Source organism: Sturnus vulgaris, chromosome 1, assembly GCF_052056855.1.
Source record: "Sturnus vulgaris isolate bStuVul1 chromosome 1, bStuVul1.hap1, whole genome shotgun sequence".
NCBI lineage: Eukaryota > Metazoa > Chordata > Aves > Passeriformes > Sturnidae > Sturnus > Sturnus vulgaris.
The window spans coordinates 15,237,049-15,308,830 of record NC_142243.1 but is presented as its reverse complement, the minus strand read 5'-3'; the positions used below and the strand labels follow the sequence as shown (position 1 = coordinate 15,308,830).

The window sequence follows — 71,782 nt, the reverse complement described above, 5'->3', positions numbered from 1 at the left end:
CAAATGAGAGGGAAAACTGAAAGTTCAGTATTTGGGAAAAGTGACCAAGAAGGTGACATGGTCAACATCAAGGCTCTGGGCTGACAATGTTTGCTGAAACCAGGAGTCTACAATTGCTCTGACAATAAACTGCAGCTTCAGCAGTGATGGTGCCAGAGGAAAAGTCTCTGGCACAATGGATGGAAATAACCCAAACAAACTGAGACTGGCTCTAGCTATAAAATTAAAAATAAATTTAAGGAAATACACTCGTTCTGCTGGACTCTGGGCAGCTGGGATGCTACAGTAACCCTTGGAGCACTCTGATTTCTACTAGAATTTGGACCAAAAATCCTGGTATTTCAACTGAAGGAAGGGTGCTTTTGAAGGCATTGATCTGACACTGAAGCTGCTAAAATGACAATAAAAGTTCAACAGTACAAACTGAGCATGTACAGAGTTTGATTAAGAACATCACCTTGAAACATCAAACATATTTTCTCCTTTTTCCTGAATCCTTCTTAGGAATGAAGAAAAATCAGGCAAAACCAGATGAGAAAAACAGAGTAACACGCATTCTTTTTACATATATATCCAGACTGCATTCTTTAGCAAAAAGGCAAAATTTCTTCTAATCAAACCAAGTATGTAATTGGAAATGACTCAGTCATAAATTGAAAAGAATCATGTTTTATACATATGTAAAATTAAAGCTGGTCACATTTTGCTATTAAATATCTGAAGATAATCTGGAACTTCTAAAGACTTATGAAATCTCAAAAGAAAAGAAGAGTGATCTGGACTGAGAAGCACTCCAGAAAAGATTAAACTAAGTCTCAGTTCATTTAGCAGATGAGCCACATTTCAGTTAGAAACAAAACATATTAAACAACTGAGAATGTCATAATGTTATGCTTCAGCTGTACTAACTGGCAGAAATTGTACTTCCATTTCCAGTAAGCTGTGTGAGTGCTGAAAAAATATTTTCAGAACTCAAATTTATCCCTTCATCACAGAAGTTCAATATTACAGAGCAAATATCAGAAAATGTTACTTCAGTTTTCTCACATAAATTTCAGGAGAAGCATGTTTGTTTGACATTAGAGCATTAGCATATATTCTGCAAAATTACCATGCAAGAATGTGTGATCAAAAATATATTAAAATATCAACTTTTTATTTATACTTCTATTAGGATTAAAACCAACGTGTAAGTACAAACTAATCCTAATTTTTTATTTTACCTTTAATATCAAAACAAGAAAAGAAAACCAAGGGAAAGGCAGAATGAAATAAAACCTTGATGATTTCTGGATATATGTCCTCTCCAGACTTCCCAAATTCTGCAGTCCTGCACAGGGAGGCCACAGACCTTTGCTACAGCTGTGATTGTGATTCCCCACATTGGGAGGTTCATGCAGACCAGCAGGGCTGAAGTTCAAAACCCATCTCTGCATGGATGAACCTGCTCACAAGCAAGGCACAGCAGCTAGAAAGGGCTCTCTCACGGTCCATCTGGAAAAATAAGCTCCACAGTTCATCTCAGTAATTATTTTAGTACTCGGCACAATTACATTACCCTAGAAAGCATCCAGAGAAGGAATGATAAACTAATAAGGATATTCTTTAGCTGGGAGCCACTTCACAGTAATTAATTCCTGGTCTGTGTTTGACCAGTGTTACTTTGTGCATAGATTGAAACTTAAAAGAGTATTTGCATCAAAGCCCACAGGTCCCTTCGCACGCAGACCCCACTAAGCTCATTTCCTATCCAAGTGTAGTGTTCAGTTTAAAAGTTAATTCCTCCCCTACAGAGGTTATGGGCTGCAGCAATATTCCCTCCTTTAACGAGGGGGAATACTGCTGTGCTGGGAATATTTCCATGGCCAAATTAAATTCTGGAAGTACTTACTGCCAGCCCAGAGCCCAGTTCTGTAACCTTTCCTTACCTCTCTTTATGGCCTGACCTCATCACAGCAGAGTGGAGCCCATGGCTGAGAACAAAGCATGGGGCCCAGTGCTGCCCTCAGAGATGCTTAAACAAATCTGCCTTCTGGAGCAGGCTGCTCAGGTACTACTGAAGGTGTAGTTGGACCTCACTCTTTGTAGTCTACCAAAGTAGACTAAAAATGATGTATATTAAGAGAGTCTTTTACCTCATCATGTCTATTCTTTTTTTTTTTCTTTTTTTAACCTTGTGTCTTTCCAAGCCCTCAAGAAAGTATTTTCAGAGTAACATAAAAATAGAAAAATTAAAGGGAGAAGACAGAAAACCTCAGGCATTTTTCTTCGGATTGAACAAGTCTGACCATCCCTTCATGCTCATGATAAAATACTAAAAACTGATACTAAAAGAAAGTAAGACTTTCTTAGCTGAGAGAAAGAATACCAGTATATTTAGGAGAAGCAAGGGGTTCTATAAACAGATTAAATGATGTGCACTTTGTTTGAGAGCTTTCAACACAGTACACAAATTAAATATTTCCAGAAATTCTATTGGACCTTCGTAACAGAGAAGTATTGTGGGCTCTTAAAATGACCTTTCAAATTTAAAAAAACACAAAGGTCTGTATACATAATGGAAAATGTGCCTTGATAAACATAAGGTACTTTGTTGACTGTGGTTGAAAAATGACTACTGAAGGAATCTCACAGGGACACAAAATGAGGCCTTGGTTTTTTGGGTTTTTTTTAACTTCTCTAGCGAGGTCATGGGTTTCCAGACATCTCATGTGGAAAATGGAAACTTGTACCTCATCACATGGGCAGGCAGATGCAGTGCAGCTCTCTGGCACACTCTGGCCAGCTCTGTCACAGATCTCACAGATGCCTCTGCAGGGCAATGAGCATTCTCATTCTCTTCCAACAACTTCATTCACAGTGTTACAGGCTTGTTGGACCTACCTCATGGAGACTGCAGAAAAGATGCAGCCTACTCCTTCAGTTCGTGCAGCCCCTGGGCAGTCCAGTCCATGAGCCTACCTTGTTCCAACCCAGGCATTCATTCTAGACAGGCTAAAGAAATGCTTGGAATTTTTCAGTGTCCCAGCTTCTCCTGGTAGAGGCCAAGACAGATTTCTGTATGCACAAAATCCCTATCTCAGGGGTCAGGCTTGGCCCTTCACCACTTGAAAACAGGATAACTCAGGGGATCATTAAGATAAAGAGGGACACCTTGCATGACAGCCCCAGTGCTGATCCATCCCCAGACTTTGAGACCCTTTCCATTTAGTCCTTGGCCTGGAAAGGAAAGGTTTATCTTTCTTCACACAGTTTAGGGATGCCTCCTGATGGTTTCTCTGCTCAGCCTTATGTTTTGCAAAATGCACTACATTTGAACTCATATTTCTTTCCCTGTCTACAACAGCCTTTCTCCTCCTCCTCTGTGGCCACTATGTGCTGATACCACTTTGATGAAAGAGGAGTAAGCACAGCTGCATCACCTTGTTCTGCTGTAACCTCATAATCCTGGCTCTGACTCACTGTCACACTCAGGTAATGTCTCCTCCCAAAGCACAGGAGAAACCCTCTTGGTCCTCAGTGCCTTGTAGTGCAGGGCTTTGCATAAGGAAACACAATGAGTGCTTTATGAGTAGTTTGCCTTGCTGTGTCCATGTCACTGTCTTTGAATGAGCACTTTCATAAAACATTTTGATGTCTGCCCATGAAAATATTGCAGTTAAGGGAGAAAGAATTGCTGTCAACTTTCTTGCAGTTCTGGGAGGAGCAAGGAGCTATCTGAAGTGGGTTTATATTCCAAGATGGGGGTTGGTTTCCCTCTGTGGCAGTAAAAATGCATATTGAACGAGATGAACCATCCAACTCATGGTTTTGTTATTAAATTAAAGGCCATGAAGTACTCAAAATAAAAACTGATTAGATCAAAAACTACTTGCCTTGTACATCACCATGGCAATTCTACTTTCTCCATCTAGTTACTTATGACGATGATGGCCTCTGAAATAAGCCTTGAAATAGATACAAAGATACAACCAAGCCAAAATAAATTACAGAAAATGAGTGTCTTAACTGGCAGCAAGTCCATCATCCTCTGCCCCGGAATACTGTCTAGGCTCCAAGAAGATAAAAGGTATGGCCTTGAGAAGTAGCACAAAAGCAGAATTCAAATGCATTCATAAGTGCACTCTGCAAAATACCCAGCCACTTGCTTTATGGATACATAAGGATATTTTTGCTTTAAAGTTCTCCAGATACCTAGACTCCACCCTAAACCATCCATATTGGGAGCCAAAAAGTCCCCAAAATCAGGTCCCAGAGGTGTTGAGAAGCAATGTTACTCTAGGTAGTCTCTGCTCCATGAGCAGCTGTTGCATGTGCACCTTTCTTTGCAGAATTGTCCCTGGGTGACAGCACCAGAGCTCCAGATCACATTGAGTGGCAAGGTTTCCTGACCCAGTTCTCTTCTCTCCCTGATTCTCAGCCCCAACCAAGAGCAGCAGCCAGCCAAAGATCCTGATCTGCCTGACAAAACACAAGCATGCTGGATGGCAGCCTCCTCCTCTTTCAGCTCAGTGGGGAGCAGGACTGTTACCCTTGTTTGAGATGAACTCCAATGATGAATATCCCTCTATCTCTCGCTTTTTAAACCACTATAAATGCTGGCATCACAGCTTTACCCAGGGATGTAGATGGTAGGAAAGATCCACCCAAACAGGCATCCCTGTGTGTGCAAAAAGGAAGCAGGTAGAACAAAGCCTTGAATTTTAGAACAAGAAATGTTATTTGGCACTGTAAACATGAGAACTGCTAGATTCCATCCAGAATATATATGGCAGGTTCTGTGCCCTGAAACACATCTTCCACACACTGTGCTCTATCACAGTCACAGACCTTTCCCCCAAGCCCAGATTTCTGTGTGTTTGTACGGATGTGCTCAGTTCTGGGCAGGGGTACTCTTGGGACACATGCCCACGTGGCCAGGCAAACAAGGATCTTCACAATCAAAGAAAAGCATTCACGATTTGTCTGCCTTTATTTTAGTGTTTATAAATAACCAGTTAGGAATTAGGGGAAGACCACTGTGTGGTTTAAGTAGTCAGTCTGCTACCACAAAAGATGAATAGTGAATAGCTGAAATGAATGATTCCCAGAAAATTCCTAGTCTGAAAATGGTTTGCCTGTGTTATTCAGCAAATGCTTACAAATAATGAACAAGAAGTAAGGACATGACCAGAGGACAGATTAAACTGAACAGTTTTGGTTTTTTTTTCACATTTAAATTATATATATATATATAAATATATTGCACTATATATATATAAATATATTGGGGAGAATTTGCACACCTCCCATTCTTGTGATGCACAAGCCAGAGCACTGACAGCAGTGTATCATCTATCAGATGGTCATGAGCAAGGCTGATGGAAGTGCAGGAAATTACTCTCCATGGGTGCTGGAGTGCAACCTCCTTATGTCAACTACATTTTACTTTCTTATTTCATCTGTCCCATATGCTGCAAGCAGGTTATGAGCATGACCAGTACTCATACTGGAAACCTGATGGCTATGGATCAACAAGGCACATGGGTGTGAAAATGGGCAAACCCTTACAAACTTCTTCACAGTGTTCCTGTGATGATACCAGAATGGTATCATGTGAGAGGTGAGACAGAGTCATTTTATGAGCACTGCCACTGAAATTTCCTGGCCAGAGACTGGCAGAGATGTTATCTACAAGGAATTCTGCCTCTCATCTTACAGGTATTGTCCTCCTACTGCAGTGATTTATCAGCCCTCAAAGGTAATCTGAGAGGCCTGGTCACCTGCATAACATATGACAACAAATTGTCATAAAAATTTCTTCAGAGGTACCATGCATATTACAAGACCCCTACTTGCAAAACCCCTTGTGACAGCCCTTGGTAAGAAGCTGTCACAGGGCCAATCACAAATAATAGAAAAATATTTCTTTTCCTACTAAGACACACAACTCTGACAAACTCTGATATAACTGGTTGAAAACCAGCTTTTTTTCCAACTGCCAACCAGAAAGAAGAATTTGGACTGATTTTTTTTTCATTTTTAAATATAGATTGGTTTCAAAACTACAATATATCAATATGCTTGCCAGACATTCCCACCACTTTTCATCAAAATAGCTTATCAAGTTTGACCTAAATTGATTTAATTACTCTAAAACTGCTGTGAATTTACATGCTAACAGAATATTTTCTGCTCAGCTCCATCCAAAACACTCATAACACTTGTAAGAACTGGTGGGGGAAACTGTGACTAGGATACAGAAATATTTGAACATCCAATGCAAATAAAGTGTAAATGTAATGGACTCACTATTACAGAAATATCTTGGCATATTTCCACCTGGAGCCAGCAAGATGATTAACTAGCCACATGCATTAATTATTTGATGTTTGCATCAGTACTGTGTAAATTGAGTGCTGTTCTGCTCACGAAAAAATCCCCAAACCAACCCACTCAGCTGAAGCTGGGAGACTGGATCTTCTGTGCCTGATGAAGCTTGAGATAGGTACAACAACAAGAACCTTTGGGATTTCCAAGCACAGGTTTGGGCGAGGTTAAAGTAGCTCAGTAAGGGAAAGCCCTTGCTGTGCTGGCTCCAGCAGCACCCACAGGGCTTCTCCAGAGCAGGAGTCACTTGCACACAGAATGCCACCATTTCTATCCACTGGAAATGCCTCTAAAAACCTTCTCACAAAATTCTGGTCCAAGACTGAGGGGCTAATATGTCTACTAAGGCAACTTAAGCTTCAAGACCTCCACTACCCGGCCTTGTGACATATCCTAACCTTTGGTTAGAGCCCTGTGCCACGAGGAGTGCTGCTAAGCAAACAGAGACATTGTTTTCTCCTACATATTCCTTTCTATGTATGTCTTCAGATATAATCTGGATTTGAATCTCTCCCGTGAATGATAAAAAACCATGTTTGTTCTTTGCCTATACTTGGAGTAGTCAGACAGGATTAGGGCTGAGGTTTTGCAAAAAGATGCTTGTTGGCCTGGTTCTTCCATGTGTATTTAACAAAAATTATGTTAAAGCTCAGTTGAAAGCTCCTTTGTCTTCAGCACAACCTATAAACTCACTTTCAGCTACAGGAGCACTCGGAGGCTCTAGGTACTCTTGCTGCTCACTGCATCTTTTCATATATTCCTGTCAGCTGAGGCCAAGCCTAATCTGCTCTCTGTTTATGATTTGTGCATTTTAAAACAAAGGAGGAAACAACCACCAAGAAAATCCTGACATATTTTTTGAGTGTGACGGCCATGTTATAAATAACAGAAAATTAATGAGGGTTTTTTTATTGTTTTAGTTAGGGTTTGGAGGATTATGGGGAGGTTTGGGGGTGGGTGTGTCTTTGCTTTTGATATCTATTTAGAACTGGCTTTCCCACATTTTTCAGGCAGCAAAATTAGATCAGTAGCAGCTTTGTCTAACTTTTTTTATTCTTACAGGGCTGAGATCTTCTGGTGGTCCTGAGCAGCCCTGTTCATGTATCAGCTCATCACTTTGAGAAACGACGCTGGTAAGGAATGAATGGGAAAAAAAGGCTCAGAGATCGAAAGCAGATTTTATAGCTGTTTATTCAAACCTGCAACGAGGGGAAAGCATTCTGCTGAGCTGGCCCTGGGGCCTGGCTGCCCACGAGATGGTGCTAGAAGGCTGAGGATGTGCCCTGCCCGCAGCATCCTCTGCACTCTGGTGCCAGCAGGACCTGGGGGGAAAGCACCCAGCAGGTACAGGACATCAAGCACTGTAATCCTCTCTCTCATATTTAATAAAACCATTTCAATTTCATTTTCACTCGAAATGTTTGATCATTGTGAAGGCATGCACTTAGTACAAAACAATTCTCATTTAAGTTAGTAGTTAAAATATAGGGCACTGCTTTCTCATGGGTACAAAAGGAGATAAGACCTCCATTTCTAAATATTACTTACTTAATTTCAGCTTTCTTTGTAAATTTTTTTTCCTTGCACTGTTTTCAATATTTTGCAGAAATTAGCTACTCTTGCTAGTGAATGTATCAAGCTAGATTCAGATCTAGACTATAACCCAGAATTACTCTTTCTAAAAAAAAAAGAGAGCTTCCCTGATACTACAAAATTGACAGTGAGATCAATTTTTGTCCCTGTTTGTTTGTTTGACGGTCACAGGAAAATGACAGCCAAGACAAGCTATAAGTGAGGAATCTGGCTCCTAAAGCTGCAATCTTGCATAGCCTGGAAAAGCTTTCTGGGTAGAAAGCAGGGCCACAGGTCAGACCAATTTCTGTAGCTGTCACACAAAGGCCAGCTGAGGTCAGGTCATCTGTAATAAGCAGATATTTCCATGCTGGAGCACTGAATCCTGTCACAGCTCTGTTCCAAACACACGGCCAATATTTGCTATTACAGATCATTTACTAAAGCTTGGCCAATCATAATAGGAAATTTTATGCATGTGAAGATCTCTATATTTTGCCAAAAGTAGTTCATGCATGAAAAATATTACATAAACTTTCTGAACATATATCAAAATAAATATTACAAACTACAGGAAATATGCTAATATGACTCCCATTAAAGTTTCAGGATTTGTTTAGGATTACTCTGATGGTTATAAAAGTGTCTCCTCTCATATCCTTCAGCTGAAGGAACAGCTTTGCCTTGGTCATTTTCTCCCCTTAAAGGGGGATATTATTCTTGTATCCAGCAGAACTACTAAAGGCACAGCACAAAGTCTAGACACCTGCACATGTCCAGACCAAGTACACTGCTGAGCTGGATCCCCCTAGGTCAGAAAAACCTTCTGAGCCAATTTTCCAGTGCTGATTGATGCTGCTCCTGCACAACTATGTGTAACTGAGTCTTCCAGCCACCATCTGCAGCAGTCACCATGTGTCTGCAAGTCGTGCCAGCCCTTTCAAGGCAGGTGTCAACACTCTGCACTGAGCACGACGACAGCAGGGCTTGAACTTCCACTGTATGTGGCAAAGAGGGATGAAGTCACATATTTGCTTCCCTTGATGTCTGTCAAGCTGCCCTTGCTGTGTTTCTGACTAGACTCATTTCACAGCACGACAGTGGCTGCAGTATCACGACATGCTTACAGGGTTTATGGTCCTTAAATCTGCCTTTTACACTGCAGCATGGACAAGGCAGGGCTTCACCTCACCAACTAAGACACCTACATTCGGCTGTGAACTGAATTGCACCCAGAGAACCTGACAGAATGTTCTTTGACTTCAAGAGGCTTGGGATTTTTCCCCGACTGATGAAAATGTTGTGATATCCACAGATAGAAACATCAAATACTACAAATAGTCATGGTTCACTCAAAGTCAGCAAGAAAGTGTTTGAAAATGTTCTGAGTCTTAAGTCTACCCTGACAAGAAAATTTGCACAGCTCCATCAATCTTTCACATGAAGTGATAGAGAGATAGTGAGAGCTGAAAGATCAGAAAGGAAAATGATGACAGAGGTAAAAAAAAAAAGGAGCAATGGGAAACACTGGAAGTGGGTAATTCCACAGAAACAGAAAAGTTGCTCATTTAAGAATTTTGTTAAAATGAACAAAAGGGCATTTAATGCCTCATTATTGCATTGAAGCCCAGCATATATCAGGTTTCCAAGAAGGCTTAGATATGGATAAACAAGACCCATATGAAGTCACAGATCATTAGAATGAGGAGAGGAATCCCTTTCTTTTTATTTTTAAAATAAATTCTCATGTGATTCAAAGTATTCCATAACTGTGTGTTGTTGGACTTCCTGTACTTCCCATAAAAAAGCAATTATTTGGCATGGAAGCACTTTCCTGTTGCCCCCATGGCCATTTTCTTGGACAGGAAGAGTGCAGGAGAAGTAAGGAGTGAAGAAGCCTGTGTCCAAGTGATGCAGAACTGGTCAAGCTGGCTTTGTGGGATCCATCCCAGTGAGATCCTATGGAAAATAGCCTTGAGGAATCCCAGCTCAGGCAAAAAGCAAAAATCCAACATAGGCAAAAGCTCAGCTAGAACTGGCTATTGCTGTGAAAAGATGATGGAAGGCCAAGGAAAATCTCCATCCTTTTTTGGAGTGATGGGGAACATTGTCACCAAGGCTGAGGAAAAGGCTGAGACACTTAATGCTCCCTTTCCCTCAGTATTTAACACAAAGACTGTTTATCCTCAGGATAACAAGCTCCCTGAGCTGGTGGACAGAGCCAGGGAGCAGAATAGATCCCCTGCAATCCAGGAGGAAAGAGTAAGTGACCTGCTGTGCCACTTAGACACTCACAAGTCTATGGGGCTGGATGGGATTCCCCTGAAGGTGCTGAAGGGGCTGGTCAAAGAGCAGAAGATCTTGGCAAGCCACTCTCTGTCATTTATCATCAGTCCTGGTCAGCTGTGGAGGTTCCAAACAGCTAGAGGTTAGCCAGCATGATGTTCATGTACCAGAAGGGTTGGAAGGAGGATCTGGGGAATTACAGGCCTGTCAGCCTGACCTCTGTGCCAGGGAAGGTCATGGAATGGGTTAACTTGAGTGCCATCACATGGCACATACAGGAGAGCCAGGGTTTAAGAAAGGCTAATCCTGCTTGACTGTCCTGATCTCCTTTTGTGGGTGACCAGGTGACCTGGTCATAAAAGGACTACTGGACAGGGGAAAGGCTGTGGATGCATCTACCTGGATTTTAGTGAAGCTTTTTTGTACTGTCTCCCACAGCATTCTCCTAGAGAAGCTGGCAGCCCATGGCTTGGACAGCGCACTCTTTGCTGGATTAAAAACTGTTTGGCCCAGGGAGTGCTGGTGAATAGTGCCACATGCACCAGTGCTGTTCCCCAGGGCTTGGTACTGGGGCCAGTCCTGTTTAATCAATGATCTGGACAAGGAGGTTGAGGGCACCCTCAGACAATACTTAGTGGGGTGGGAGTGTTGATCTGCTGGAGGGCAGAAAGGGATCTGGGCAGGCTGGATCCATGGAATGAGGCCAGTGGTACAAGGTTCAACAAGGACGAGTGCCAGACCCTACACTTGGGCCACAACAATCCCTGCAGTGCTACAGGCTGGGGGAAGAGTCGCTGAAAATGGCCCAGTGGAAAAAGACCTGGAGATGCTGGTTGACAGATGAACATGAGCTGCTGTGTCCAGGTGGCCAAACAGCATCCTGGCTTGTGTTAGGAAGTACAGCATGGCCAGCAGGACTGGGGAAGTGATTGTCCCAAAATGCTGTGTCCAGTTCAAGCCTCTGAGTTCAGGTAGGACATTGAGGTGCTGGAGTGTGTCCAGAGAAGGACAATGAAGCTGGTGGAAGGTCTAGAGATGACTCATATGGGGAGTGGCTGAGGGAGCTGGGGGTGCTCAGCCTGGAGAAAAGGAGGCCCAGGGGTGATTTTATCCCTCTCTACAACTGCCTGAAAGGAGTTTGTAGCCAGGTGGGGATCAGCCTCTTCTCTCAGGCAACCAGAGGCAGGATGAGGGGACATAGTCTTAATACGGCTCAGGGTAGGTTTAAATTGGGTATTAGGAGGAATTTTTCCCTGAAAAGGCTGTTAAGCATTGGAACAGGCAGTTCAATAGAAGGCAGTGCAGTCACAGTCCCTGGAGATGCTCAAAAAACAACTGGATGTGACACTCAATGCCATGGTCTATTTGACAAGGTGGTGATCAACCAAAGGTTGGACTCAATGATATTGGAGGCCTTTTCCAACATTAGTGATTCTATGATTTTATGATCCCATTGTTCACTGTCTTTCATGGATGGGAGATTACCACAGAAAATTCTAATGTGCTAAGGACCCAGCACTGAAAGTTTCAATATCTCCTCCAAGGTCACATATCAAATCAAGAAGAACCCCCTGTGCTCCAAGTGTGTATTTTTGCCAGTGCTGCCTGTCTCTTGACACAGAAACACAGCTAAAAAAAACCAGGGTGGGGGCCTGTGGGGCTTTTTCTCCATTCATGCAATCAGAAATGCCTTTTATCCCTCTTGGCCCGCTTCAGACAGCATGTTAAACACCTTTCCATCTGGTGTCCGCCCTGCCACACACCCCTGGCTGATCCTGGGAGCCAGCAGGGAAAGGCTCTCCTGCCCTCAAACCACTGCTGGGAAAGGGCTGGGCAAAGGCAGGGCTGCAGTGCTCGGGCAGAGCGGAGACAGGGCGATGCTCAGGAATCCCCAAAGCAGAATGCCAAGGGAATGATGATCCCTGGAAAATGTGGGGACAGCATGGTGACACTCACAAATGCAGAGGAAGCACAGAGAGACATTGGCCTGGTCAGGGCTGAGGTGCTGCCAAACCAGGAGCCAGAGCTGCCTCCCTCCAGTGACAGCACCAGCTCAGAGAACACCGAGTTCCCCAGTGCAGGCAGGGGATAATGGGGTGGTTTTCCAGCCTTTGGCAGCTTAAGGCACACAAACTTCACAGCAGTGGTTTCATCTCACAGCCATCCGGACTAGACTATTTTTAAATAAAACCAAAATTTTCATAAATATTTGCTGACTCCAACAGTTACGGAATGTTAAAAAAAACCCCAAGCTATTGCAGAATTTGGGGTAATTTGCAAGCTCTAGTGTTGCAAGAACATAAATAGAGAAGTGCTGTTATTTAAAGAGGAAGGAAAGTTGTATAAAATGCTTTAGAGGACCGTTTAAATGTCTTTAAATATAACAACTAATTTCCCTGTCTGAGGATTTTCACTTTAGAGTTACACCAGACAGAAAGTTTTTTTGCAGGTATGTATTAGATGATGAGATAGCAAGAATGTTTTAGTCCCCAAATAAATTAATGCATGTTAAACATTTGTAAGCTTTCTAAGATTTTAATTTTTTAATGAAAGCATTATCAGTGTTTAGTCTTGTAAATTCTTATATATAGAAGAGACACACAAGCATCCTTGCAAAACCAATTCCCAAACGCAGATTCCCTGGCTGGTCAGCTCACCTATGCAGAAAAAGTCGATATGGTATTCCCAAAAGATCCAGCATGAAAACCACCAGAGAATCTCCCAACCTCCCAATGCCAGCTCTTTCCCACTTCAATCCCAAACAAAAATCTTAATGATAAATGTATTATTTTATAAATGTATTATTAGTCTTCAATAGAAATAACAATTTGTGCTCAAATGATGAAAAAAACCTGACCACTTTCCCCCAGATCACAGGAAATGACTGTAAAAAAGATTAATCGAGGTGAAGTTTATGAAAACTTACATAGATTTAAGACCTGCTTCTAAAATCAGCTGCTAACGACAGACTTAGAGGCCCCCAAAAACAACATAGTTACAAAATATATTAATAGTGAAAAAAAAAATCAGAAATCTGCAAGTGAGTGAGGATTCTTTTCCGTGGAAACCACTGCAAGCTAAAGCTTTGCTAGGGTGCCAGTGATAAGTGGTTTGTGTACAAGTTTTATCAAGATACATGTTCCAGGCTTATAGAAGACAGGACCAATGGTTTGTACTTCAAGGAAATGACGCTGTACACTGATGGTTGTTTTTATATGTCCTGTTGTTGCTATTGAAACATGAAAGCACTTATCTTTATGTAGTTTCCTCTATCTGTATCAACTAGTTGTAAACTCTGTTTGATTTTCCAGATCCTTTTACAATCAAATGTTATTTTAAAAGGACTGTAGTGTACGGAGAGCAGAGCAGCCAAAGGGCAATTTTAAATCTGCAGGCTGAAGGAAGCCGTATCATAGTCAGGGAGGAATTTACTGGCCAGTTTTTTATAAACTAATAAAAATTTTGAGAGAAGGTAACTGATCTTCTTCTCACTGTATGATTTCTCTTCACCTGGAACAGGAATCCTTTGCCAAGAGCAAAGCAAAGCTGTTTGCAGAAAGCAGCTCTGCTCGGCCTTCCTGATCCTGTGTGCAGAGAAAGGAGGGAGGCAGCAGGATATGTTGCACACGTGTTTAAGTCCTTGCATTGTTGTCAAGGAAGTGATATTAACTTCTGGGAAACCCATAGTTCCTCTTTAATATGTCAACAGGTTAACAGTGTTGTGCAGGCTGTATCTGGCTCTGCAAGCAAAGGGATGTTTATATGGCTGGATAGTGATAACAACACCTGGGTGCGTTCTGATTCCTCCTGGAAATATCATCTTTCCATATGAGCCTAAGCACAGGTGTTGACTTAATTTATCCATACTGGCACGTCTCTATTACAGGACACCAATTCATTCAGCAAATTCAACCTGTAAGAGTGGAATATCTTCATCTTTGCTCAAAACCCACTGTACAGTACTTTTCCTTCATAACACATTTTGAGCTTGAGAACAAGTGCTGTTTTTAAAATCGCATCCTCAACAAATGCTGGAGAAGTCTTTGAAAACTCAGAAGTCTGAAATGATGCAACATTTTTTTCTCCTGTTCCTTCGTGTGCCTGGGAAGGTCCACTTGTCTGCAGCAGGGTTTTGAGGTGGGCCTCCAGGAATTGTCCCTGGGTGCTGCCCTCCATCCCAGCACCCACACATGGAGTGGGTGGCCCACAGTGAATGTCAGGGACCTGCTGCAGGGCAGGTGCAGGTCAGGGACTCTGTGGGCCACTAGTGAGAGAGGTCAGAATAACTTGCTATCCTGTTTTTTGTCCTTTCAGTCCTCTCCTAGGGAATAGCTCTAAAATCCATTATATCACAGCACAAGAAAGTGCTGCCACCCTGTGAGATGCTGGCAGAGCTCAGGCCTTCTGCAAGCAGAAGGAATAATTAGATTATTTTTCATTGTCACATGAGGAAGAGACAGGGTCAGCTCAGTGGTCTTACCGGCAAGAATTGGATAATACTCAAGAACGACTTGAAAAATTATTTTTTCTGAATCACAAAGTCATCAGAAACAGCTGGAATCAGCAAGGGAAATTTCAAGGTATTTTCTCATACCTTAAGGTTATTTGCCAAATGTTGCAGGAGGCATTATGTATAATATTTGATCTGTAGATTTTTTCTTGTGCCTTTTAAAATGAACACACTACATCCAAGCTTTTTGATCCCTTGGGCAAAACAGCAATAATCAAAATTCATGTTTTGAGAGATTTCAGTGATAAATGGGTTGGGATTTGGGGGTGAAAGCTACCTTTTTACATTCTTCCTCCACTGCTGGCTTGGAATACACTGGAAAATCTCTGCAACTATTGGACTTTTTTTGGCCATGAACATATTTCCTAATTACTACTTTGAGGTGATGATACAAGTTAAGAATAATATCAAATATCTTGTTTTATAGTTTTGACTAAGATTAAAGCATAAATAAATTAAAGCCATCACTGAGAACAGTGAAATAACTTATTTTACAATTCTGTATATCTCTACAATTCTGTAGCTCTCCTTGTTTTCAAAGGCCACTTCCTTCAGTTTATTTATTTTTATGCCAGCTTTTGTGGCTTTGTCCCTTGCACTCCACCCTGAGTGATCTCACTAGAAATTCCAGGTATGTCTCAACATAAGTTTGCAAATTCTTCCAAGTCTCCAAGAAACTTTCTCCCTGCCCTACTTCCCCAATTACTTTCCATTTGGTTATAAGATGTAGTCCTGTCAGTGTTCTTTCCAGTGTTGACCCAGGCACCAGAAACACGCTGTGGCCAGTCTGATCTCAGCTTACAAGAGCAAATATCTGCTTCCTCCTGTGCTGTGCAGAGAGGACCAGCTGGGGCTGAGTCACGCCTGCTGAAACTCTGGGTGGTGTTATTATAGGGGAAAAGTCATTTGGAGGAAAGTGAGACCAAAAACTCAAGGGAGAATTAGAAATACTGTGTATCAGCAGAGATGCAGAGAGTAGAAAGTGCTGGTTGGATTTGCACAGCAGGATGGTGAATCAGCATCAGGGCTGTGCCTGGAAACCTCTCAGTGCCACCCAGCCACCAGTGAGAGCTCAGGGATGCACGTGGGTACCCCATGGGGAAGATGAAGGAAGAGATTGGAACAGAAGAAGAGAGGATTCAAAAGGAATTGAGCTCTAAAATGGGATGGAAAGCAAGCCACAGTTTTCAGGGTGTCTATCCACAGCACACTGAGCCTGCAGGGCCAGGACTGGAAGCTCAGCAGCAGTGCAGCAGAAAGCTCTCCAGTCCCCTATCCTAGCCTGTTCACTCTCATATTAATTCAATTTTATTGTGATGGCATTTTAAAATCAGATCTAGTCCCAGGAATCTTCATGGGGATGGGGACAAGTTCCAGAAGCAGGGCCACGAGCTGCTTGCTCAGGCTTTGTAGTGGGGCTGTGCTCACAGAGCTCCACCTGTGTGAACTGAACCAGGCGAGGTAGCTTCGAAGGACATAGCAATGATGCTTTTATTGAAGTTTTGTGTATTTATTTTTTCATCTTGTGAATCTAGATCCTCCTGTTCCTACTGCACAAATATCTCTTTAAGAGCTTTCTGTTTAATTAAGTTCAGTTGTAGCAGATTAAATTTACATCACTGGTGAGTTGAGAAGTATTTGCCGTTTTCTGATTAACGGCCTAAAGAGTTTATTTTTGCGTAGAAGATATTTATGTGCTTTGCAGTTCATCTTTCCTCTTTGAGTCACATTAATTCTTGCATCTGAAGTTTGTTCTACATTTTGTGGCAGCAATGCACATAAAATGATTGTAACATCAAATTGCCGGGATATTTATATTCCTAATTTAATCCATGAAACACAAAGGACACCATGCTGAGTTTGGGGTTTAAACCAAGCACTCGGTACCCCTTGGCAGGGGTGCTGTGATTGCTGTCCCTTGGCTGCCACAGCCACAGAGCAGTGTGACAAAGTGTCAGCCACAGCTGCCCACTGGCAGCACGTAAACCCTGTGCTGTCCCTATCCCCCGTGCGGGCTCAGGCGCAGTTTGGAGCCGCAGCATTCCCAGGGAAAAGCCGGGAGCTGGCGCACACGGAGCCGCCCATCCCGCGGGGATGCGGCCGCACTGCCCCGCGCCCGCCGCGCTTCCATCGCCCGCTCCAAGGGAATCCCGGGCTCTCGCTGCTCCCAGCCCTGCCGCTCCCGAACTTGCGGCTCTCGCAGGGACATCACTAGATGGCGATAGAAGTTTTAAAACCGACTCGGAGTCTCCTGAGGGTTGGCACAAGGCTGCAAAGGTTCAGGCTTTAGCCGAGCCGTAAAGGGGCAGGACCTGCAGCCTGTGCTGCTGAGGGGTCTCTTCAGCTCTGGCCATCACCGCTTGCCTTCACAGGGAATACTATGTATATGGTCTATGATATATGGTATGCGGTATATGGTATACGGTAAATAGTATAGTGTATATAGTATATAGTATATAGTATATTGTATATTGTATACGGTATATGGCATAAGGTATGTGGCATATGGTATATAGTGTATATAGCATACAGTATATACCATATACACTATATACCATATACCATATGCCATATACCGTATACCATATAGTATATACTATATACTATATACACTATGCTATACCTTTGTTCCAAGGCAAGAATCCAGGTAGCTGGAATGTGCCAGCGAGGCAATGCAAGGTAATCCCGTCCCATTACAGCTGCTGCTGCTCCTGAACTTGGCTGAGTAAGCTGAGCTTGGTCGACAGACCAGAATAATAATGCTGAAGTGCCCAGAGTGGCATTTGCCACATCATTGGGGAATATCAGTCCTTGGGCTCACTCCTAGGCTGCAGCATGCTGCCTTCTCACCAGTCAGCCATCCCTGCAGCCCTGGCCTGGGACTTCTCCATTCTGTGCTCAGGCTTAGGCTTAAATGAATTCCATGCAAAAAGATGAGAAGAAAAAAAAAAGAAAAAAAAAAGTCAAAAGAGGAGAAGCCAAGAAAAATGAAATTTAACTTTATATAAAATAAGAGCTATCTTCAGGGAAGTCTCTTGCCTTTCTGGGTGTTAAACTACTCTCTGAAGAAGCTGTGGGAAGCATATCTTCTTATTATATGCTGTAAACATGATTAATTTGCTTTTCTGTATGAGTAAACTCTGTGATTCATTGCTGTCAGACAACCTCCAGAGAGTTTCAGTTCCAACTGAATTTTTAAAATATGGGTTGGTGTTTTCTGGCTGATGAGGCAAAACTGTAAAGTCACAAAAGGGTTAATTTTTGAAACAGCTTCAGAATATTACTGAAGTTGTAATATTACTGCTGCATGCTGTGCTCTGCTATGGGAGCAGAAGTGGCATCTGTCAGTGACGACAGGTCACTGCCTCACAGCAGAGACAGCAGGACCTGTTGAGGCACTGGAACTGGACCCCTGCTCCTCCTCCCATAGTGCATCATCTTCAGCATGATATTCATGGACCTGCAGGGACATATTTTGACAACCTTTATCTGTTCCCTTGCTCCGGATTTCCCTAGGAAACTCAGGAAATAACTGACCCCCTTAAGAGCAGATTGTCTCTTCCTGGGAGTCAAGGGTGGAATGTAGGGACAGGCAGGGTCTGATGGCTTCTGCAGCATGGAAATTAATCCTTTCAGTGCCAAGGTGAGGCCAAGGACAAAAGCAATTTCCCAGAGACTTCATGTTCTTGAACGACCTTCTAATTGCCCTGTCTGTTTTATATACCCTGAATCCCCACATCACAAAAGAGGGTCTGTATGAAATTGGACCAGTGAGCTAGATGGAAAGAAGAGACCATGATCTAGATAGAAGTCTTTTGGTTTGTAAGTACCAAGTCTCAGCCAGCGTGTATCTCCATAGAATTCCAAGTTTTTATCTTCTCAATGGCTTTATGAGCAGGAAAGCATAGATGGATACCAAGGTATTGGGAGCAGAAATGACCCACCAATGTCCTGAGAACCTGCTGCAGAGGAGGGTGTTGCACCAGCTGCTGAGCCACCCTATCAGCCATGGCTGGCTCATTTTCAGGAGAAAGAGTCTCTTGGTGGCACTGAGAACAGAGAGGACAATTGTCCCTGCAGAATTGGCTCAATCACTGCAAGACCCAGTAGGGAGAGCACTGCTCTGCAGGATCCTGGGGAAATGCATTGGTGAGCATCTGCTGTGCTGGGGCAGACTGCTGGCATGTGCCCCATTACCAGGCTAGCATCAGCATGGCTTTTTCTATCAGGATGGTGCTCACAGGTGACAGACCAAATAGTTGCTCTGTTTTTCCCCAGAAGTGGAAACCCAAACCACATACTCCCCCACCGTCAGTCACTGTTCAAAGCCAGGTGGTCTTTTTAGAAAACATGCTGCTGGACTATTTGAGAGAATTTTATGGGTTTTTCTGGTACTGTTCCTCACCTCTTGTGTGAGTTCAGGTGTGTTAGCACCCACCAAGCATCTAACTGTGACATGGTTAAGTGTTGTAAATCCTGGAACATCACAGAAGACATTTAAAAGCATGTTTCTGTTTTTCTAAGGTAGTTCATGAAAAGACAACACAACCATGTTGTGTCCTTCCTAGCCTGCCCCTCAAACTGGTAATGGGAGCTGAAATGCAGGAACAAGCTGAGAGGGAAGTGAGAAGAGGCCCAGCCCGGTGGTGAGAGGGCTGGGTGCAGCAGAGGAGCCCTTGCTGGGGAGCACTGAGGGGACAGAGGACAAAACCCTCAGGGTGCACCTGGAAAGGCAAGGGCTGGTGCACCAAAAACTCACCCACTGACTGGGATGGATTCCTGACAGGGCCAAGGATGCTGCTGGGTGCTTCCCATGGTTCTAGAGGGTTGTCTGAGGGAAGGTTGGAATTGCACCACTTGTTTTCATACTGCTCACAAACCCCTGCTTACCCTGGCAGGACGCAGGCTGACCTAGCAAGCAGTGTTCTGCAAATGCAAGGGCTTGAGATCAAATTCCCCCTGCCTGGTGCCAAGGTAAGATCATGAGAATTCCTCCCTGAAGGACATGTACCTGGGAAAAAGGAAAAGGAACCTCCCTCAAGCTCCAAAGCTGTGTTTTTGCCATTCACAGACAATGTCAGTCACTCAGACAATCACTGCATCTAGGTGGGCACTCCCCAGCCAGACTGGAGGCAAATAACCTGTCTCTCACCCCATACACTGGAGAAATAACTGCAGTGACATCAGCCTCCTCCCTTCAGGCTCCACCATAAGCTCAAGCCAATCAGGAAGTTTTAGGTTTGGTTTGTTTTTTTTTTTTTTTTCCATTGGTAATTCAAAGGAGTGAACGTAATTCTCTTTCTCCCATCACTACCATTTTCGTGTGTGCTGGAGCTTATGGTTTCCAGTTACCACTGAAAGCAGAAGTGAAAAACAGAAAGAAAAGCTTTTCTCAGGGTATTTTAGGTTCAAGCAAAGTCAGGAGGTTTTAGAAACAAAACAGGGCACTATGAGATAATCTGGTTTGTGCTTAGCTAAAGGCAAATCAAATTTTGACACTATCCTGTGAACTAGCCACAAATTCTCTTCCCTCACAAATATCTGCTCTGTATCAGCATCCACAACTCTCTCCCAGTTTTGCCTAGCAGAAGGTGTTTATGAATAATAATACTCTGCTATTCAGTCAGAATTTCTGTCTGAAGGTCTCAAAAGAGCTGCAAAATTTAAATTTTGCCAAAGTAAGAGCTGACAACAGTCACTCTTTTGTACAGATGTGTGAGCCACCCACAGATGCAGTGGCAGAGATGAAAACAATGCTGAAGTGCCTTAGCTAGAGGCACAGCTGTGCTCCAGCAGTTCACCCAGCTGTCCTCCCGGTTGTTCTCCCAGTTTTCCCCCTACTATGGACCAAAGATGCATGGGGGGACCAAATCTTGAGACAGCCTCTGGGAACTTCAGTCACATCATGAGAAATGCTGGAATAGATCCAGCAGAAAGGCTCAGGTTTTTGCTGTTGCTCTAAATGAGCCCTGTGTACAATGTTGCCATGTAGTGAAAATGGCCTGGACTCAGAAAACAAAAAGGTTTCAGGAAAAATAAAACCAAAAGAACAGCTGGTCAGGATGGAGACATGATACCCAGATCCATTTATCTACCTGCACACTTCTTGTGAGGGAGGATGACTAGTTTCTGTGCAGAGAAAACATGTTGGCAAGAGGAATGACACCAAGAGAAAATTTGAAAGTGCAAAGATCATCTGAGAGCAGTGAAAGCCTGCGGGTTTTCTTTGTTAGATCAAATGACTGTTCAGACTGCAGTGGGTCAGCAAAACTGTAGCAGATTCACAGCAAAGAAGTTTAGGTGATGTCCAGTGGAGTTTTCTGGCCACAGAAAGGAGTGTGAAGCCTTGACTGCAAAGTGAAAACAAAGAGATATTTCAATACTTCATGCTGTAATGACATTTTGGCAATATGAGAATTTAAAAGACATTCACAACATGAAATTTGTGTAGCTGAAAGACTAAACTTTAGGGGCTGGATCTGTCTTAGCTGATCCTAGTTGATACTTCAAGTTTAAAAAAAAAAAAAAAAGAAAGCTTTGAAACTTAGGTCTGGACAGGGAAATATTCTTACAGCCTCTAACATATAGGAAGCTTCTGTGCAGCTCAGAGTTTCAATTGCTGAAAAACTTTATTTGCTGTGCCTACTCTTATTAGACAGGAAGAGAATAGTGAGATAGAGGAGTAGGACATAGAAGTCTAGAGGGCAAGAGAATGTGCATCAAGAAGAAAGGAAGTAGTCATGCCGATAATGACAGCTATTCAGGAAATGTTACAGTAAATGTTTCCATTAAGAAATATGGTGATGAAAGATAGGAAGAACGAGACAGAAAGTGAGAGAGAGAGAGAGAAAGAGAGAGAGAGAAAAGGAGAGAAAGAGAGAGAGAGAGAGAGAAAGAAAGAAAGAAAATCATACATAAATAGAGTCATCCCAAGTAATAAAATGGAGGAGTATCTTGATCTTCCAGTGAAAGGCATGAAATCAGCTAGTACACAGATAACAGCAGCAGAAATCTGACTTGAAGTTGTAGGGTCGATATTGAGCAGGGAAGAGAATAGTACAGGAAAAGAGATGGAAAGGCTTCCTCATTTTGGGAATGGGAATGAAAGTTATTTTAATATGTATAAAAATCAATTTGTTGCACTGATCATAAAGAAGTTTAGCAGGACAGTGTTAGAAATCTGTTATAAATTTTTAAGGTTAAATTTGCTTTGTGATAGTACTCTCCCGAGAATGGGCAACAATGACAATTTTGGAGACCAGTAGGTTTTTTTCCCTTATGTATTGGGTGCACCGAGGTGCAGGGTCAGTGTGTGACATCCATCCCTGCTATAGAACCACACATGTCCCTGCCACATTTCACCCCTTCTTCTAGGGAAGGCTGTTGTATGCCCAAGAGGTGTCTCTTTGGTTTTGTGACAGATGCTCACAGATCATGTAGGAGAGAAAAAAACACAGAGCTCATGGTAGCCAGAGCAGCAGAAAATGGGCTGTAGGCTGGCAGGGCAATTTCCTATCCAGGTATGTGTGTTGACAAGCTTACAGGCTGTACACTATCCAAACTTCTGGCAAGCAGAACATGCAGAAGCTGTTCAGAGAAGCACCTCTTGAGAGAAATGAGAAAGTGTGGAAAGATTCCAACCCTAATGGGATGAGTTGGTAGCTGAGTGAGAGTTTCAGGTGTAAGCAGGAACCTACAGGGGCAAGGAAAAGACTCTGAGCAGATGAGTTCATGAGTTCATGAGTGCAAGGGGAAAGTGAGAGTGGTCATGTAAGATCAGTCAAAGAATATTAAAACAAACAGCAAAGTATGGGTTAAATGAAGTAGAGAAAGAGCTCCCTGGTGGGAACTCTTCCTCTTTTGTGCAAGGGCTGCTGTGTGATGCAGCAGTGCCAAGGGTGTTGCACAAAACCAGCACTACTGCACAGACCTTTTCCATGACAGTATTTTTACTACATCCTCTTAGTTTCTCTGCAGTTCTAGCTTTCCTCCAGTTTCTAGGGAAGTCTGGGCATAAAGAAAAAATAGACAGCCTTTAGACACGATCAGGGGCTGGCATCAGATGATCAGGTGCTGGACATCAGTTCCTATGTCCTTTTTAGGCTGCAGACACCTTCCTCCTTTGAGCTCTCAGGAAATCCCCAGGCTATAAGGGTTGAAAATAAAACTAGTCTAGATTTACCAGAGTACAGAAAGGCACTTGAAAATATAACATAACAAAAACCTTTTCTCTGCATTCAGCTAAGTCTGAAAGTGGTTTTTAAAGCAAACTTTCCTTACTACCACCTCATTTCTGCATTTATCTTATAAATAGGAAAACATCAGCCTGAAAGAGACTTTTCCAAGAAAATTGCCAAGGTGGAAAATGGAAGCAGTCCCTTGCTGAGGGGTCATCTTCTTTTCTTCCTTCATGTGGGCTCACATTGTCCAATATTGGTGGCTATTCTTTTTTTCTTCTGCCTTCAGTCAGAGTCGAGATTGAAGCATGACAGGCAGGATTTTTGTGTTTGGACTCAGTTGTTTATTAATTCTTATCTATAGTACAGTGAGTTCCACAGCACTCCTAGCTAACAAGCTAAAAGTAAAAAAATGGAGGTGTTTCTTGCTTGTTACAAGGTCTTTTAAAGGCAAACAGTCCAATTAAAAGCTAACATCTATGTTATTTATACTTTTGACCCAATGACCAAACACCTGTGACCCACAGTGTGGTACTTTCTATTCGACCAAAAACTACTACCTAAAACCCAGAAGAAGAAGGAACAAGAAGGAAAAATAAGCCAATGCCCAAAGCCTCCATATTGTCCCATACCTATTACTATATTTTAAAACCTCAAATTCCAAACCCTTCGCCATGTGATTTTACACATTTCTATTCAAATTACACATCAGTGATCCCAACACCATCATTCAATTTTGGAAGCCTTCTCCAAGGCCTCAGGACAAAAGCAGTGTTCTTTTGGGGGTCAGTGCCAGAAAGCACAGAAAGTTCAAAACTCCCAGGCCTCAGGGTTCCAACATTCCAAGAAACATGGGTGGTCAGGGTGGGCAAGTCACAGGGAAGGTGTCAGGGGGGTACTTACATTTTGGAACCCATGAGTGCTCACTCCAGCTGCTGCAAGTACACCAAAACCATTGGGGCATCAAGCCTGGGAGAGAAGGCAAAGCTGGGTCTCATTGCTCAATACAGGAGAAGGATGAGAGCAGATGGGATCTGGGACTCCAAAAACATGGAGACATGAGACAGATGAAACCATAGACAGGGATGTGGCTCCTAGAGTGGCCAGCACCGTGCTGGGAGCATGGAGTAGACCTGAGACAGGCAACTCCTGGTGCTTTTGACATAGCACTTCCCACTGCCCATCAGCAGAGGCAGGAGAGGACCCTCTGCTGCTCCTGCCCTAGCCCAGGGGTGCTCACAGTGCCCAAACTGCCCAGCCCTGCTCAGTGCAGGTCCTCCTGCATTCCTCAGCAGAAATCCATGTAGCTCATGTCCATGAGGCCAGTTTTTACAGCTGGGATCCCTCAGCCGTGGCATTTGGGTCTTCTTGTATTTCTGAAATACTTCATCCACTTCTGAAATACTCCATCCCTCCCAGGGCAGGGCAGAGGAGCTGAAGGAGTTTCTGTGAGGAGTCCTTTAGCTTGTGTTATGCAACAGGTTAGACAAAGTGATAATTATTCCTTTCATCTTCTAGGGCTCTGAACCATTTCTTATCTCTATCTCACACATCTACTCCATTCATTTTGTCCCACACCAGAGCTTTCTCTTCTGTTCAAGCTGCAGTAAGGCCTGATCCCCAAGACATCTCCACCAGCCCTCAGGGTCTCCCCAAAGCCTTGCTGTGCAAAGCACCTCAGAGGCCAGGGAACCACAGTGGGAGGAGGCACAAGACAGGGAATATGCCATTGCTGAAATACCCAGCCCCAACTGCAGAGAGCTACATTCCCCCTGCAGTCCTGAGGGCCAGAGCTTTCATCCCAGTGAGAGATGGACAAATGCAGAAAGATCTCCTGTTCCTGGCAGCAGGACTGTGCAGTCAGTGGTGTGACACAGGGAGTCAGCAACACACCAGGAGTGAGCCCATGGGAGGTGTGGAGGTTGTGAATAATCCTGCAGGCACCACCTGGGTATGGAAAGCTGTGTAAAGCCCATCCCTAGCAGCAGATACCTCCTTAAGTGTGTGTGGCTGCCCGTTGACCCAGCAGACACAAACAGGTGGGCTCTGCATTGGTTTCTGAGGTACATGGCCAGGACTTTGCTGCCAGCTGCTGAGGAGGAGATCATGGAAGGATGCTGCTGTAAATGAGTGACTCAAGGCTCAAGTGACAGGAGGCAGCTCAGCTGCCATGGCTGGGCTGGGGCAGGAGCAGGCTCACTGGAAGCAGGCAGCTTGCCTGTTCTGCTTCCTAGATACTTCCATCCAGACTGGTGGGATGTGGGCAGGTGCAAGGCAAGGGACATGAAAGAATCACCCTAGCAAAGGTGTGTGTCTTGGGATTCCTTAAGGCAGGGTAGCACAAACTGCACTGTTTCTTTACTTAGAGAAGATGAAGGCTTTAAAGTGAGAAACACCAGCCTGCTCAGCATGGCACAGAGAGAGACCTGCTCTAGTGTCCTGCAAAGTGGGCAGTGCTAATTTAAGGCCTGTAAAGGTCATATTTCAAATAAAAAAGAAAGTTATGTGGATATTATGAGTAAATGCACCAGGGAAATAAACAGACTCAGACTACATCCTGTGTCTCTGGTCAGCTTCTGCATCCCCATTTCCTTCTGGTGTGTGCATCACCCGATGGCTTTGACTCACACGTTGGCACTGGAACAGTTTTGGATGTTCTGTCTCGTGTCCTGAGAGGAAATGAGGTGGAGACGCTGACATTGCTTGGAAAGTGGAAATAATCTTTAATCATTCATCTCTGTATTACACCCTGTGCTGGTGCCCCACAGGAGACATGCTGGGAGTCACACTCAGCACCAGCTGGTGGCTAACACAGCACCTAATCCTAAAACCATTGGCTTCCCAAAGTATCTGACATCCAAGCCAGGCCAGCACTGTCAGGGCAGCTGTCCTAGGACAAGCACAGGGCACAGGTCACTGCTGCTCGTCAGCACATTTTGGTACACAGTGCATCTAAGCCAAGTACTGTACCTCTACCAAAGGCTTCTATCCATCCAGGCTTTCTGCTTGCCTCCTCTCCAAGGAAAACCCTGCAGGGGCTGGCAGGAGAGAGGGGAATGGCTTTCATACCACAGAGCTATGATGTGGGCTTTACTACTCAGAAAGGCACTGAGGTCCTGGCTGTCCCTCTCCCAGTGACTTTAGAAGGTGACAGTCAGGCAGAGGAAAGCATGCGGTGACAATGCCCCACAGCATGTCAAAAGTTTCCTGAATAGGGGAAACAAGTCTCCCCCTGTAGCTTCATCCAGGTACAAGGAAAAACCTGGGAGAATTGCAGGGACAGAGAATAAAAAACATTATGTCTTGAGAAGGTGAAATTTATGAAATCTATTCCTGAGATCTTGCAAGATCAGATAGGAAGCTGAGGTAATAAAGCTCAGAAGAGGAAGGATCCCAATGCTCTGGGACATCAGACAGAGGCAAGGTTGCAGGAAAATGCTGAAGGGAGACAAAGTTTGCCTTTTTGTGCCTGTTTTTTTTATGTGTCAGCCTCTACTCTGTTTCCAAAACATGAGTCAGTGGGCAACAGGGTGCAGGGTGGCCCAGCTTTCTTCTGCTTCCCCTCAGGGTTCAGATCCACATGGATCAGGAAGTATCTCTAGTCCAAGGCCTGCTCCACATGGAGCAGACTGCAAGGTCACACTCAGTTACTTGGGCTGCTCCATTCAAGCTTTGAAAATATTTCCTCATGTCTGTAAAAATAAAGATTTCCAGACTTAAAGCGACCTTATAAATCAGGCTTGAATTTGTGTCTGCAATGCTATGGACCCAGTTGTTTGTATTTTCAAAAGTCTGGTCTGAAACTGTTATGTCACTGTCAGTGCGTGACTTCAGCTGAATAATCCCTCAAGGGACTTGGGAGAGGTGAATGTTCAAGAGATGAGTCATCCTTGGCAGGCATATATTTAATAGCTGGACATGTTTCCCTGGTGAAACCTCTGCCTCATTTCTCGCTCTTTCAGGGGCAGAGGAGTTTGTGCTGGGACAACATTTACAAATACAACATCAAGTGTATCATTTCAGAGAAGATGATCTATCTTCATGGCTTCTGGTACAAATTACTCCTAGGAGAAGCTTGACTCTGACATGATGACTGTTCTTACAGCAACTGTATCCAGTTCAGTAGAACACTTCGTAAATATGAATAAGAACCTTTCTGATCAAAAAGGCACAATGAAGTCCTCTAATCAGCACTATTGCAAAATCTAGAATAATATCTACTGACATGCAAAGGCTGGGCATGCAAAACATCAGAGTCTAAGGGAAGGCAAAATTCCTACATACTACATACTACAGCTGGAGTGAGCTGAAGTTTGCAAAGAGCTAAAATTTGGAAGGAGCACTGTATTTCCTTGCATAAATACAGATTTTTCCTCCTTTCCCCAGGCAGCTAAATGATGAAAGGTCTCTATTGCTGCCCATCTCCAGCAGCCTTCCTAACATGCTGGTTTGGTTTCCCATGTGTTTTGTTTCCCATTTGTGGAGGAAAGAAAAAATAAGAGTGGCTCTTGCCCAAGACTTTCCTATGGAGGGGTTTGCTGAGTGGTCCCTCCTGTCCGCTGGTATGCCAGAACAGGGGTGTGTAGGGACAGTGCATTAATTCTGACTTCAGGGGTCTGAATGTGCAATGCTGCCCCAGCAACCACCAAATTAGCTTTGGAAGTCATTCCTCCTTCACCATGGAAGAGGAAATGCTTCTAGCCCCATTTACATTTCAGAAAGAAATGCCACACCTCTTTTTGAGATATGTGTGCTCAGAGACACCGTGAAGCCTCCTCTTTCCAGGTAATTTCTGACTTCTTAGCAAATCTGCACTTACCATGCATACTGCAGAGAAGGCCAAGACAAGATGCCACAGTTAATACTAAAGTCTTGCTGCAAGGCTGGAAAGTACAATCTAACTGGGGTACTGCTTACATAAAACAGAGCAGAAAGGGATACAGATCTTCTCGAACATTTTTTACATTATTTGGCTTATTTCCCTTCCTGGAAATGTTGCTCTTTTGGCAAAATGAGTTGCTGATATGTTGTAGCCAAAGACATTTTCATGTTTCTAAGGAAGAACCAACTTAACCTCAAAGGGTAGGTGTTGCTTGCTTTAAAATATCCTTATGCAGAAAATGGTCTGATTTTCCCTGAAGACAACACAGTGCATATTTGGAAATGCCAAGCTGGTGTTTGGCCAACTCTGCCTGAAACAGTCATATCTGGTCTTCTGTTCTGTCAGAACCACCTACACTCAAAGCCTCAAGGATGCAGCACACATGTCCCTCCCCAGGGTGTGCAGGGTGGGTAGGGAGCCAGTTAGACCAGTCATCCCATGGGGTCATTAGACCACTTTTCAAACACATCCCTTAGTGGAAGCCTTTGCTGTCCTCTTGCCATCTCTGCATGCCAGAAAGTACAGCCATGGTCATCACAGTACTCAGCCCCAGTGTCCCAGTGCTCCCAGGGGTCCAGATTTTTGTCCTTGGGCCACCAGCTTGGCAGCACAGTGTCACTGGGCTCCTGTCATCCTTGGGGCATGGCCATGGCTCTGCTCAGGACAACAGCTGGAACTGGCCACCTCCAGGCACTGTGACAGAAGCTCAGTGGGAGAAGGAGCCAGGGGTCCCTGAACCTCCACCTGTGCCACTTCTGGCAGATGCCATCCAAGGGGCTGGTGGCCTAGAGCAGAGGCAGATCCATGTGCCACAAGTCCCTCTGCATCTGTGCCAGAGAGCCACCAAGGCTGACTGGTACTGCAGGATGTGACTTGTGGGGACCAGACAGAGCTGCAGAGGGAGAGCAAGCTCTGTGAGATGGGAGGGAAGCTGCATGGGTGATGGAGACACCAGGTCAGGTTTGGAAACTATCATTATACAAAACTAAAGAGAAAAAGGTAATTTGTTGGAGGGGATCTTTGTCCCACTGGTAAATAAAGGCTCCTGAAGGAGCATCTGCAGGGATGGTGGGATACAGACACAGGCTCTGCTCAGGGACAGCACTGCCATAAGCTTACCTGTACCAGAACCACATGCAGCAGCTCCTGTTCACTTGCGATTTGAACAGGCAAGAGAGGAGTTGACAAAGGGAAAAGACCTACACTGGAAATTCACATGGGTTTTGTAGACTTCCTCTTAGGGCAAACTATGTTTACTTTTCTCCTTTTTTTTTTTTTTTTTTTTTTTTTTCTTTTTTTTTTTTTTTTTTGGAAGGGGGAAGGTGTTGTTGTTTCAGCTGGAACAGAATTATTGAATTATTTTTCTTCTTAGTAGCTGGTACTACTAAGTTCTTCTTAGTGCCACGTTTTGGATTTAAAAGGAAACTCGTGTTGATAACACACTGATGTTTTGGTTGTTGCTAAGTAGGCTCACACAAAGTCAAAGACTTTTCAGTGTCTCATGCTTTGCCAGTGAGGAAGAGCACAAAAAGCTGTGAGGGAGTACAGGAGGGCTGACCCAAACTGGGCCAAGGGATGTTCCACACCACAGAAAATCATACTCAGTATATAAACTGGGGGGAGCTGGTCAGAAGGTGTTAATTGCTGTTCAGGGATGGGCTGGGTGTTGGCCAGTATGTGGTGAGCAATTGAATTGTACATCACTCTATTTTTTTGTTTTATGTTTTCTTTTTCTAAAATTACAATTGTTATTATTATCATATTTTCCTTTGTTTCAATTATTAAACTATTCTTGTCTCAACCCACAAGTTGTGTTTTCTTTTCCTTTTTTTTTTCCTGAGTCCCTTGTGTTCTTTATTTCCCTCCAGGGATGGGGAGGGGTTGAGCAAGCAGCTGCACAATACTTGGGTGCCATCTGTGGTTAAACAATTAGGGAAGGGGGAGAAAAGTTGACCTTGGCTTACTGTGAGAGTTAGAGAAGGCAACCTTTTGCACTGCCAGCCGCCTTGATAAGCCCCCAGGCTGAGCATAACTCTGTGGCACTTCACCTCTGGAGGTTTGATGGACATCCTCCTGCACGTACACCTTGTGGAGTCCCTCCCTGCCTTCTCCCATTTCCATCTCTTTCCCTTCTGTGGCTGCACAACACTTCAGCATGTGACTTGCTATGAGCACCAGGAAGGATTTAAACTTTGCAAACACCACTAATTATTTGACTTTTTCATATTGACAAAGCTATGCTTAATGTCACAGCCTGAAGTGGAGCACAGTCTCTGTGCATGGACATCCCTCCTCTGGCAATGGCTTTTACAGGAACAGGGCTCACACTCGAGACCAGATTCGTGGGTGAGCATGAGACTGCCATTGCATGTAGCTATGATGAGGATCAGGTACAGCCATTTTCTCTTGCACACCTCACTCTGGGAGCATCCTCCCTCTCACAGCCTTTCTCTGGACCAACCCACCTGCCCCTAGACACGCTCAGGCTGCCCCGGTGGCAGAGCTACCTCCCTGCTCAGGTGCCACGTGCTGCTGCCTGGCCAGGAGGTGTGGGTGCAGGTGAGCCAAGCTGTCACAGCAGCTCTCCTCCTTCCTCGTGAGTTACCACACCCCAGTATCTGTCAGCATGGCTGTGTCTGGTGACCAGCCTGAAGCAGTACGTGTGCACCCATGGGACTAAAATGAGCCACTCCCCAAGTCTGGCTGGATTTTTTTTTTGGGGCTTTGCTGAGTTTGGTCAGCACACAATTTATAAAGTCTTGTTTTCACCTTGACCAAATTGTTAGCTTTGGATAGGAACCGTTTTAGAAGTGGACCTTGCTGGGCCTTTCTTGTAAGAAAAAAAAAAAGGCTGCTTGGGCTCCAAACAGTAATTTGATGCTCTTGTGTTGGGAATTTGCAAAGTCCCTGGGCATGGGATGCAAAGCAAAGCATAGGAAGCAAAGCAAGCCTTCATGGTGTCTGAGCCTGTCTTGGAAGCAGCTAGTACAGTCCCAAGGGAAGCTGTTCCCAGCCATGCAAATGTTCCCAATTTTGACCATGCACAGTACCAGGCATCTCCCTACATCCCAGTCCTTCCCAGACAACCAGCCTGGCCTTCCCAGCTGTGGCAGGGTCACACCTCCAGTGACTCTTCCCCAGCTGCTTCTTTGCTTTGCCAATTAGCCAAAGCAACGCACTTCATTCCCCAAGGTCCCAACAAAGGGACTAATGCTTGGCCAGGGACGACCTTCCCCATTCCCCTCAGCCCGGCACATAGGGAGGGCTGGCAAACTGCTCTGTACTTCTACTGCAGCTTCTCTCAAACTTCCAAACATCAGGAAGCCCTTCTGAGGAGCGTCATGGTGATCTCAATCCCAGGGTCACAGGCTGAGATAAGAAACCTGCTAAGCCCAGAAGAATAAAAGGCACATTTGGCTCCCTAATTTCACCAGTGTTGTGGTTTATCCTCAGCAGGCAACCAAACCCTGCACAGCCACTCGCCCACTCCCTTCTGGTGGGATGAGAAAGAGGACTGAAATGGTACAAGTGAGAAAATTCATGGATTGAGATAAACATGGTCTAAAGGGCAAAACAAACGCTGTGCACACGAGCAAAGCAAAACATGGAATTCGTTTATCACTTTCCATGGGCTGAAAGGTGTTTAGCCATCTCCAATGGCAACATGGGAAGACAAACACCATCACTCAGAATGTTTCCCCTTCTTCCCCCTGCTTTGTACACTGAGCATGACATGGTATGGCCTGGAATATCCCTTGGGTCAGGAGGGGTCAGCTGTCCCAGCTGTGTCCCCTCCCAGCTCCTCCTGTACCCCCAGCCTTCTCCCTGGTGAGACACTGAGAGAAGCAGAAAAGGCCTTGACACTGTGTAAGCCGCACTCAGCAACAACAGAAACATCCCTTGTTATCAACACTGTTCTCAGCACAAAGCTGAAACACAGCCCTGCACTGGATACTGTGAAGAAAATTATCTCTACCCCAGCCAAAACCAGCACAATCAGTGAACAGTGGGTTTCTACATGCACTTGTGTTTGCAGTTTAGCATGAGTCTCAGTATTCCCTCAAGAGAAAATTAAACTACACACCAGAAATCAACACAGAGGCAAATCATTTGCAAAATCCCATCACTCAGTGCTGACCAGCCAAACCCTGGGACTTGTGCTACTAGCACAGGATTTTCCCACCATCCATTTTCATTCCCTCCCCCTCACCTCCAGCCTCTGAGTTGCTCTGAGTACACACCTGCTCAGGCAACCAGATTAGAGGACTAATCTTCCCCCTCCCAGGATATTTCTAACCCAGTTCATTTCCCTGACCTCATTCCCCAGGTGCTGGTATAAACAAGTGGACCTACACAATGTAGGTATCACTACTGTGGGATGTGCTTGAGGGATGTGGGATGTTTAGGATGTGATGTATTGCTCCAGAGAGAAATTCCTGCTATGCTGCAGCCTAAGTCTCACCTGAGAAATAGTCCTCAGCTATTAGAAAGCTGATAGAGCTGGAAGCAATGCTTGGTGTTCAGCATACCTGAACAGCTGCTTGTTGATTGTGTACCAGTCCTCTGAAGTGATAATTATCCTGAAGCCCTCACACTGTTTAGACATGTGGATGTGCCTATAAAGAGCTATTGGTTCACTCAGCCAAACCTTATTACCTATGTCTGGCAATATACAACAGTCATAACTAAACCCAAATATGAAAAAGTGAGCCTATATTAAATAATGTCTCCAAATGCAGATTTCTATGTTAAAACATTTAACTGAGTGAGGGAAAGAAGAATGGCATTACAGAAAAAAAAAGTCAGTGTAACATTTTAAAAGCAAAGGTAAAAAGACCCCTAGCAGCCTGCAATTTTGACATGGATCTTGTTGAAGTATACAGGCACTCAATAAGCATTTGCATTACCCCTACCCATTGTCTGGTGAGAATAAGCACCTTAATTTTATAGAAGGGCATCTGGGGGAGAGATTATAACCCCACCTCCAGTTACCTGAAAAGCTGCTTCCTACTAATTCTATGAATATCCTTAAAGATCATAAAATTGAACACAGGTCTCTGAAACCAAAGGTAACCATCCAAACCATTAAGTCATGTTTTCTTTAAGTTAGCCACACTGAAAGTCTGATCCCTGAATATCCTGATCACTGTAGTCAGTATAAATACTAAGAGGACTCCCTGACACAGCTCTCCTCCAAGCAACTAGTTATCTAGAGATTTTGCACCAAGCACTGGAGCAAGTGGGTTATTCCCAATAGCATTATTTGCAGCAATTAAAATCAGGACTGAAGTGCTCCATGTAGTACACAACTGCTGTGCAACATCCAGGCAGTCCACAAGGAATGTTGGGGTGTGAGAAGATTCTGCCAGAAATACTTACCATCTATCACCAGAGTCCAAAATCCATCAACAATCACCTTGACCCTACTTCCCAATAAGTGGAATGATGCCAATAGTGTACCTAGGCCATGGTAGGGGGTGTTGGCCCAAATACAGTTGCAGCCCCATATTGGTTTTGAAGATGAAGGAAAAATGACCACGTCTCAAGGCACTGAGCTGGATTTATTCATTTGACCATATCAGTATCAAACTAGAAATCACCTGTTTAAGATCATGTGTTAGAGAGGAGTAGCATTAAATAACAGACATGAAAAAAAGAGACTGTGCTTCAGAAAAAATTCGGTGTACAACATACACAGTATGCCATTTAACACAAATGCTTACAAAGAGTCATCCTAAGCATCAGAAAGAGTTTTATAAAAGTTTACGTTCTCATCCCATGGGATGTACAGAACTATGCAGTTTACATAGTTTTACTATCATCCAAAACATCATGTTTCAAATGTATGAGGCACAGCAAGAACAATGCAATTCCATTTCCATAGGAACATAAACACTGCTTGTCACTAGTGACACGCCTTCCAAACCATAACACTCAGAGCAATTATACATGTGTACAATTTTAAAGTATTAAAAAGCAAGAGTTTGGAGCCTGCCCACTGTTACCAATAGCGAATAACACTTGATCTACCCTTGAAAACTATCTTAAATACCCTTGCAGTAGTTGTAACACAGGAAGGAGTTGGAGTCACTGTCATATTTTGTCAGGGCCAGCTGACAAATCCGAAAGCTAACTGACACTGCCAGTGAAAGCTTCACTCGACCCACAGAGCAGGGGACAGCCTCCTGTTTAGCTCCCTCTGCCCAGGGAAGATGCAAAGTTAAAACACATCTGTAAACAAGTGATAAACTGACTCCACAGACAGCTGATAGAAATTAGCTCAACTTAAGGGAGACCCTGATTTAAGAATGACTAGAGGTTGATCAAGTCTTAAAGACAGAACGAGACTGAACCAGTCTTTGACTGGTTAAATCAAGGACTTCTTTTTTTCTTTTTTGGAGTGAGGGGTGACAGAAAGGTTTTTTCTAAGGACAGCTCAGAGAGACCGAATCTTACAGCCCACATGCTAAATTATATTATCTTTTCTCCTGACATTATTTGCAAGCATATATTTTAAGTTTTACAAAAGTGCAAGGCCCAGCACAGGAGGATATCCTGGATTAAGACATTCCCAGCAGCAGTATTCTTTTCACCACCTTCTTGTTGGTCAACCAGCAGACACACAAACATCACTGCTTGGGATCAGCTTATCAAAGCCCCTAAGGGTTTAGCTTAATCATCTGTGCAATTAAACACTATTCACATTTGACAGCCTATAATGGCAATAGTTTTATGTACAAATTGGAAAATCAAGTCTTAAAATCAAATTTTAAGAGGTAGAGGTCCATTTCTGACCCATGATCATAAAATGTTACTGAGTCAGTCATATTCTAAGGCTGGTGGTCCCCTAACAATATTGAAGTAACCAGCTAGAGCTCCAAGGTCAATGTAGAGTGATCTTTGTCTCTTTAGCAGGTCTGACTCTTCCATGCTCCCATTACACAATGAGGAATCTAAAAAGAAAATAGAGAAACCGTGTCATTACTGCACAAATAGTTGTACCAGTTCATTTTCATGTTTATAGGTATTATTGGAATATTTGGCCTATTATTTGATCATATTAATCTGTGGTTTAGAAAATTTTTAAGTACAACGTAAGTCAAACCTCAAATAAAATAAAATCTAACAAACCAATCCACAACTCTAGGACAAAGAGAGGGAAAGAGTTTGCAACTGAAAACAGCAAGTGTGTTCAACTACTTAAGAAAGTCTCCATCAGCTGGAACAGCTAGGAAGACCTTTCTCATCCTCTGACCTATAGTGCTAAAGGAGAGTTTGATGCAAGAAAAAAACCTGCTAAGTTTCTGCCATCTGAGAATTCTGTTTCCTCATAGAGAAATTTTCATCTAAACACATGACACATCTTTGTCTGGGTGTGACAATAGAGAACGAATATAGGACCATCAGTTTCAGATTTCTTATTCCTTTTAAATCAAAGTCTAAAAAGACAGATCAGGTTTGCAATGGCAGAATTCCCCTGAATACTTGTATAATGAGTGTCTTGGAATCCCAAGCACCTGTAATAAAGTCCAAGTTTAATGGTCAAATAGTCTCTTCAAAAAAATTGATTCAGACGGTCTGAGCTGGTCAAAGGATTAGGCACCCCCAAGGCAAAATCCAGAAGGTACAATGCCATTCCAAATTCAAAAACTGTGACTGATTTCTTCAGTGAATTTGTTGCAACAATCATGTATTACAGTGCCCAAAACTTTGCACAGGTATCTTTGGAAATATTTATTCCAATTAAATAAACCACTTGTCTGGGAAGAGTCTTTCAATGCCTTTTGTCAGAGCCCTCCTAATGTATTCGGTAAATGGAAGAAAAGCATTTTGAAGCCTGTTGGCAGGTTGTTGGCACTAAATCTTGCTTGGGCTTGAAAGGGCTGTTTCCTACCTAGTTCATGTATTATCCTTCATTAGCACTTACTAATGCACAAGGGCAACAGCATTCTATCCCACAGTCATTTTTGGTTTTAAAACAAAAGCCTTGTACTGCTGACCCTCAGCAACATTAGTTATGGTTTTGTGTGTGCGTTTTTCCTTAAAAAGGCAAAACGTGTTGGATTTGCTGGTGGTTGTTGCACTTTGTAAATGTTTACAAAGCAAGAGTCTATAAAGCATCTCTAGTACAGTGGCAAATTGAGTCAATTTGGGACAAAAATCTGTACTTCATGAAGTGCCTTGAATGATTGCCATGGCTTTCCCAACAGCCAGTCCTTCCGGAGCCTCGAAGAATTCAGTCTAAGTTCCTCCCCACTGAAGTCAATGGGCGTTTTACAGATCACTTAATGACCTCGGGGTCTGATCTCATCTGATTGGGATTTTCACCGGTCACTTTCCAGATGTGTTTTGAGTTTCGTTGGTTCCTTACCACTCATTCAAACCAAGATTTGACACAAAGTAGTCTACAAAGTACGAGGCAAGTGAGCCTGATTCCAGTACCTGTAATATTTTCTGGCAGCTGCAGATCCTTCCTGGCGAGCAGTCTTTTCCTTTCAAACAACGCCGAGTCCAGGCTCTGGCACCGCGGCTGCTCTTCGGGGGGCGGGTGTAAGGCTTCGTGTTTCAGTAAGTCTGCTGCAGACAGCCTGTGATTAGGATTCCTGTCCAGAGCTGCTTCTAGCAATTCTCTCATGGAAGTGCTGCAGTCCTCAGCAATATCCTCTAAGGGAGGAGCTTGCTTGTGTATCTGTTGGAATGAAAAAAGACCATGGAAACAGTTATTCCAAAAACAGTGGAAGAGGAAATCACAGATAACCACATGAGTGGTCTGGGAATTCCCCAGTTAGGACTCATCACCTTCCTAAGTAGGGCTGATCAACTAGAACAGAACGTGCAACTACACAAACTCACTTCATAAAAATCAGACTTTATAATAAATTTTAAAACTCAAAGAAACTTCAAGTAAGCCTAAAATCCAGTGCAATGCAAATTCACCAAATTTCTGTACCACACTGGAAGAATCAGAGAATCAAATCTGCCAGGCTCCAGTTTTTATCTGCAATTTCTAAGGAAAACAGAAAAGTAGAAGACAGATGGGCTTGTTTCAATCAAGTCTCACACTGATCTAACCTTGTCCTTTCAGTAAACCTAAGGTTTGCAAATTGAAACACAAATCACAGAGACAACTCCAGCTCAGTCTCTGTCTTCCCCTAAATCATCAAAACCCACTTCTTTCCTCCCTCCCCTGAAGCAAAAAGGATGATATAATCTCTCTGACAAATATTTTGATAGTTTTTATATGACTAGAGCTTTCCCAACAAGAGTACAGGAAACCCTCCAACTGATACTGAGCTGGCTTTGCTCAGGACACTTACAATATAGAGGTAGGAGGGATATGCAGAACGAGGGTATCTGTTCACCCAGGGCGGGATGCCTGTTTGCATATGAATGATAGTAGCTCCCATGCTGTAGATGTCTGCTTTTGTTGTGTGGCCTCTGCAAAGGATAACTTCAGGGCTCATGTAAATCTGTGAAAAATAGTTAAAAAAAAAAAAAGATTACTCAACAGGGGAAAACAACAACCAAAGATGACTTAATGATATTTTGTGATCCTGGAAACCCCCCTCGGAAGGGATGCATCCCACTAGTACCTGCAAGCACCATTTGGGAAACAAGATTGATCTGTTCAGCATGTGAATACAGCCAAAGAGACAGTACCTGGACAAACTCATACTCCTCCTCAGATAGGCCACAGGCCAGTGGTCATGGGCCTTAGCTGAGCTGCGAGAGGCTGAGGTTCAAGCCATGGCTCTGCTTTGCTCAGATGAGTAGCAGAAGCCTCATTCCTCCACAGCAAAAGGAGGTTCCTGAATTGCCAGTTTGTTTTGTGGGGCACTGCTGGGACTGCTCCATTCTGCTTCAACAATGGCTGGGCATGAGCTAAAGAGAGAGGGTGAACTGTACTGACAGCCACCAGATGGGAGTAGGAGTCCACTCCTCAGATACCTGTTACACAGAATACTACACTACCCTTCTGAGTAGAGCTGACAGATATATACCCTCCTGTCTTTACTCTTCTTACCTCTCCTCCTTATCCAGTAACCTGCATGGTAGAGCATTATCTTGAGAAATGGGATGATGAGGAACAAGCCAGATCTAGGCAATGCATAAATTAAAAGTTAGGTGCCCTTTGCACCAGATTACCCCCAAAGCAGCTATGAAGAAAAGAATCCCTCTTCTAACCTTTATCCAAAGCAAAAATTCTAATCTTTCTCGACACAAACCAAATAGTTTTGATCCAAACATTTCACTGAAACATTTGAATTTGCCAAGTCTGAAGAAAGATCTTGGAAGCTCCTGCCAGCAAAGGCAGCTCAGAGTGCAGCTGAGGAGAACCAGACAGGCAGGATGCAGGAGGCACACCCTGCACAGCTCTGCCACTGGCCCGGGGAGCAGGTTACAACACCACATGGGCACAGCCCACAGCACACCAGGCTAGCAAGCTACCATATTTCTGCTTCTGGTTTCTACTTTTCCCTTGCCCAATTTCCCTCTAAAGGATTCAAACTAACTTTAATTAGTTCAAGTCATCCTAACACAAAGAATCACGTTAAAAGCCATTAACTGACACAAGGGCAGGAAGCTAAGTCATCACCACATGGCTGACTGCTTATTACCACAGACTGAGAAGGGCTGTAGGACTCACACAGATTCCAAGGAATATTTCCCAGTAAATTACGTTCCATATCTGCAAATAGAACTTGTGATTGGAAGTGTGTGCAAAGCCTCAGCAGGTGTCTGCAGCTGCTACTGACTTATCCACTGCATTCCTCAGGGCTAAAAGAAAATCAGTGCATCTGCACCCTCCACTTTAAGTCTCATAAGGAGAAAAGAACAGAACTTCTAATTCTATAAAAAGAAGTCTTTGGCAAATACAATGTAACTTGAGTGAAATCTACATAAGCAAAAAGCAGCTGCCTTCAAAAGAATGCTGGCACAAGATCCTACCTGCAGTTAAGGTGAGAAAATGGTCAAGATGCACCTTGACTGTACAGGGACAAAAATCAAAAATGAGCTCCAAAGCTCAGATTTCAGACTGGTCTAAGAGTCTGTTGTCACCAAAGCAAACAGCTCAAGCCATGGATAACTTCCCATTCTCATTCCTTCCAACTGGTGGGGGTACTTGCCTGCCAGTCAAACCTGTGTCACAGCCCAGCTAAAAACCAGTCCTTTCTTCATGCTATGCTAGTTTTAGTTTAGCATTCCTGAAAATGAATCATACCTTCCACACTCAATAAACTTTAGCAGACAACTTTTTACCCTCAAATGGTTGTAACTGAAGCTTATATATTTTAACAAAGTGACAGAAGCCTAACAGAAAGCGTAGCAACTGCCTAGAAAAAGTATTTCCTGTAGACAGTTTCATAACAACCACAGTTGAATGTTCTGCATGACTTGTACACAAAAGCAGAAACACCAGTCTTTTTTTCATACTGCACCATATAAACAAAATTTAAGTATCTTTCAATCCTGTTGCTCAGAATTGTAACAACTCATTTTTATAAACACAAAGAAGATTCACTACAATGATACTTTCTGTGCTATAGAAGTGAATGAATATCCTAACTCTCAGAGAACATGCACAGGACAAAGGTTACTCCACCTGCCACTTCCCTCAAGGACACAAGTCCCTGCCAATACCAGATGTAAGAGAAACCAGCCAGCTCATAGGCACAATGCTGTGTGGCAGTGACAGAGCCCCAACCAGGGGTTGCACAATTACATGCAGGAACAACAGGACAACTGCACTACTTCTTAAGGCTGTATAATACAGGGTGCAAAACTCAGGAAGACTTAAAAAAACTTAAAGAGTTAAGATCTTGCTTTGAAAAAAAAAAAAAAACAAACAAGAAAGCCAGACTACAGAGGCCATTTGTGGGTGACAGGATTAGGCACTATGGAGAGGAAGATGCCTAGAACAAAGACTGTGAGCAGAAAAGTCTATAGAAGCATCAGGAACATTAGCCTGTAAATCTTCCACTGGTATGTGAAAATCTCCTTTCCCAGTGCAGTCTCTCCAACCTCACTTCTGATTGCAATGCTGCAGCAGGATTGCTGCTCCCCTGAGACAGCAAACACCAAACATGGCCATATTTCAGGGTTGGGGGAATTATCAACTTTCTGAGGACAGGACTGCAGGTGTTAAAGTGTGTGGAATCATTTTCCTCCTATTAAATGAAGAACTAAATGTTTTTCACTTAGCAAAGTGAAAACACTGAAGTGTAAGTGTTTTCACTTTTCATTTGTTCTTATTAACACTTTTCACTGGTTCTCACTAACACAACCTTGGTCTGTCCTCCAAGACCCAGAAATGGATCCTCACCAGTCTGATCCACAATCATGGAAATTTCCTGTTTACACACATCTCCATCATTGGGAAATACCCTACCAACTCATACCCACCACTGTTCTTATTCTCATTTACAGCACACAAAACCCCCTTGAACAAGCAAAAAACCCCAAACCAAAGTAAAAACCCCACAAAGCTCATACATGAAGTGCCAAAAAGCATGCTGCTTCCAGTTCAGCAACCATTTTAAGCTCTTAACTCCCCTGACTAGAAAGACACTGAAAACAAATATTCAAGTGTTTTCTCAATGATCTTGAAAAAAATAAACAAACCTGACCTTCTGTGAAATCCTGGTTTATCCTACCCTGCTAAAAAGTGAAATGCTTCTTGTCAGTTACACAAGGATCTCCTCTTTACACATGTGGAAGACTATTAAAAGGGTAAGTGCCAATATTTCAGCTAAAGTATTTCCTGTAAACAACCTCCTCCAGCAACAGAGAGAACAGATGCCACATCTGCAGCAGCTATCCAAGCTAATTGTTGCTGCTTGGTTGTTTGCTAAAACTCCAGCCCTGCAAACACCTCGGCAGGAATGCAGCCCAAGTGGCAGAATCTTAAAGCCACTGAGAACATTTAAAAGAACCCCACCTCCATCACAGTAATGTCTAAGCAATTTTACCAGATAATCATGAACTGTGCCATGCACAACCTCTGAAGAACCAAAGGGTTACGTGCAGATGGAGAACAGAGCTTAGAAGGGCTAAGGGATGAAACCCAGACATCAGTAATTTCTGTGGTTTTGAAGGAGGAATCAAAGTACAGTGTTGAGCAGGTCACCCCAGTCCATAGCATGTATCTCAAAAGAAATCTTTGCTAAAGCAAAGAACAAATTCCTGTTTGAAGTGTCTCTGACCAGCAGCTGAAACACTGCAAACAACCCTCCTCAGAGTACTGTTTGACTTCAGTGAATAATTGCTAACAAATGGGACTGCAGAGAAAGTGACACAGCTTTCAAAGCATTCCATTCAGCAAGTTGAAAATAAAAATATAATTGAGACTCTATTTATGTTTGTAACTTTTTAAAAGATTTTATAGTAACTATTTTACCCATGCTTCTAACCCTCCAGCCTCAAATTTGAGCCTAAACAACACAACCATAGGACTAATGTAATATAAGGACTTTTCTCCCTTCAGCTTCTTACCTCTGTTCCTCTAAGGTCTTTGGGATAGTAAATGTCTTCAGTCATTTGAACACTTAGGCCAAAATCCACCAAAACAGCCTTAGTTGACATAAAGACAATGTTGCTTGCTAAAAGAAAAAAAATTACATAATTTAAGTGTCTGGCACATTTGGTATTTATTTTACAACACTCCTGTTTTATTCAGATGCTAGCCTGAAAAGGGAGAGAGATTAGCACAACCACTCTCTACAGCCATTATCCTTCTAGCCAAAATAGATCTGGTAATGATTTGGTTCAATTTGAAATCATATCTTAAAAATCAAACTGGACTGGTTTATGCAAAAGAATCAATGTTTGGTCACTTTCGTAGCTTAAAATTTAAAAAAAAAGCAGCAAAATATAAAAAGGCTGAGGGTAGGGGAGGAAGGTAGAAATCTGGCAGACACCATAGCACAGTGCTCTGAAGATGTTTAATGGTCTCCAAGGTGGAGATCATGCTGTGCACCTCTGGCTATAAACAGCACAACTGTTGCTCACCAAGAGGCTTTTCTAGAGCAGCAATTTAAGTGAAGAGAGAAGCAGAGAGTAACCAGGGCCCCTCCACAGCAGCCACACCAGTCACCTGCACTGGTCCATGAGGGCAGCTCAGCATGACAACAGAGGACAGACAATGGCTATAAAAGTAATATAACACTGAACATTTCAAACTCCCTCTGAACTGCAGCAGAATCTAGGAGCTTAATTTACTTTCCTTCACAAAACTCTGCCTAAGGCACAATTTTGTACTCAGAGGCTTTGTTTGCAGCTGTATTTCTGATCAAATATTTAAGAATGTAGGGCTCAGTGTGAGCTTTGAGAAATCCTTGTTTGCTGTTTCAGAAGATGTGGTAAAATGAAGTCTCCAAGTTACCCAACAGAAACACATTTTTCTTACAGGAAACTGGGCTATTTTCCATCTTGACAGTGCCTACCATGACCACCCAGTGTGAGGACAGCCTTGATTTCAGTAGTACTGATTCCTGAAGCAATGCTTCACACCACTGCCTCCTTACCAGTGCTATAGACTATGTAAATCTGTAATTTTAGGGATAACTTTGAAGATATGCATTTTAAACAGCCCATAATAGATGGTGCAAAGGGCCAGACTGCCACAGTGCAGCAGGATCTGCTGCCTGCCTGGGACCATACCCAGCCTCAGCTGCAGCTGATTTTGGACTGAAGCTCCCCCTACCAAACAGCCTGATGGTTTAACTGCTCTCCAACCAAGGGTTAAAATGAGTGGGAGCACTGAACACCTCCCAAGAACCAGAATGTCTTCCTCCCCTTCCTTTCTCAGGGCATTTTTTCCTCTCAATAAAATCCTCATCTTCTGTACCAGTAGAACAGACTCAATTGCAGCTCAAAAACAACAGAGTGAGGAAGAAACTGGAGGTTTCGGGAAACAGTCTTTTCTATTGATTCCACCTACGGAGGGAAAACACACACTGCTCCCTGCATGGAGGCTGCTTTGCCAGGCAGTGGGCATGGCTCCACCTCAGCCTGGACTACCCAGCTCACCCCTGGCACCAAACGGGCAGGAACATGCCCAGGGCTCACCCTGGGCACCTGTGGGCAACCACATCTGCCCCAGGCAACCTCTGCCTCATCATCTGCCCTGCATCCACCAACACAGGAAAAGGCTGGAAAAAGTGAAACACGCTCATATCCATCACATTCACAATGGGCTGGTTCTCCTACTCACTACCTAGACATACTAGGCTTTGGGCTGGTTTGGTTTTTAGATCATTTAATTAATGTCTTTGTTACTACCAATTAAAATAAACCCATAGGAAAGACTCTTACTGCAAATGAGAAAGAAAAACTAAGGGAAAAAATAAGCACTTTTGTAGCTGTCAGAATCTCAAAGGCTTGCATCTAAAGTACTGACACATACTAAATTTAAAAAACCCAAAAACACAAAACGGAGAAAAATTTTGCAATTCCTAATAATCATCTTCTGTGAACTATTGCAATGCTTCAGTCTGAATATTTCTACTTCAAACCTTCAAGTTTAGCTAAATAAACTCACAAAGATGCATCCATCTGCAGGCCGAGGTGGTACTAGGAGCAACAGCATTTAATACTAATTTAAATGCAACATATCAAAATTGAACTTTAAAGCAATTTAATACTAGTGTATTTAATTTGGACTTAACAGCAATATATTTGATTATTTATACATGTTAATATCCAGAGTTTTTAAAAAGCAAACATATATAAAAATTTGCTGTACTTGTTGAAAGAAAGAAACCAGCACAAATTACGTATTTACTTCCAAAGTGTCTCAAACTGAGGAACAGCTGTGTAGAAATGTAAACCCTAAAAGAAGGTGTGAATTGAAGGTGAGCATGGAAACATTCAGGATGAATTTATATTGAAAGTAGGAAACTTCTGGCTGAACACAGACTGATAACTTTACCCTTTAGGTTTTTGTTTAAATTGAGTTGCTCAGATATGGCATAGAATCTATGACTTTCTAATTATCCTCTCTGCTGGAGTGAATTAATAAATACTATAAGTAACTATTGCCTCTAGAACCTGACCTTGCCATTTGTTAAGCATCACCCATCCCTCCCCCTCAGAGATGTAAGGCTACATGTCCCAGCTCAGTCCCAGGGACTCCACAAGGGCCCCAGCCCAGCCAAGACCAGGAAGAACCCCATGGAATCACACAGACATACGTTTGATATCATGGTGGATAATCCTCTTCGAGTGGAGAAAGTCAAGTCCTTTCAGAATATGCTTTGTCACCCAAATTATTTCAAACTCTCTCATAGGACCACAGCTCTCCAGCTTTTCCATGACAGATCCTCCCTCTCCAGCTTCCATGAAGAGATGGATTGTCTCATCCCACAAAATAGCGCCGTATAATTCAGCAATGTTTTCATGACGGAAACATGCCTGTATTTCAACATCTGATGGTTTGAACTGTTCCACTGGGACCTAGGACATTGAAACAAAACCAGTTATCCACAACAAAAACAAGTTATCCATGTGGACACTAATTATCCTATAGATTAACAGAAAAGAAGGAAGTATAGCACTTGCATCTGCTTTTAAAATACTAAGCTTTCCTTTGCTCCTGTAACTTTTCTTCCTTTGCAGCTGAGAGAGTTCCTGTTAAAAGTTGAGGGATATTTTGGAATCATGCCCAAATGAAAAGAGCAATCTTCCAGAAAAAGCAATGTAGCAAGAGTTATTCCCGTCAAAATCCAGTGATTACGCAAAAGCTTTATGCAAACTTCCTGGTGAAGGAGATAAAATTCCCACTGCTTTTTCCATTAGCTTTGTGCACTCATCTGCACTACCAGAACTACACACCCACCTGACAGGTGGACGAGTGCTTGCAGTGCTCAGGTCCATTACTGACCTCAATTCAGTCCTTATCAGCACTGGTTTATGGCTTGCAAGAAATGAAAACTGCTTTGAAGGGAGCGCCAGCAGCATGATATTTCTTTAAAAAGTTCTGATGGCAGATTGCTGAGACAATAAAAGCAGTGTTTGCTTACAGACAGAAAAGCTACTACTGCTCTGTTTAGTTTTCTTCCCTTGGACTTGTGTCTGTGAACCAAATAAGAGGCTTGTCTATTCAATGAGAAATACTGTTTTTATTTTCAGAAACATTAGGATACTTAATGCTGCAGTGGATTATGCAGGAGCAGCTAACTGTCTGTCCCCATATAGACACACTGGCTGCAGGGGAAGGACATAGAGCTGCCTGCCCAACTCTTTCACACACAAAATCAATACAGGTACTTATTCCTGAGCTGGGGGATATAGAGCAATGTCTCAACTGAGCTTTTACTGGCCCTCAATATTTACTGCTCAATTCAAAATTGTATGTTAGAAGGCATAGCTGAAAGAAAATGTTGGCTTGCAGTTCTCAGTAGTCTTTTTGAGGCATCTCACAACCTTAACTCCATCAGTGCCCAAAACAGTAAGAGTTGAACATACTGAGTTCTAAGTGACTTCAATGGCACTGGAGTAAAGAAAACTGAAGTCTGAGCATCTCAGTTAAAGGACAAGAGCCTAAAACTTCTGTAGCAGCAGGATTTTGCTACCACCTTCAGCATGAGATATTCACATTGATATTTTACCATAGTGGGTACAGTAGAACAAGTAGAAAATCTACTCTGCAGCACAGCCCATGTGCCAGTTACACAGACTTCTGGACACATTCAAAATGCTGAAAGATTTGAAAATATACTGTAAGTAGTATGTCATACAATATTTGCTCAGAGATAAAACTATTAAACTAACATACCAATTTGCATGCCATTCGTTTCTTGGTTTCTCTGTCTTGGGCTAAGTACACCTTCCCAAAAGCTCCCCGAGGAATAAAATCAGAACCAATGTTCCTGTAAGTCAACTTCCATGGAAACAGGAGTACGTCCGAATCAATTTGATAGCGCCCGTTCTTGGGTGTGATCTGTGGAGTTAAATAAATAATAAAAAAAACACAGTGAAGTAAAAATTACTTTAAATTAATGAACTTTATACATATAGTAGACAAAAAAGATACATCACTTATGTGTATGATGCACATGATCTGCTTAGCAGTCTTTATTTAGTAACACCAAATGGGAACAGCATGTGAGGTGTGGCATTCATTCACAGCCCAGGCATCCACGTTTCTCTCCAGTGACTAACTTATGAAGTGTAAGTTGCAATTAATTGTCTTGAAACAACAACAACAGCAGCTGGGTTAATGAAATTACCCACCTCTTGTTATTAGATTTACCTGCACATGTTTGTCCTTCCTGTAATCTGTTAACTTGTTATGCCACATACCTGTTACTCACAGGTTATCTTATACAACAATGTGAGCAAGAGTTTCAGCATTTCCTAATATCACAATGTACTCCCAGGAGTCTAGTTTTCCATCTTATATTGGAGTTTCTGCTGCTTAGTAAAAGGTCAAAGAAGTCTGCCTCGATTTTACCAGCCACTTTCCTATAGTTTTATATCATAGTTTAAAAAAGAAGAATGGGAGTAACATTGCCTCCTCTAGGTGGATAATGTTGGGAGCTTTGGTTCTTCTGTATCACCAACTAGGCAAGGAGGGGATTCAGGGCACCTGTGAGTATCTTGCTCTAAATCTTTCTCCCAAAGAGCTTCCTCCCTCTGCATGTGACAGAGAGAGACTAAACGCCTAACTACAGCCATGTGAGTACTGCTTGGTTTCTGATGTTGCTTCTTCAGTCTCTCAGCTACAAAATTAATAATATTTCCTATGAATATGCCTCTAATTATTTCAGCCATTATCTGAAATAGCATTAATCTCCTTACTGCTACTTTATCAAGATTCTTGAAGAGATGTAAAATCACTTCAAAGATATTTATCATTTCATGTCTGTCACAGGGCCTCAAATACGCAGATCTTCAGCTACCCTTTTTAAGATAACAGCATATGAGGAAGATTATTTGGTTTGGATTTCTATTTAAGATATAACATATAATCTTTCATCCTTAATCTACCTTCATGCTTTTCAATTAGGAAAGTACTTTCTTGACTACTAAAATTGTCATTTGTGATTTGTACCTACTCGAAATAAATTAATTCTTCTAAGTTCCTAAATCTGGGGAGGATAAGTTCTTAACCTTTGGCCAAGGAGGCAGAAGGGGCTGTCCTTTAATAAAAGGTATTCTTCTTAGGATAAAGAGAACAAGCCTTCCCTCTACTTATTAGAGTTAGGGGAAAGCAATCTGTACATGTCTATCAATCTGTACATCTTGCTTGCCTACTTCAGCATTTCAAACGGTTGAGACTAATCCGTATGGGTTACACCTTATCCTGGAAAGGAAGAGACGCTGAGCAGAGTTCATTTGCAGAGCAAGACAGTGATGATCACCACACTATTCATGTTTTCAGGCGGCTTCTAGGACTAGTTCCTAGCCTGACCATCTGAAAATCTGTCTGTGGCTGCAATGCTTCTTTCAGTTCAGTTTTAACTAAAAGAAATCCAGCTTGCACACTTCAAGACCATTTGTGAGGCAAGCCACAGTGCAACCAGTGAGAGTCACCAGGCAATCAGAAACAATCCTGACCCTAACCAAAATGCTGTAGATATTTACAGGGCAATGCCCCTGCTGAAATGCATGCACAGGTAATGCCCTGCCTCCAACCTTCAGTTGCATAATGGGATCACGTGCACCTAATAGTACTTGGTTCATACCAACTGTATGCATCTGTAGAAACAATATGCAAGCAAAACAACCACGAGTATGCAGAACAGTGTCTACCCTAAGCATAGGAAACATTAAATATTACTAAGTGTCATTTCAATGTTACAGAGTTGAAAAGTGATTGTTTTGCAATACCGCAATACTCCCTCCAAATCTGAATAAAGCAATACCCTGTGTTACTCAGGTTACTGGGTATAATACTCAGGCATTTCGCACCTGAGTAAGCCTCAAGCAACCAGTGTTCACATATAAAATATATTATATACAGGATTTTTAAGATGATAGATGTAGAGCATCTTAAGAAAACACAGCAGCAACACCAACATACATTAATAGAATTCCATTACAACACCGATTGTTTCCAGAGCAACTGATCTCAAACAAAAGTTTAATGACACTAATATTCAGAGATGCTTGTAGAACAAAAGTTTTTAGGGAAAAAAATAACATCTCAATACAACATATCTGTATACTTGAATTTAGCAGTGTGAGATATTACATAATATTGTAACTCTTAAAATCACACTTGATAGTATGTGCTTTTTCTCCTTACATTACTACCATTGACATTTTTTGCAGATAGAGCAAATTTAGGAACTATATTTTTAGATCCTAGATCTTTATTTTTGGGAGTTTGCATAATGAATGTTTTACTGCATGAACACAAGGCACTGGAAGCCTCTTACTTCTCCCAGATCTGTAAACCATCATAGTTCATAGAATCATAGATAGGCTTTGGTTGGAAGGGGTCTCAAAGATCATCTAATTGCAATCCCCCCACTATGGGAAGGGATGTCACCCACTAGGTCAGGTTGCTCAGGGCCCCACCCAACCTGGCCTTGAACACTTTCAGAGATGGAGGCATCCACAGTTTCTCTGTAGTCTATTCCAGAGCCTTACCACCCTCAGAGTAAAGAAATATGTACACTTTTAGTTTAAAATCATCCCTCTTTGTCCTATCACTACACACCTTTCTAAAAAGCTACTCTGCCTCTTTTTTATACAAGTTGTGGATTTTATAAGCCCCATTTAAGTACTGAAAAGACAAAGTGAGTTGTAGATTTTTCTTTTTGACTGCTTGTCTCAAGTTTGTATTCATTACTGGGAAATGTTTTCTAACCTCCAGGGATACTAGGAGATAACAGAGTGGATCCTTCTGAACAACAGACCTGTCTCCATAGCTGCCTGAGGCTGCAGGGGCTAGACTTGATAGGCTGAGAGACCCCTTCCAGCCCCAGGGTTGCACAGGAAACCACAGCCTGTTACTCATGCAACTGATCTTTATTTAGAATCATTAAAAACTTCTAATTCCTCCAGTCTTTGAAATGCCAAGTAAAAGGAAAACAGACGTACATACCATATTCAAGAGAATTCCAGATTCCTGTTGTGTGCATCCTTTAAATTGTTTTGCAGTGTTAGACACCTGATTTGCAAAGGCAAGCAGGTCTTCCACAGTCCCATATTTGACAGAGGACATCAAAGAGACCTCCCTTTCACAAAACAGTAATGATTCTGCACGCTCATCGTTTTGATTTGCCTCTTCACACATTGTAATTAAGCTGTCTTCATAGACTGCAATGTCTTCACCTGGGTAATGGTTTTCCATGATGGCTATCACCTCAGACATATTTAGATCAGCTAGCAACAAGTCAATCTCCTCTTTGCTATCACTATCCGTGCTCATATACTCCATTACTGTCCACTTTGCAAAAATCACTCCTGGAAAAAAAGGAAACAAACTTGAAAACACTTTTCACCTAAATTTGTTTTAGTAAAGTAAGAATGAAAAGGAGCTATCAGACTGATCAGCAGCTCATCATAATACAGATTTTAAATTAATAACTTGTCTTATGAAGAAAATAATAATTAGGATCCCCGGTGAAGACAAAATGGAGAAATATTTGCTAGTGAAATTCATTTAGAAGTTACTAGTTAACCTCCTCTGCCATTCATTCTTGGAATTTATTATGATAAAGCTTTCCCTAAGAGGAACAGGTACAGTAAGAATACACCACTGTGATAGAAATGCAAAAATGAAGGAGCACCCTCAATACAAACAAAGGAATTCATTGTTTGGAAAAGAATGATAAAGGGAGATATTAACATCCTCAATTAGTTTATGTCTAAGTTTGTATCGACAAATTATGGGATGTATCCAGGAAGTAGAAAAGGTCACAAAGCAAGGTCATTCCACTAGTAATAGGCATCTGTAGCATTGTACAAAGCACAACTGTCACCACCTGAGATACAAAATCCGTATTTTTGCAAATAACTGGTCAGAACTAGACTTGAATAGAAATTTTCACCCTGACTTTCAGAAGAAAGTCAGAAACTGAGCTATCATAAAAGCAATGAGCTTTTGAAGTGGTTTCCAGGAGTTTGTTCTGTTCCCACTAACCCTAACAGTAACTTTTCTGGTTACTGTTGCACCTCTTTAGCTGGAATGGACTTACATACAGCAAGCTGGGTTCAACTTCCCAAAAAGTCTCTTTCTATTCCAAAGAGTTACATATTCAAGTTAAAAATATACGCATGGTCAGTCATTAAAATACTGACACAAATAGTTTCCAACACATAAATTTCTAGAGCACTTACCTTGTATTTAACCTGATTACATCACTCAAAACCATTTAAAAACGTCTCAATAGAATCCCTGAAGTCATCACGTTTTTCTGAACCCGTATTTACCACTGATGATAATTTCACAGTGTTCTGTGGCAGTCTATTAAAAAAGCAAAACAAATAAAGCCATTGCATACCAGCTCAAGCAGAAGGACTGGTTTGTACTCATATACATCATTTGCTTCATGGAAAGAAGAGCTAGTAATCACAAGGCTGAGATAACAGGGGATTTTTCTGCAGAAAAAGATGCCAACTCAAGAAAGAATCAAGCTACTGTATCATCTAGATTTCCAAGTAGTATGAAAAATAGTTTTTCCATGTTTAGGTCCCGAGTTTTATGCTCTCTGTCTCATGCCTGTTTAAGCAAAGAGTAGGACCTCCTTTTCCTTTAGCAGAACTGACTACAGCATGCCCTCTTTAGAGAGCTCTCATTTCCCTTTTTCGTAATCCACTACACCATCTATTTTGGGCAAAAGATAACAACTAGGCGAAAAGACACTTAAAAAAAAAATAGAAAGAAAATCAGCAAACAAAACCTTATCACAAGGACAAGCAGAAGACTCGGTCCCCTGAGGCCAGGGAGCAAAGCATTTACCCAGGTGCAGTTTCTGGTTATGATCACTATCTTTCTTACCCTCACCACAAGGACGTAGAAGCTTTGTGGCACATATTTCTCATGGGTTAGAGTATTTACGTCAGCCCTAATGCGAAGAAAACCAAGTAAAATGACGTGTCTTAGTTGGCAAAGAAGTCAGACCACGTGCTGAAAATTCAAAAGGCAGGACAGGACAGCAGATGCAGCATCAGACAAAGCAAACAGATTGCACGTTCCTTTTCAAACTCAGACCCAAACCCTGTGAGTGATGGTGGCAGAACAGTCCTGTGCCCCCCTGTTCCCCCAAGACAGGCAAAGTGACTTTCACCAGCACTCGACATCAGTTCATCCGACCCTAATCAACCCACACGCCCAGCATTAGGGCAGCCAGGTTGGAAACTTTGTGGTCACTAGCACAACTTGACTGGGGAGGCCCCGGGTTTTGTATCCTGGGTGCTCAGAGAGGTCACAAAAAGGAAAAGATGCTGTGGGTGTTTTCTGCTCCCTATCACCTCAACTTGCTCCATGACCAAGCTACAGGCTGTTAACAAAGCCTGAACATGGTTACTTTTTAATAGAAATGAGATTTCTATTTTCCCCAGAGCAGGACTTATATTCATAGCTTTTTTTTCCTTTTTCTCTTTTTCTTTCTTTCTTTTTTTTTTTTTTTTTTTTTTTTTTCTTTTGGTGCTGAATTAGTGTCATAAAAGGAACCAAGAGACCTCATGTGTAAAGTCAGGTAAAGTTACAAACTAGTCCTGAGGGACTTTCTGAAGAAAAACAGGAGCCTCTAGATGCTCTGGTCTTTTATGGATAAAGACAAATACGCACCACATTTAAACTAATCTACTCTCTGAAGCATTTTCATGCACAAAGCATCTGTACAGATTAGACCAAATGTAGCTTTCTGGAAGTGCCAGCTCTGCTCTGTTCCTCAAAATGTTCCCAAACTAGAGCACAATACTAATAAAACTATTGGCAATTTCACTGCTACCCAAAAAGCTCTGAATAACATGAAGAAGTGACTATAACCTGAATATTCTCAGTTCTGTGCTTTTAGTGCTCGAGAAAATCTGCAAACCCTTCACCTCTTTCTCAAATAACAAGTGATGGGACCAGGGGAAATGGCCTCAAGTTGTTGGATATTAGGAAAGGTTGGATATTAGGAAATATTTCTTCACTGAAAGAGTTGTCAAACACTGGATCAGGCTGCCCAGAGAAGTGGTGGAACCACCATCCCGGGGGGGATTTAAAAGACAGACATGTAGACGTGACACAGTTTAGTGGTGGGCTTGATAGTCCTGGGTTAGAGTTGATAATTTTACAGGTCTTTTCCAATCTAAATGATTTCATTTTCCCCTATATCTAGCAAATTCTAAGTACTAAATGTTTACACAATAAAAACTGTCTAGACTGTAAAAGCTGATTTTTAAAATTATGCAGCAATTTAGTATTATATGTCCCCTACAGGCAAAAAAAACCCCAAAAAAACCCAAACAAACAAACAAAAAAACAACAACAACAAAAAAAAAAACCAAAAACCGGGTCCATTTTCCAATGGGAAATTCACTCTTCCTTAAAATTCACTTATCCTTAAAATCCCGTACTAGTATCAGTGGTGGGCACTCATGTAGTATTCTAAATCATCCTATATAATCTAGGTTCATGAAGAAATGACATCACTAAGTATGCTTTACTTAGATTCTCAGCTGAAAAAACAGGTTTACCTGCAGTAGAAAAATAAAACTGCATGCAAACACTTAGATCACTTGCTAAAGCACAAGACTCTTTCTCCAGTTTTGCCAATATTTCAACATCATCACATGAGTAATTTGTAAGCCAAAGGTTTATTTCTCTATTCTCTGCGTAGCTTTTCAACCCCTTTTGCCTAAGAAGTGTGCTGCCAGAGTCCATCCTTATATCCATCATATTAAATAAGAGTTCACACCAGACTTTTGAGCCCCTGTGAGACTTTTTGTGTGTCAAAGATCAACGACGGAAAAAATTGAACAAAATCTACAATAAAAATAAAATTTAAAAACCAAAAGCACGGACAAAAAAACCTTAAAACCCCTCCCCTCCCCAAAAAAAAGCTAGCCACAAACTGCATAGACTGGCTCAACAAAGTCATACACCCATAAAAAAGATCTCTTGTGCTGCTTTTAGAGAATAATTTTCTGGTCTAAGCGACAAGTGACTGCCCACTAGAAATGGAAAAAAGTCCTTATTTAGTTTTAAGAAAACTCGACAGACGTTGAAAAAACACAATTCTTCTGAAAAAAACTTATACTATTAAGAAACAAGAAATATCAACAACTTCAATTTCGAGAACATTTCACATATTCCCTCGGAATAAGAGAATCCGCGACTCTCCGAGCGCTGGCAGCAGCAGAGCCCAGCCCCAGCCCCTTCCTGCCCTGCAGCCCCGGGGACAGCGCAGGTGCCGCAGCGGCGGCGGCTCCGCCGGCACACGGAGCAGCTCGGGAGGCCGAGGGCAGCGGGGACCGGCCCCGCGACAGCGCTGCGGCCCCAGCCGGGACCCGAGCCCCCTCCGCCCGCAGCGAGCCCCGTCCCGCTCGGCTCCATCCCGCCCGGGCTCTGCCGGTGCTCCCCCTGCCCTGCTCACCCGCGGGGCGCCCGGAGAGCCCGCGCCGCCCGTCCGTCCGTCCGTCCACTCCGCTCCGCTCCGCTCCGCTCCGCCAGGAACTCCCGGGGGCGGGGAAGGGCGCAGGTAGCACCGCCCGCCCCCGGCCGAGGGCGGGGGACCGGGCCGGCCCTGGCCCCGGTTTCTATTTCGGTTTCCCAGCAGGAGCAGGCGCTGCGCTGTCCTAACGCGGCCTCAAGCCCGGCCAGCGATCGCCTCCTGCTCCAGCGGTGGCACTGCCCGGTGGCAATGGCTTGTTCCAGGCGGTGGCATCGGTAAATCCCTTTTCTACCACCTCATGTTTCCATGCGCACCTAGAGGGCGTCTACCAGCGTCCTACGAGTTTAAACATTATCTGAATCAAACTTCAGCTGACACGCGGGTGGAATTTAGGACAACAATGTGAAGAATTCGTTAGTGGCAGTAGTATTAAAATACTTCAGGACACAGTAGTATGAGTGGGGTAATTGCTAAAATTGGGCACAACTACTTTTTATTTCTTATCCATAAGGAAGTAATTCTTGCAAAACTGTTCTGCCCACTAGCTCCTCTTCAGTCAGTTCGTTTTTAAGGAGACAAGTAGCACCTTCAACAAAACCAGCTGCCACAGCACTAGGAGCTGATGAGTTGAATCTGTCTCAAGGTGTCAAGAGACCCAAAATGGATTTTTGGTTCACTATCTGCAGTGTAATGACTATTTGCTTACTGAAGTCACTGGCAAAACCATCATTATAAAGTTTCAGGACAAACGTCCACCATAGGTTTCAGTGTTCAACTGCTTTTCTGTTATATTATCAAGATACCCTGACTCCCATGTTTAAAGGGTTTATGTTTGCTACCTCTCCTGGGGTATTCATAGTTGTCCAAAGTATGTCACAGATGACATTCTGAAATGTGCAAGGGTTTAGACTCACTATAGGATTTTCTTTTCCTTAGCATCAAAACTATGTATATGGAACTCTGTTAGCAGGCTTAACCTTTGCTCATACACGATTTCTTTTCTAGACTATACAGATATTAAATACATTGGCAAGCTTCCATAAGGAAATAGGTGTCTTCTTTGTTGAGTTTGACCTCATTCAATTGCACCACCCAGTGCATTTGTTACCAAAAAAAAAAACCAACCCACAACAACAAAAAAAAAAACAAAAAAAAAACCAAACCACCCCAACAAACAAACAAACAAACAAACAAACAAAACCCCCAAAAAACTGTGGAAGAAAAAGACAAGAAAGCTGATTAGATGAAGATGATTATAGAAAGAAAAAGAGAGGAAGGACTGAAGAATAAATTAGGCTATAGGAGAGGCCAGACCAAGGAGAGGGTGGAATTGGCAGCACCTTGAAAGTGGGAGGTTAAGGAGGCTGAGTAACACATCCTGAACATGCAGCAGCTCTCACGCTAGGATGCTTTGGGTATCCTCTTTCAGGAACTTGCTTGCGCTATTAGTTTTTCCGACCCCACAATTAATTTTAATGAAACCCTTTTCTATTTTTAGACCAACTTCAAAGAGGGAAAGAGGAGGAGTTCCTCTCTCCACATCAATGAATTTAGGCAGGACAAGTCTTAGGATTCCAGAGGAAATTCGCCACAGAGAGATGGAGGAAACACAAATTTGTACTCCATGGCATGCATAAGCAGGATAAAAATTGAAATGCTCTATTTTAAAAGCAATCTATTCTCTGTCTTAATGATCATCCTAGAATACAAAACCAAAATAATTAGGTCATAGCAATTACTCACAGACCCTGACTTACTGGGAGGCTGCCAAGAGTATATACAGCATTGTACTGAAGCCCTACTAACACACAAAGTGCCCTAACACCACTACAGACGTGCCCACAAGTTTTATATAAATGACTGTTTTTTAAAACCAAAGAAAATTACATTTGCTTCACTGCATACCTGGGGAACCGTGCTGCAGACCAATGATTGCTTGCTGGGTGCCCTGCAGCTCTCTGCCCCTGCCACCTCACTTCTGATCCCACATGCTGCCCTCACTCTAGTAATTCTGCCTTCACAGCCCTGGCCCAGGACCAGACAAACAGAATCACAAAATCAGTTAGGTTGGAAAAGAGCTCTGAGATCATCGAGTCCAACCTATAACCAAACACTACCATGTTGACTAGACCATAGCACTGAGTGCCACATCCAGTATTTCCTTAAATACCTCCAGGGAGGGAGACTCCACCATCTCCCCGGGCAGCCCATTACAATGTCTAATCCCCCCTTTTGTGAATAAATTCTTCCTAATGTCCAATCTAAAACTACCCTGGTCCATCTTAAGACTATGTCATCTTGTCCTGTCACTGGTTACCTGAGAGAAGAGGCTGACCCCCCACCTGGCTACAACCTCCTTTTCAAGCTACACAACCCCATCTTCCTCACTCACTCCTCATAGGGCTCATTCTCCAGACCCTTTCTCAGCTCTGTTGCCCTTCTCTGGACTCACTCCAGCACCTCAATGTCCTTCCTGAATTAAGGGGCCCAGAATTGGACACCACACTCAAGGTGTGGCCTCACCAGTGCCAAGTACACTTCCCTAGTTCCACTGGAGAACATCACTGATACAGGCCAAAGGTTTTACTTCCCTTTTTCAAGTAGTCATTCTGCCAAAACCTACATTAGACCCCCATCAGCTCGGCCACCTGACCCTTCAGGTTCACCCCCATGCCCAAGCTCACCCTCCTGCCCTTGGCTGGCAGGGCTCACGCAGGGGCTGACAGCCCTGGCCTGGGCTGCTGGGTGCCTCCTCACACAGGGCAGGCAGCTGCTCACACCCACGCCTCAGGCCTGACCTTCGAAGTCCACAGAATCACAGAATATGCTGAGCTGAAAGGGACCCACAAGCATCACTGAAGTCCAGCTCCTGGCCCTCTGCACAGGACAATGCCAAGAATCACACCATGAGCCTGAGAACATTGTCCAAAAGATTTTGAACTCTCAGGCTTCCTGCTGTGACCACTTTCCTGGGAGGCCTGTTCCAGTGCCCAGCTACCCTCTGGGTGAAGAATCTTTTCCCCTAGTATTCAACCTGAACCTCCCCTGAGACAACTTCAGGCCATTCCCTCGAGTTCAGTCACTGGTCACCACAGAGATCAGTGCCTGCCCGTCCTCTTCTCACAAGAAAGCTGTTGACTTCTGTGAGGTCTCCTCTCCATCTCCTAAGGGTTGAACAGTCCAAGTGACCTCAACTGCTCCTTTTAAGTCTTCTCCTCAAGGCCCTTCATCGTCTTCGTTGCCCTCCTTTGGATGCTCACTAAAAGCTTTATATCCTTCTTACGTTGTGGTGCCCAAAACCGCACACAGACCTCAAGGTGAGGCCGCCCCAGAGCAGGGCAGAGCGGGACAATCCCCTCCCTTGCCCGGCTGTGCCTGATGCCTCCCAGGACAGGGCTGGCCCTCCTGGCTGCCAGGGCACACTGCTGCCAGCTGTTGGTTCCGTCTGCCCGGAGCAGGCAGCTGCCGGCACCCTAGGCTGGCCGGTGAGGTTCGCTCCCTCCCGGCAGAGCGCCTAAACGCCCCGAGCATCCCGAGCATCCCCAGCCCTTGCCAGCGCCCGGCGCCGCTCCGCGCACACGGAGCCGGCTGAGCCCCGCCGGCCGCCGTGGAACGCGGCGCCTGCGCAGAGACGGCGCGGCCCTGCCGGCCATGGCGCTCCGCGCGGGAGGGCCGGCGCTGGCGCTGCTGCGGGGCCGCCTGCGCCTCCCCGGCCCCCGCGCCCGCGGGCACGCCCGGCTCGGCCGCTCCGGCGCCGCCGCGCAGCCGGCTGCCGAGGAGCCGGGGGAAGGTAGGGACGGGTCGCCGGGCCGCGCTGCATTCGCCGCGGGCCTCGGTGCCGCACAGCCGGCTGTGCCCGTGCGGCGTGGGGAGGGGAGCGGCCGCCTGTCCCGCTCGGCCTCACCGGAGCCGCCGGGGCAATTCCTCCGTCCTGGGCGTGAGGAGCCCCGCAGGGCCCGGGCAGCCCGGCTGGGCAGAGAGGTCGGCCTGTGCCCTCGGGCTGCATCCCAGGAGGCCAGAGTCCGCTGTCAGTGCCCGGGGCTCGGTTTGTTAAACGTAGATACCAGCTAGAGGTGAATCGGGGGCTTATCCCGAGAGACCCCCCTCAAAAAGGCATAGGAAACGTGTGACTGGCGCTGCGTCTTTGGTACAAGCCGAGAACTAGTGAGGGGTGTCTATTGCTGCTGTGCATCAGTGGCATGCTCAGACTGTGCAAAGGACAGCAGGGCCAGAAATCGAGATATCACGTCATGTCTGTAGTGGCTAAGCATGTACAGGAAGTAAATCAGGCAAAAAAGCTCAGCCATTCTAATACAGAGACCTGGTCATGTCAACCATCCATGGGGCTTGTCTTTTCTGCATCTTGGTCACTTCATCATCTGTTTCTATGGAAACTGTGATATTTATCCTTTTCATAAAGTGCTTCCTTAGTTTTCTGATGAAAAGTGCTGTATAAAACTAGGCTGTTGAAAGAGCTATTGTGATTATTGTTTAAAAGCCTCTGTGAGAGCTCAGTAAACTTATAAAATGAAAGATTTTTTAAAAAATAAATAATATTAACAACTATCATGTGGTGATACTTAAAGGTTTTCTTGAGGCCATAATGTCCCATGGGTTCTTCAAAAACATAGAATAAAGAGCTTTCTACTGAATATCCCTGTGGCAGAAGGTAGCTGCTGAGAAATGCTCTGCTGATGTCATGTGGTCAGTGGATTCGTTTGAAAGCTATGCAGAGAAGTGATCATGATTCCAGATTTGGGAGATGGCCCCTTTGCCTGTGTGCAAAGTGGAAAGAAGTTCTGTGTTTCTGGATATACAGCATGTCTTGATTCCATGTGAATTCTGCAGGCTGTCAGCAGCAGTACAGATTGCCAGTAGTGAAGTGACAAATGTCTGGTCTGTGGGTTTATTGTACTGGAGTAGATGAAAGTGTATTATTAAGTGAAAATTTTGCGTAGGAGTTTACGGTAAAGAAGGTGCGGAGTTGTAAAAAGAGCAAGTGTTGAATTGTTCTGAAGTGCTGGTTTTGTGGTAGTGAAGAGAGACCGTCATTTCAGTGAAGCTTGCCAAAAGTCTAGGCCTGCCTCACAGCCTAGCTGGCATTTCCAGATGCTTATGTGTGTGCTAAATTTTTTGATGGTGAACAGCAAATTAAAGGACAAAGATTCCTTTTATTATGAAGCTTCCTGTGCACCAAGGGAAGTCAGTATTGCTTTCTTCCTACCTTTCCTACTCCTTGTTGTTACAAATTTATGCATTTGTGAGAGAAATACACTTATATTTCTTTCTTTCATTCATTCTTCATTGTCCTTTATTTGTTCTTCATTCTTTTCTATTTGCTGTCATGATCTTGGAGAGCCAGGACAAACCTTTTTTTTCAGTTTTTCAATCCAGAGGAAGAGATTAAAACCAGCCATACATCTTTCTGTTTACATAGAGAAGCCTTGATGCTTGTTTCTTCTCACAGATGCTGAAGTCAGTACCAGAAAGAAGACATTTGCTGAAGTCCAAACAGAACGACTGGATCAAGCTGAACGGACTGTTTTAATTAAGTGCCCATCAAGACTTAATGAAAAAAAATTATTGCAGTACTTATCCAGTCATGGGAATGTTAAGAGTCATTTCTTTTTTGAAAATCGTGTAAGTAATTTTTGATGTAAACTAAAATCTAGACTTAGATGAAAAGAAATACCAGAAAGAAAATTTGGTTAAGGCCTCATATGTAAGTTAAGCAAATTATATACGCTTAGTGTATGAAATCAGTTTTTACATGTGTTAATATTCACAAGTTGCTGAGCAGTTGATTTTTATTCATAAGTCAGCTAAGCAATAGCTCTAAGGAATAGCCAGCAACCTGTTTTGCACTGAATCTTTCAAAACTTTCACATAGCACCATTAATTGTTCTAACAATAGAGATAGCTCTTTTTTATGTGTTTCTTGAGTATTTCAGTTGTGAACATGAATATAGTTCAGAACTTTTATGTTCAGTGCTTGCTGCCAAGAATAGCATGTCTTAAATACTTTTAACCTCTTGTGAAAAAGCATCTAAAATGTTTTGAGATACAGAACCTAGCATTTGGCTTCAAGGCTGTCGTATTAATCTGTCTCAGCAGCCCCAGGAACATCTGAGTAATATCAGTACAATGAGTTCAAGCATTGTATGCATTTATCTCACCCTCTGTTTCCATTCTTAATGTTTTAGGGCATCAGTGCTTTAATAGAGTTTTCAGACAAGAGCAGTATAGCCTCGTTGCAGGATGCTGTTGGGATCCCAAGTGCTTCAGAGCATCACGTTGTCCCTTTTAAATCAAGACTTTTTACTTTCACTCTGAAAAACCCAGTGAGTCAACACGTTGAAGGGACACCACTTCATCTCTCTCCTCAGTGTCACATTCCAGTGAAAGACCTTATTGAAAAGCTTTGTCTTGCAGACAGTGTGAGTAGAGGTTTCTAGTTCTCTCTTAATTAAAAATGAGACATGTTCATTTCATATTTGCAAGTGGTCATGTGAAGCTTAAAAAGGTATTTATTTTTATTAAAAAAAGGTAACATACTATCATTTTATGTGAATAGTAAATAAATTATTTTAATTATGAAAATAATTTCTCTATATGAAAGAAATATTTCTGAAATTTTGAAAGATAACCTTTTAATTGCATTGATATTAAATAGATGAAAATATATGTTAATAGAAGATGGGTCATTTAATTTTTACAGTGTTTATTTTCTGAACTAGATAAGCAGTCAAATGTACATTCTACTGAATGAGTATCAGCTTACAGAAGAAAACATCAAGCTGCGATTTCTGGCCTGTTCTTTGGTTCGGGATTTTGCACGTGCATATTTCCCAGACAGCACAGTAAAGCCGTTTGGCTCTTCAGTCAACACGTTTGGCAAATTGGGATCTGATGTGGACATGTTTTTGGATTTCCGTGATACAGGAAAGCATGCTACAAAAATGGTAAGATTGTGCTGTACATCTTCAGTTTGTTGGATTTCTTCAACAGAACAGCTCATCTTCTGTTTCACACACAGGAATCAGGTTTTTTTTTAGGTTTTAAATGGGCTCTGAGTGTGAACAAGTTTATTTGAATGTTTGGATCTGAGGACTTTTAAAAACTGAATGTGACATTGTTGAGATCTTCTTTGCAATAGGAAGAAAATTATTAGATATTTACATAAATTTTGCACTATTAGGGTGAATTTCAATATGAAGAAAACCCTCATCCTCCAAAATTGTTTCAGCAGAGTCAGACCTTCCCTTTCTACTGTTGTGGTTTCTTCTCTGTAGCTTCTGTGCTTCAGCCATTCTCTGTTAAAGCTTGGCTTTGTTTTTTGGGGTCCTCCATGTCCTAAAGCAAAGTAAGTTTGTACATGTGTGCACATCTGCTCTTTGGGAGGATTGTCAGTTTCTTTTCCTTACCTTGAAGAGATGACTTTATGCTCCAGGAAAGTTACTGGATTATGTACTGGGGTTTGTGTATATACATATATATATATATATATAGGTACACATTGAGTGTGTGGAGATGTGAAAACTCAGGATGTGGGATAGTCATGGTGAATACTTACAGGTCACGGATTCTGAATGAGTAATCAAGGAAGTGATTCTCATGTTGTGAAAACTTTTCTTTTTATTTGTGTGGTGACAGATAGTTTGGGAAAAACTAGCTCTGTTTTCCTTAAAAGACAATGGGCTTAAGCTTTTGAAGGTTGAAAATTCTCTCAGCTTTTCTGTACAATTTGTATATTGCCATGTAAGTTACTTTCAAAGAAATAATCCTTCAAATGTATATAGTTTTTAGTATTACTGCAATGGTAAATCACAGTGAGAGCAAATATGTCAGCTGAAGAGAAGAATCATCGTGTGTGTGAAGTGTTAAAATCTTTGTTTAAACAGCGAAGTCACTCCTTAAATTTTGAAGGAATAACTTTCAAGTGCAAAATGTCTCTTTTCAAAGCATATTTGGTAACTAACTGTTTTCTTTAATATGTATCCTTTGTGGAGATAGAAGTTCTGCTGTGAAATGTAGAGTATTTAATGATGATTGAGTTTACCAGCAGCTGTGATTACCTGTGAATGGCTGAGAGACTTATGACTGTGGGGAGACAAAGGGGAGGTAGCTTTAGTTGCAGGGTGATTTAGCAGCAGTGGAAAAGGTGTGTTCTGATTTCTTCACTTCTGTAGCCTTTCAGGAGGTGCCAGCAATGAGGAGGATCAGACGTTTCAGCATCTATTTACATGAAATAACTTGTTTTTGAGCCTTATGGCAAACTGATTGCTAATTGAAATTTAAGAAAAGAGGCAGAAGTAGAAATGTTCTTTAACAAGAGTGGATTCTAGACCACAGAGAGGGCATTTTTAATCTCTGGGCAGTTTGGGCGATTAGTGAATGACTTAAAACAGGGCTCTATGATATTTTAGAGTAGTAGTTTTTGTTAAAACAGTTGTGCGTCTTGCTTAGGTTACTGTATCAGTTTACCCAAAAGTAACAGTTTGCTTTTAATAATGGTTTAGTATTTGCTTTTTCCGCCTGCATGGCAAGAATAGGGGAGGAACCACATTACTTCATACCTGCTAGCTAGCACCAAAGGTGCTATGAAGGTTCTTTTAGTTGCTAAGAATATCTACTGTATCATTATAAAACAGTCTTCATTCAGTGCTTGAGAGATCGTGAGGTGCTGTCTGGAAAGGCCCATTGTGGTTTTTGTCACAAATATAAGTATCAACACCAGCCCACCTACAGGTCAGCTGAGTTCTCATCTTTATCTTTCCTGTTAACTGCCTCGATGTTGATAGTTACAGGCTCCTTTCACTTAGAGCCAGCCCTACTGTAGCATGCAGGGACACAGCCGGATGGGATTAGGGACCGCTGTCCTGGCATGTTCCACCTCACGCGGTGCTGACTGGAGAGCCACTGGCAGGAGGGAACAGGAACAGTCACCTCGGTGATTGCCAGAGAGACTCAGAAATTCAGCCCCTGAAGTGGCCTTATGGGAAAGGTCGCAAGGTCCATAACTTCTGAATTGTTTCACCTGTCTGTGGTCACTAATTTGTGGACACCAAAAATAACATGCTCTATATCTCAGTTATCTCAGATCACTGTAATTTTATTTGTATAGTATGCATTCACCCATGATATATTCCAAGGGGGAGGATAAGTCAGTGTCAAGTATTGGATTAGCAAACAAAATTAGCTGATGTCTTAAAAACACTAGACTAAAGAAAACAGAGATTTCACAGGTTATTTTATTGAGGTTAAAAACTACAAATATAGCAAATCAAAATACAAAGATCTACAGAGAAGTTAATTTCTGATGTTAGAATATATCTTCACAATATTTTTGTCTTTCAGGGAAACTATATATATATGACATGGAGTGATTATTTTAAGTCTTGCAGAATCATATCTTAATTATGAAGGATTAAGTAATTTGCATGCTAAGTTTTTTAAATTAAAAAGACATTTTTCCTTACACTGCTACCTGATTTACTAATAATGCATTTTCTTTGAGGATTTGATATGGAATTACTGATAATTTGAAATTATTGGTAGTTTGGTTGTGTTTCCCCTCTGTAATTGTATGCTCTACTTTGCAGTCAGAGCATTTATGCTCTCCTAGTAATTCTAGAATTATGTTTTCTTTAGCCAGTAATGAGATGTAGTGCTATTATACTTCTGTTTGAAGAAGTAGCTTTATCGTAAGTTGATCACTATTAGCCTGGAAAAAACTAATCACCAGAAAGGAATGTGAAAGAGAGAGCAATATGTTTATACCTATTTTAAGTTTGGTAGACTGCTTTGAATAATTCTTGTCTTTCGGTTCTAGTTGTACAAACTCCTTTGCAAATTCCGGTGGTCTTTCAGAAGTATTTTTAAATGTCTCTTTCGTTTGAGAGCTAACAGCTTGCTTTTAAAATTCTGTGTTAGAAAAAAGGTCCCTTTGAAATGGAGTATCAGATGAAAAGATTACCATCGGAAAGATTAGCAACTCAGAGGATTCTTTCTGTGATTGGTGACTGCCTTGATAATTTTGGTCCTGGGTGTGTGAATGTACAGAAGATCCTCAATGCCCGCTGCCCTCTGGTGAAATTTGCCCATCAGCCGACAGGATTCCAGTGTGATCTGTCAGTGAGCAACAGGTGAGACCCTCCGTTTTTTTTAACAAGTGTGAATGTTGGCTCTGAAAGAAAAAGGGCTATTTTTTGGCTTCTGGAGGTTAGAGTTTGATGTCCTTAAGTTATCTTTCTCCAGCATAGGAAATACTTGCTAGCTGAGGCTGAGGACTCGAAAACCAGACTATGGAAACAAGGCGGTCACTGTTTGTTAGTCATTAATTCCCTTGGCGTATGCACAGGCTTTCATGATTGCTTTTCAGATTAAGCAGCTCCAGAACGTTAATTTTTAGAGATTTGGCTTCTAGCTATTTTGGTGTCCTTTCCTTCTTCCTAAGGCCTGCATACACGTGTTTGCTGGGAAGATCCCCGGGATGCCGGGTGAATTCGGGGAGCGTGCGGTGTGCGGGCGGCTCGCGGCACTGCCCGCTAGGGGGCGCCGGCTGCCCAGGAATGCCCCTGAGGGCGCCTCGGTGAGAGCCCGGCACAGAAATGGCTGCGCTGTCCCTGCCCTGGCTGTGCCGTGCCGGGCTTTAACCAGAAACAGCCCTGGCATTCGTGTGCATAGCCGAAAATGAGTTACCGACCCTTTTCATTGTTGCTGGGGAGTATAAAAATATGAGTGATTTCTTCAGCATACCAGTGACAGGACCCAAGGGAATGGCCTGGAGTTGTGTCTGAGGAGATCTAGGTTGGATATTAGGAAAAGGTTTTTCACAGGGTGGTTGAGCCCTGGAGCAGGCTTTCCAGGGAAGTGATCACAGCACCAAACCTGACAGAGTTCAAGAAGCATTTGGACAATGCTCTCAGCACATGGTGTGACTCTTGGGGCTGTCCTGTGCAGGGTCAGGAGTTGGACTTTGATGATCCTTGTGGGTCCCTTCCAACTCAGAATATTTTGTCATTCTCTGATACGAGTTTTAGTGCAGTTTTGTGATTTGTCTACATCAGATACAATCAAATCAAATACACTCAGTTTTCTGAATTACCCAAAGTTTTGTTTCAGAATATACAGCAGTTGTTAAGGCAATGTTGAACAAGTTTCTTACAATAAAATTACTTCTCTATATGCAGCCACGGTGAAAGTCAGCATGTAGTTCTGTACAAGCTTCCTTGTAACTCACTGCTAATAGTTTGGCTGGTTGGGACTGCATGTCTTGTCTTGTTATTATTTGTACTTGAAACAAATCTATCTGGACACCCTAAAGCACCTCACAGCTGAAATTTAGGAAGCCCAGGTGTTACAAAATTTTGACCTAATAAATATCCCCAAAAGGCTATGCTGAATTTTTAGAACAACTTTTAGCACTTTAGGCTAAAACTGAACCAAAGCTAGTTTTGTTCTCATACTGTACTTCTATTATTTTTCTACTTTTTCTTGCCCTCCCATTTGTATAATGCATGAACAGTTGTATGACAGCATGATGAATGAGATAAAAACTGATCCATCTGAAAACCTTTATCCTTCCAGATTAGTTGTTTTTTTCAACTCAACTAAGCAGTAATTATTTGAAAATTACCAAACTGACTTGTTTTACGGATTTTATTGTGTCTCTGCACTTAGATTATTTTTCAGTGCAGCATTTTATTACTTTTTAGATAAAAGCGGTAAAAGAAGTTCAAGTTATATTTTATTATATGTTAGGATAGAGATGTTATCTAATGTACCTCAAAGGCAGCTGTGGCTAAATTATGTTTTTTCACCTCAGTTCTGCATAGTTTGACTCTGCAGTACTTGATGGTGGTTTTTGTATTTTGGGGGTTTTTTCCTCCCACTGTGATGTGGAATAAAGAAACAGGAAACAGTGCAAATGCATATTATTTACCCAGACCTGTATCATTCTTCCCATGGAAAACTATCAGGTATTTAAGCCTGGCATTAATTCCAGGCATTCCAACCCAAACCATTCTACTATTCTATGATTCTCTCCTATTTTTTAAAATGTGTAAAAGTTACTTTTTTTTTTTATGGAGGTCCCCTTCTCTTATAATGAACAATGAACACTGGGTCTGATACTTCATAATTCTCTCACCATTTACATGTCTTCCCATCTCTTCTTCAGCATTGCAATAAGAAGTTCAGAACTCTTGTATATCTATGGCTGTCTTGACTCCCGTGTACGAGCATTAGTGTTCACTATACGATGTTGGGCCCGTGTTCATGGACTGACAAATAGTGCTCCTGGTACCTGGATTACAAACTTCTCCCTGACCATGATGGTCATGTTTTTTCTGCAGAGGAGATCACCACCTATCATTCCAACCCTTGACCAGCTTAAAGAACTGGCAGGTAAGCACAGCTGTTTCTGTGGTTATTGCAGTTTATTGTTCCTTGCACATTTGTTTTATCTAAAGCGATAAATAAACCCGAGCAATTTCTTTATGCTGTCAAATACTAATGAATATTATGTGTATTTGAAGTTTAAGGGAATAGAATACACAAGTTTTACATGTATTTTTTAGTGAAAATAATGCATCTTTAAAGGCAAAATAAATCCCTTTTCAATACAATACTAATTCTGTTTAAAGGGGTTAGACATACTCTGTCCCTTAGATAATTAAATGTAATTTTCTTGTTCAGTGCTCTTATACTGAAATGTTTTTGTTTTGTTTTTTAGAAGATTTGTAGGGTCTTGAACGTTTCTGGACTTAAGGATTTTGTGCAGACTGATACGATGTGTATTGTTATATAGCTACCAAATGCTTTAAAGAAATCTGTGTTTAGTTCTTCCAATTTGTAATATCCTTGAGACCGTTCAGGCCTTTGCACGTAATTCTTGTATCTCCACAAACAAGCTGTCCTAGTGGTTTCTTACAAAGCATTCAGGGTGTGTTATCTTCAGTGAATTGTGTAAAAGCATAGTTAATGACACCCCAAGTTCTTGATTCCTTGCTCATGTATTCTGCTTATTGGCTTGATTCCTTGGAAGCTTTGAATGTTTACAGTGGAGAAAAAGGTCTGTGTTCAGTTGCTTTAAAATAATTTTAAACATTTCCTTCAGAATTCTGTAGAAATGTTTATGCATAAAACATGTATTCTGATATTTACAAGGGTGTTCCTAATTCATTGAAGTTTTTCAGAAAAACACATTGAACACTCGGAGTCTGATTTTTTTTAAACCCTCATGTAGGCAGTATCCTCAGAGAGTTGTGCTGTTCAGTGTGTAATACAGCTCTCTATGCAGAGATACCCTGTTTGTTATTTATAAGAAGTATTTCCAGAGATATGGAGATGTGCCATTTGCTCACTATGCTTTTACTTTGCCAATCTATAGACCTTTTTCTTTTAAATCTTTTGCTGCTTAAGTTGAATCTTACCCTGAAAGTTCACTTGTGAATTCTTAATTTGATTTGTGTAATGTAGTAGCATTGATTTCAGTTTGTTTTCTGAATTTTATTAAATACAATGGCGTTTTACTGTTTATTACTTCAAAATATGCCCACAAATTTTCTTTCAGATGAAAAAGACAAGCATATAATTGGAGGATATGATTGCTCATTTGTTAGTGATTTAAGGAAGATTAAACCTACAAAAAATACAGAAACACTTGGTAGGTTGATCTTCATAATTTTTTTTTATGAGCATAAGCTTTTCCCTAATGTTACTAATGGCTCTTGTTTTTCTTTCCCTTAGATGTATTGTTGGGTGAGTTTTTTGAATATTTTGGAAACTTTGATTTCAGAAAGAATTCCATAAATCTTCGAAAGGTAAATGAATTTTAATTGCTCATCGTTATCAATTGAATCCCCCTGTCTGCCATTTGACAAACTACATACGCTAAGCAACAATTCCTATCATCTTTAATTATATCTAAAAAATACATTTATATGGAAATGGAGTCCTTTCTGTGAAGGAGGAGTGTTTTCCTCCTGGAGCCCAGTAACTTACAATACCATTAAGAACATTTACAGTGCCACTACTTGGATATGCTGGAAAGCAGAAGCTGATGCAAAGCTCGTGTGATTTTACTGAAAAGCCCTGTAATATAAGTGGTAGTTTTAAAAAGTCATAGCTATTTTGCTTCTGTGGGAGGAAAACCTTTAGAATGTCATGATATCTGTCATAGCAAAAGTCTGCAACAAACCCTATGAGCTGACAAGATTTGCATTTAAAGTTGAGTCCAGACCCAACCAGAGCCTGCATTAAAACTTAGAGCTGAGTTCTGGGTATGCTTTTGGCCCTGCAGTTTTCTACTGCAGTTTGTACCAGCCTATAGTAACTGTACTGCAGCTCAGTAAGCATGCTATAGCACGATAATTCTGTGCTAGCACTTCAGTTTGCTTAAATGTTTAAGTCATCCTATTGATCCGTGTGTGCATGCAGGTATAATAGAAGTACATGAAAATGTAACCTCCATAACTCACACCTGTTCCTGCTGGGCTGCTTCCAGAATGGGGTTTCAGTGCCACGTTGCTATGTGGACACTCATTTGTTCTGTTTCCTATGTGGGCATTGTGGATCACTGGCTAAAGAGCTCTTTTTGCAGATTGATCCTAGAAATTGATTTATTTAGGTGGAGAACTTCTGTTTGCTATTAAACCTGAAAAAGGCAAGCACACATTTGGAGCCTGAGCTAGTCAGGGAAGGTGTCTGTGCTGCTGCTGTTTTTTGACAGTGCTCTTGGCCCTGGGACAAGAGTATGTAACGTTTACATAGGCACTGCCTGGACCAGCAGGAGCTGGTGGATTCCTGCTAGAGCTTGCAGCGGAAAGGCTTGAAGAGCTTCTGCTGTACAGAACCAGTCAGCTAAGAAACACTAATAAATACTGAGATGGAAGTGCTTTTAAATATCAAAGTACATAGTTGTCAGCTATTTGTGTTGTACTATACCAGATGCCTAACAGTGGACCATGACCTGAATAGCTCTGTGCTTAAAAGACAGACCAAACTGGGAGGAATTTCAGCCAACCAAGCAATCTTGTTCAGTTACACCAGCACTGTGAGCTCTCTGAACAGTGTGGGAGGAATGGTTTGAACAGTTTAAGTGCATGCAGTATTTTATCAAACTGGGCTATGCAGGTTAATGTGACACACTGATGCTGCCCATATGCTAGTGGAGATGAGGAGTAGGAGGTTGCGTAGGTGAGGTCTGAGGTTTGTTGGACAACAGATGGGAAAATGGCCAAAAAGATAGGTTAAGCTGTAGTCGTGTGTTCTTTACCTTGAAGAAAATCTAAGTTGAATGTGGCAAAGTAAACCACCACTGAGAGTATTCAGAGAACAGGAATCATACAGTCAGGTTGACAGGAAAATTAATTTGATTAATAATGACTAAGTGTTTTGTAAAATGTTCTCTAATAGGTCAAAACACTTTTAATTCTAATGTAATAATTTAAGTGATTTGTTATTTGCTCAGCCTAACATATGCAACTTTGACTTTTTCTTTATGCCGTCTGCAGGGAAAGGAAGTAAATAAGCCTGAGTCGTCTCCTCTTTATATCTGGAATCCCTTTGAACAAGACCTTAATATCAGCAAGAATGTTAATCAGCCACAGCTGGAGAAATTTGTAGCTATGGCCAGAGAAAGTGCCTGGATTTTACAGAAGGAAGATAAAGCTCAGCAAATTATCAATAAAGAACCTTGGGGACTGGCAGCTCTACTGATACCAGTTGGAAAAAGTAATTCCAGCAAGATGAAGAATAGGATGAAAGGAATAGGAAGTGAAACAATCAGAAGCCTCTTGGACTCTTTAAAGCTAAATAATGCAAACAGTCAACAAAAAGCAGTGGGAAAATGACTTTAAGCACAAAAACACAGTAGCTAATATTCTGTTTTAGGAATTGAACATGACAGACAGTCCAAAGAACATAACTTTTAATACTTCTATTATGGGGAATGGAGAATCAAGCAATCTCTGTTTTTCATCGTGATGATTTGTGTACAGGTCTACTTTCTTTCTGTACATTTTTCTCCTCCTTACTCCTCACTTTTCCATCTGTTTTATGAATGAAGAGTATTCAAATGCAAGTTTTACAGATGCATTTTGGAAGTAGCCTTCAGCGGGGCACTCTTCTGTAAAAAAAGGCTGACAGGAGCAGTATGGAAAAAAGCCTTTGGGAATACTCTTGGCTAGGATGCAAATGATATGCTAATTAAAACTCAAGAAACAACCACCTTTCCATGAAACCACAGTCTGAAAGAAGATAAATGTGTTGGAACCATTGTTTCCAATCCAGTCGTGTTTTGGAAGCCAGTAAAACCGAAGTGCGTGTATCTATTTTTGCAGTTGTTTTCCATTCATGTAGATAGTGCCAAGACAAAATAAAGAGAATGGAATTAGATAGTCGGGTGTGCAGTTTCATAAAGCATTGCACCACCACAGCTCTTCAAGGATAATACCACTGTTTTGTGTTGGAAAAGTGGGTTTGCTCTTGTGTTTTCCACCTGCTTTAAAATGTCTTTAGTTAACTCTCCTTTGTTTTCTCTACCCAGGACTGGTCTCCACCCCCACTTGTTTCCTATTTTGCCTTCAGCTTCATTTTAAACCTGTATTTCAGGTTCAGGCAAGGGTTCTTGAATGCCCTTCTTGCTTCATCACTCTCCCCAAAGCTGCTGCCTACTAGGTGACATCAAAGCATTCCTGCAGAGGGATCTGTCCTATGCAGAGATCCAGAGAATCCTGTATTATGCTGGAGTCCTGTTCCCAGTCTTGCCTTGGTTTTCAGCATTCACATATTCAGCAGAACAGTGACTGTCCCCCTGCCAAATCAGTTTGGCCAGCAGAGTCAATGCTTTTTATTGACTTAAAACCTTGAGTGCTCGTTGCATCTGCCACAAAAAGAAGTCTTTTCAGAGGAAGAGGGAGAGGGGAGGGAAGGAAGGAAATGGGAAATGGAGAGCAGGCAAATAGCAAACTTTAAAAGTACATTAGTGAGTATTTCACCTGTCCAGTTTTTGAGCCACTCATGCATTAGACTAAATGGTAGCACTGTTAGCAATTTCTCAGAGTGATTTCTTCATTCTTAACAGAAATTCCGTAAAGCAAATTACTATATTTAGAAATAATCATATAGCTACAACATCAATTTTATGATTACTGTTTCATTTTCCATACTATTAGACTCTTTAATGTTGCACTGGTATACGATTTTGTGTAGACTTTTTTCTAATGGTGTGATACGAAGAATTTATAAGTATGTTTTCTATTTTCTCTGATATATTACTAATTGGAAGTACTGTGGGTAATAATGCATACTTCCGAGTACTTGTAAAAACTGGGCAGGGAAAAGTATCTTCTAGCAGTTAGCAAACTGAAGGGTTAGACCTTCAAGTCAATTCCATAATAGTTTATTTGGAGTTTAAAATATGTGTCCATTTCTGATTCATTAATGTTTTCTTAAATAATGACTCACATAGTCATTATCTTGGTTGCTGAAATTAATTCTCATATTAACTTCTTCAGGATTGAGCCTTGATTTTGAAACTTAGTTTTCTACCTAAATCCTGGTATTAGAACTTCTTTTTGGAGCTGATATGAAGTTTATTGTAACTTGTTATTGGTGCAAACACAAAGCCTTTGATAGCAAGTTTTGACACATTCTGTAAGGAGCCTGCTGCTACCTTAATCTTTACAGAACCTCGAGGTTCTGTTGTCTGCAGTTTAGCCAGGAATAGATTATGTAACTTTTTCAAGATTAGGGCAGTATTCGAGTACTTTTGAAATTTCTTTTTTATTAGATTAACCAAATGGTAATAGTGTAATAATAAGAATATGGATTACCAGGGACAGAAGCACACAGCAGAACTGTGGCAGTGTGTACCTAATTGCATTATATTCACAGTGGTCCACTGACATAGGTAGGAAAGACTTCATATGAATTTTGACACATAGGTACAGGACACTTGTAGACAAATAACAGTGAATTTTATATTTTGATTATATGGTTGAGCCATGCTGAAGCACAAGCTTCTTTTGTAAATGGTTATAGATGCCCAATAATATTCCTTAAAAGGCAAGGCAGAACATGGTTACTGTACATGCAGGGCCTTTCAGCATCACTTTTCTGTTTAGACTGCCTGTCCCTTTTGGGAATAGTTCTGAACCCTTGTCATGGCTGCAGGCCAGTTTCTGAAAAGGGGAGAAAGAAGCCAAAAGCCGTGTTGTAGCAGTGGAATGCACAGGTTATTTTTTCAGATATCTACAAGTCGAAGGAGCTGGTGACCAGGGAGCTGAAGCCTAGAGGCTGCAAGGATCAGCTCTCATTGGTGATGTAAATAAGCTCAGCAGGCAGCTTTCCTAGAAGAGGTTGTAGCTGGAGGAGGTGGAGGGCTGACCATGAGCTTCCCTAAAATATGAGTTATGTCTGG

General features: G+C 42.4%; 2 protein-coding genes across 2 annotated transcripts; one reads left to right on the top strand and one right to left on the bottom strand.

The window, feature by feature from the left end:
• Positions 1-33,338: 33,338 nt before the first annotated feature.
• Positions 33,339-53,421, bottom strand: MAP3K8 (mitogen-activated protein kinase kinase kinase 8). The gene is made up of 9 exons (XM_014880402.2): positions 53,338-53,421; positions 50,090-50,216; positions 48,852-49,213; positions 45,573-45,737; positions 43,990-44,251; positions 41,291-41,397; positions 37,114-37,266; positions 36,239-36,485; positions 33,339-34,749 (listed from the first exon to the last, which is right to left on the bottom strand). The coding sequence occupies exons 3-9, from the start codon at positions 49,185-49,187 to the stop codon at positions 34,616-34,618; spliced, it is 1,404 nt and encodes a 467-aa protein (XP_014735888.1). The 5' UTR covers positions 49,188-49,213; positions 50,090-50,216; positions 53,338-53,421; the 3' UTR covers positions 33,339-34,615.
• Positions 53,422-56,988: 3,567 nt separating this feature from the next.
• Positions 56,989-69,756, top strand: MTPAP (mitochondrial poly(A) polymerase). The gene is made up of 9 exons (XM_014880405.2): positions 56,989-57,145; positions 58,823-58,995; positions 59,559-59,792; positions 60,093-60,317; positions 63,289-63,500; positions 65,537-65,763; positions 66,932-67,024; positions 67,108-67,181; positions 68,874-69,756. The coding sequence occupies exons 1-9, from the start codon at positions 57,007-57,009 to the stop codon at positions 69,210-69,212; spliced, it is 1,716 nt and encodes a 571-aa protein (XP_014735891.2). The 5' UTR covers positions 56,989-57,006; the 3' UTR covers positions 69,213-69,756.
• Positions 69,757-71,782: the final 2,026 nt, after the last annotated feature.

Excerpts from the sequence above, each read along its gene's own strand:
- MAP3K8 (XM_014880402.2), bottom strand. The coding sequence starts at position 49,187 with ATGGAGTATATGAGCACGGATAGTGATAGCAAAGAGGAGATTGACTTG. Across the intron at positions 44,252-45,572 it reads AACGAATGGCATGCAAATTG|GTCCCAGTGGAACAGTTCAA; the intron begins GTATGTTAGTTT and ends TCAATGTCCTAG. Across the intron at positions 36,486-37,113 it reads ATCCCTCCTACCTCTATATT|ATACACAAGCAAGCTCCTCC; the intron begins GTAAGTGTCCTG and ends TCATTCCAACAG.
- MTPAP (XM_014880405.2), top strand. The coding sequence starts at position 57,007 with ATGGCGCTCCGCGCGGGAGGGCCGGCGCTGGCGCTGCTGCGGGGCCGC. Across the intron at positions 60,318-63,288 it reads GAAAGCATGCTACAAAAATG|AAAAAAGGTCCCTTTGAAAT; the intron begins GTAAGATTGTGC and ends ATTCTGTGTTAG. Across the intron at positions 67,025-67,107 it reads AAAAAATACAGAAACACTTG|ATGTATTGTTGGGTGAGTTT; the intron begins GTAGGTTGATCT and ends TCTTTCCCTTAG.